The 60,948-nt window shown below is 42.6% G+C and overlaps 1 protein-coding gene and 1 long non-coding RNA gene across 3 annotated transcripts; one reads left to right on the top strand and one right to left on the bottom strand.

The window, feature by feature from the left end:
* Positions 1–341: 341 nt before the first annotated feature.
* ARPC1A (actin related protein 2/3 complex subunit 1A) lies at positions 342–27,690 on the bottom strand. The gene is made up of 10 exons (XM_045541346.1): positions 27,563–27,690; positions 22,875–22,967; positions 18,466–18,570; positions 12,392–12,614; positions 9,782–9,889; positions 7,483–7,695; positions 5,025–5,100; positions 4,615–4,808; positions 2,463–2,553; positions 342–722 (listed from the first exon to the last, which is right to left on the bottom strand). The coding sequence occupies exons 2-10, from the start codon at positions 22,936–22,938 to the stop codon at positions 684–686; spliced, it is 1,113 nt and encodes a 370-aa protein (XP_045397302.1). The 5' UTR covers positions 22,939–22,967; positions 27,563–27,690; the 3' UTR covers positions 342–683.
* Positions 27,691–28,946: 1,256 nt separating this feature from the next.
* Positions 28,947–41,334, top strand: LOC123631569. Of its 2 annotated transcripts, XR_006733191.1 has the most exons (5): positions 28,947–29,179; positions 32,531–32,592; positions 32,950–33,043; positions 39,286–39,491; positions 41,136–41,334. It is a non-coding gene; the product is annotated as an uncharacterized LOC123631569 (long non-coding RNA). The 2 variants fall into 2 exon arrangements; XR_006733190.1 differs by lacking the exon at positions 28,947–29,179 and having other exon boundaries at positions 32,387–32,592.
* The last annotated feature ends 19,614 nt before the right edge of the window (positions 41,335–60,948 follow it).

Genomic DNA, 60,948 nt, shown 5'->3' with positions numbered 1-60,948 from the left:
CATGTCTGCAGTGGGCTGCCCTGCTGTGGGCACTGGGCACAGAGGGTCTCCCAGAGCAGCCTCCCATTTGGCCTGGCTGCTTAGTGGAGCTAGGTTTCTCTGTTGCTTGGATGCAAAATGGGGACAGAATATAATAGTTTGCAGAAGTATTATAATGTTGAGATAATATTTAATGGTTCCCCCCCCCATAAATGGTTCTTTTTGGTTAAAGGTTGAATAGGATGGTGCAATTTAAGAAACTAAGAATATAAAATTTTACCTAAAAATGAACTAATCTAATGAAGAATTTACCCATATTTTTCTACTAAAAATGGAAATAGTATAAGGAAACAAATCCAAAACCACATTCAGTATTTTAATTTAATTTTCTAGTGGACAATTTACATATCTCCCTCACCCTTTCCTTTAAGTTAGTGTGACAATTTTCCATAATAAACTACTTAAAGAGAAGCTTTGGTCAAGAATGGAATGAAATAGCCAAAAAAAAAAAAAAAAAAAAAAAAAATCACTGCTGCTTTTAAAAAACCAACACTTTCACCAATTTTATACTCAAACAAAACCACACACTATTTGCACGATATGTGTTTTCAGTGTTTCCTTGGGGCTGGCTTTCCTCACCATCCAATGGCAGAGCTGTGGTCAGCCACCGTTTGTCCTGCTGGATGGCAGAGGCTCACTCAGCTTCACATTATCCGGAGGCCCTGGATAGAAGACTCTAAGGTCTTGAAAAAGGTGGGAAGAAGACAGATCACTACTGAGGACTGTCCATCCTGGAGCTTTCCCCATGGTACACTACTCCCCCTTCCTCCTTGGCTGAGGTGCAGGACCTCGTCCTCCCAGATTTGGCCCCACCCCGACTCTCCCAGCACTCACCCTGCAGAGACTCTCCAGGACTGGGCTGTCCTCCAGGCCATGTACTCATTGTCCCCATCATCCTAACCCACAGGCTCTGGGCACAGCCCTCACTCCTCCGTACTCTTAAGGCACGTACTTCCTCCCTGTGTCACCAGCCCATGTACCTTGCCTCCTCACTACACTCTACATGCCCCAGTGGCAGGCTCTCCTATGCTCCAGCCGGCCTGGTACAGGGACCCAAGGATAAAGGGTTGAGCTGCAGCTGCCCAGGTGGTGATCATTACATAGGAATGGAGATGTCCAGGACATAAAGACGGGAAGGTGAAAGGAGAGGGGAGACTTTAGAGGAAGACTATTTTTCCAAAAAGTATGTTGGAGGATTTTCTATACTAAGTATTTGACCCAAGGCAAGGGGAATCAAACATCATGGAAATGCACAGGTAGTGGCAAACCTGTGTAAATGTTGGCCTATTTTGGAGGTTAACAAATAGTGAAGTTAAACTCAGAGCCACAGACAGGGGCCATTTTTCTCTCACCCGTACTCCTCTTCCTCCCTGGTTCCTGTCTCACCCACCATCTGCCAATGCCCAGCTAGAGAGGGTGGAGTCCTCCTGGATTTGTCCCTCATTGTCAAGAGCCTTCCATTTAGCCTCCACAATCTCTCTCCAGTCCAGAACCTCTTGGCCTCATCTCCTGCCACTGCAGGGGTTCACATCCTCATCACTTGCTCATTGCACTCAGGAGCTCTGCCCAGATCCCACAGTGGCCCCGTGCAGACCATCCACCTACAGCCCGGTGCCTTTCTACTTAAGTTCTGAAACAGCTCCAGCTGTCTGCAGACAATGCCCAGGGTCTTCTCCGTGGCCTTGCCATGGCTCTTTTTTCAAGTTACACCTTGTGCTTCTGTTGGAGTCCCCAGTGCTGGGGACGCAGCACGCGCTCCCTGAACCCCAGGCTGCTCTGTCTGTGCTGCCCTTGCAGCCTGGATGCGCACCTCTGCTTCCTCAGCTCATAGTTCCCCCTCCCCCTCCCCAACCCCACTGAAGCTGGAGATACAGCTCAGATACAACCTCTTCCCTGCAGTGGTGCAGCCCATGTACCCGCCGCATCCCTCTGGATGAAAACAGAGGCACTGCCTTCTATTCTGGAGCCCCGTCTAACACCCCTCACACAGCATCAGGGCCTACCTCTCTCTTCTACCAGACAAGCCCCTCAGGGTCTCCTTCATCTTGATATCCTCAGTACCCAGCACCCTGCCTGGCACCCGGGAGACACTTAGTGAACATTTACCAAATTGATTACAGTAAATCATAACAATATATCTATATAGTTAAACCTAGGCTGGTGTCCAACACAGGGCCTGCTTCAAAAACAGCACTCAGTTTTTCCTCAATGAATAAATGGACACCTAGAAGTATGTATTCCATCTCATTGAGAATGCGTGGTTCCCTTCTGCTGAGGACTTACAGGTTTTAAAGAGAACTACAGTCTAATGTTCTACATTTCTGATGTATACTGGATTTGACACTTTTCTTCAAGAAATGAGAGACATTCTTCTCACAAGAGTTTTAACACAAACAAGATTTGTTCTGAAAGGTAGAAAATACCTTGAAATCCCAAATTGTCATGGCTCCATCGATGCCAGTAGTGCAAAATTTGCGACAATCTTGCTTGTCCACCTCATAAATAGACACTTGACTGAAAAAAGAAAAACAAAAGAGATTATAAGGTATATAGCAGAAGTGAGCCCAACCTTCCTGACTAATAGTGTAAGGGCAGCTTAAGGAAATGAATTATCTTTCAACTCCTGAATATTAACTTGTCCATCACCATTAGGCTACAGCATCTGGCTCAGAAAATATCCAAAAGCATTTTATTACTAGATGTCCAGAAAAGACAAGACTGAAAGGGGGAAATGGTAAGAACCTGCATTAATCAGAGTGTTTTAGGGAAGCAGGGATGACCCAGCCCACATGGCATGCAGATGCTTGGGAGCAGGTTGTAGGCAGGACAGCAGCAATGATGGAAACAATCTGTATTTTTTTAAAAAAACTAGAGGCATGATAAAGCCTGACTTAAATCCAACTGGCTCCAAACAAAATCCCCCAAATCACCCTCCAAGATAGCCAGTGCATATAAGTTGAAAGCCCTTCTTGCATTTAAAATTAATCATTATAAATGTTTGCAGTGGACATACCACCAGATTCCAACCAAGCCAAGCAGAGGAACAGAGAAATGAAACAACTTGTCTTAGCCTAATTATCTAGAAAGTTTTCAAGACAATCAGTTCCAAAGCTCAGACAATATTTTTCTTTCTCCTATAAATGTCTAGAATTTATCCTGTTGGAGAATGGCAAACCATGGCACACACTGCCTATTTTCACACAGCCTATGACCTAAGAATGGCCTTTACATTTTTAAATGGTTGGAAAAAAATTAAAAGAAGACTATAATCTCATGGTGTCAAAATGATGTGAAATCCAGATTTCAGTGTCCATAAAGTTTTACTGGAACATAGCCAAGTTGTTCATTTGCATATTGTCTATTTGTTGTTTCTGTGACAGACAGTAGAGTTGAGTAGTTATGACAGAAACTCTACGGCCCCTCAGAGCCTAAAAGACTTACTATCTTGTCCCTTACAGAAAAAGTTAGCTGATACAGCTCTATGGCAAAGAGGACCTAACTTCTGCAAATGAAAGTAGACTATCCAATTGGCAAGGATTTGTCTTTATTTTTCACCTAAAAGTCTCAGAGAGGTGATGAGAACTGTTTCCTTCCTGACACATAGTCTGCATGGAAGCTTGGACAGAAAAACCTGAAAGGTGTAGAGAAACAGTAAATTTTGCTATACCTTCAAGTTCTTATTTTTCTTTTTTTGCAACAACCTATTCCAAGTGAAAGGTTTTTGTTTTTCAATAGAGCACAGACATTTTCAACCTATTTTACGTCTAACTGCCCCTTCCGCTAAACATAGAGAAAAGCACAACCTGCATTTCATAATTCTCTCAAAGAGAAAGTCTAGAGGTTTCCATTATTCCTCTTGCCATCGACATCGCAATAAAAGTCTTCCAACACAAAAGGTCTAGTCAAAGAGAAAATCCTATGGTACTCAACTCAGAACACAATAATTTATAATATCAAGAATATGTTACTTTCTTATTGATATTAAAAAAATATTACACTATTCCTCTAGGTTTAAAAAATAAATCAAGCTTTCTGGACAAAATGTAATTCTATTGTCTTATATAATCACACATACCTGGTAAACAACCAATCAAGAGACTCCTCAGCTTTGTCGTAATGATAAGAAATTGTTTCTCTAATTAAATCATCTTCCTGCTTGTATACATTACTTGAAATGATAGCTAGAGTTACCTTTTCAAACAGGATATATCTGTCCTTCGCTAGTGGAGGAACACGGCACTCAGGAAGGCCGCCCTTGGTTCTCAACCGAGCTGTTGAGAAGGTGAGCTCTGGGAAGAGGCCGCCCCCACAGGCCCCCACCTCAGTCTGCAACAGGATCCACGCCCCTCCCACTGGATGCCCAATACATCTGCACCGTGAAGGACAGAGTGACTCTATCATGAGCTGAAAATAAGAGCCCGCAGTCGGGAAGATGCAGACTTCTCTCTGTGCTCGTTCCTAAGGGGATACCTGGGCCTGCAGTGCTTAGAACTTTTGTAGGTACCCAGTTAGGAAACAGTGAGGGGAAGGAGGGCATCTTGGTCACCTAACCACTTCTCCACAGATGGCACCTACGTGATGCTATTCTGGTGCAGCGTCTCCAAGGCTGTATTGCGGTCCTCGGTCGTGGCCCTCTTGTCCATGTTGCGGAAACGTTCCATGGCAGACATGTTGCGCTGGATGCTCTGTTTTGGAATGTCTAACTTGGAGACAAAGGTCAAGCAGCCGCGGTCATCATAGTTAAAGAGCATTGGGCAGCAGTCATGGCCCTGAAACAAGATATCAGTCAGCCCCTGGAGGGTACGCTGCCCACCTACCACCTCTTCAGCAGAATATTCACCATTACAGGCACCTCTTACTCTTAAAAGCTCTGTTTCTTCTAAAAGGCTGTTCTACTTTGTGGCAGTGTAACAGAGCATGCATTGTTCCTGGTCTGGAGAATCACATACAGTGCCCCACAATGAAGAATGAAGAGAAATACTTACAGCAGCCACAACGCTATTCTCAGACACAAACGATACACTCAGGAGTGGCAGGAACTCTGTTTTCAGAGTTGAGACCCTAAACACAAGAACGTTTGTTACCCCAAGATTAAACAGACCATGTAGCTTCTTTATAGACACAGAAGACCACAAAGGACCCATTCTCACAGGGCTTCTTCAGTATCAACGAACACTTATGTTTAAAAGGAGCCCCATGACCTCAACTTGTAGGAATCTCAAGCATGAGGCGACCCTGAAGTGACCTTCAGAAACTGAGGCCTTCAGCTCTCCCTGGCCTGTTCTCCGCCCTCCTCTGAGGTCCCTCCCAATTACTGGTCCCCAGGAAGCCTTCGCTCTTCCATCTCTGCTCTTGCCCCTGCACCCTTCTGCTCCAAGCGCAGGATCTGCTCCTCTTGCTTATCCAAAGTCACTCCAGGCTTTGGAAGCTCGTGATGGGATCACTTCCATGAAGCTTTCCTGGATCACTCAGCCTAAAGGGGCTTCTCCTTTCTCTCACTTCTTCAAGTTCTGCTCTTACTGTCACTATCACTCATTGAGTGAATGCCCTAGACTGTAATCCTTTCCTCACCTGTGCTCACCAGGGCTCCTAGAGGGCTGTGACCACACAGGTATTTACTGGCAGCCAGGCACTATGCAAGGGCCTAGAGCTACCAAGACGAACAAAACCCAGTCTTGGTCAGCCAGGAGTTCATACTTGAATGGGCTGTGTCTGTGTGAGCAGGCGTAGGCGCGCGTGCGTGTGTGTGTGTGTGCGTGTGTGTGTGTGTGTGTGTGTGTGTAGTAGTTATTTACTCCTGCACCTGGCAAAGAGGTTCCACAGGTATGGCTGGGTCAAACCCATTGGTTGATAAATTAGGAGTGCCTAACTTCATGCAAAAGGTGCCACATTTTAAAAGCTAACTATATATGTCTCAGAAGACCCCTTAATAAAGTTGGTACTGGATTAAAGAACACATCATCTTAAGCCCTTACGGTGGTATACCTGACTTTTACTACCTGAAATATTTATGTTGCAGAAGGGGAAGGGTGAAGGATATAATCTAACTTGCAGGGCTAGAAAATGCAAATCAGAAGTCAGTAAGAGGGTAGACAGGGACTTGTAATAAGCACGTGCTAAAAACTTACTTTGTGTTACAACAAATCATATAAAAATCAAATAACACTAGCATTAAAATATTATTGAATGTCAAAAAGCAAATCATCGTTCAAAGTGTATAACATGGCCGGTGTGGTGGCTCACGCCTGTAATCCTAGCACTCTGGAAGGCTGAGGCAGAGGGACTGCTTGAGGCCAGGAGTTCGAGATCAGCCTGAGCAAAAGCAAGACTCCGTCTCTAGCAAAAATAGAAAAAATTAGCCAGGCATGATGGTGCACGCCTGTAGTCCCACCTACTTGGGAGGCTGAGGCAGGAGTATTGCTTGAGCCCAGAATTTGAGGTTGCATTGAGCTATGATGATGCCACCACACTCTAGGCTGGGCAACAAAGAAAGACTCTGTCTCAAAAAAAAAAGTATAACATAATCCAATTTATGTTTAAAATGAAAAGATATTTAAGTGCCTATATATGTACAGAAATCTTCTGAAAGACTACATTTATAATGGAGGGAGGACTTTTTAAAAAAATAAAATTAACCAAAAAAACCCCACATATAATCCAATTAGAAAAAAAATCGTCTCTGAAATGTCACATTGTTCACATTCACTGACCCTTACTCCCTCTGGGGCACCTGACTCCCTGACTTGACAGGCAGTGTCACCCAATGTGAGTTTAACGATCAGTTACCTTTAGCTGCCAATGGAAAAAGATTCACCAGGAAAGAACAAAGATTTATAAGAGGAAAAGGATTCTAATCTTCTCTTTTCCTCCAAAATATAATGAGCAGAATGAATTCTGACATCGGACAGGGTGCTTTAAGGTTGAGCAGGCGCCCCACTCGCAAAGGAGTCACCGCAATTTGAGTTCTTCCAGCACACAACAGATGTCGCATCAAGGGTTTCTGTGTATTACTAAATGGAAGTCCCAAATTAATGGAGTCATTGTTCATTGACTATCCAGACTAAGAACGTCTCTCCTATTTAATTTAAGGCCAGTGGATGACATTTATATGTTGTAAGGAATTCAGAGTTAACAGACCAAATTGGCCATTTTGAAGGGACCCTTATCAGCAGGAAACCAGGACAGTTCTTCAAAGGAATCACTATCAGTACTTCCACTATCAATACTTCCTAGAAGTATTTCCAGAAGTAAGACCAAACTCTTTAAAATTTCCCAAACAGACCATTTAAATCTGTCTGTAACTGTAAGGGCTGCCTTGCAGTTCCGGTTGGGGTTTCTATGCTCGTGTCCTGTACTTATACCCTGGGAAGGGCAGCCTTACTCCAGCTGGTGGGAGATCCTACCCCCTGCTCCCTACCTTTCAAACAAAAGGCAAATACTCACTGCACACTTTTCGAGGCATCAGCAACAGATACAGTGCTGTCGTGACTGACCCAGGCCAGGCGGCTCCCACTGGCAGAGAAGCTGACCCCATGGACCCAGCCGCCTGTGCCACTGCCCCCAAACTCTGACATCAGCTGACCAAAAGGCATCTTGCTGCCCCAGGGCGTACTGGCTGGCTTTTCATCCACTTCTTTAATATAGGCAGAAAACACTCTGCAGTATAAAGGGCAAGGAAAGAAGGAAAAAGCCAATGAAAATATATGTATGTAGAAATAGGCCACAGGCAGCTATCATAAGGTATCCTAGAATGCAAAGAGGTTGACTTGTAAAAACAAAACAAAACAAAACATAATGGACAAGTTCAGCTACACAAACCTCTCAAGTCACACAATGGTTCTAAGGGCTGCTTATTGGTGAGTGCAAGTTTGGCAAATCCATACTCAATCAACAGATAGTCACAGAGCACCTCCTATGTGTCAGGCTCTAGGTAATGAACACAAAAGCACCACTTGCCCATGGACTGCACATTCTGGGGAGACCTTGCTGTCCTACTGCTCCCCCCCTTGCCCAATCTGACCTTGCTAAATTACCACAGCATTCTTTCCTGTCTACTTCACTGTCATTCTCAGCACAGTACTCCAGGAAGCCCACACAGTCAACAGTAGGAGAGAGGAGACTATTTGCCACCCCACAACACACCAATAATATTAACTTATTTAAAGGCAGAGGGACCCAAAGAGAAAGCCAAGCGTGAGAAAGAGTGGGCAGGCTCCCTAGTGCTGCCAGGTGACAGATTGGGATCGCCTCACCCTCAGGCCCATTGGCCAGTCTTTGTGGCAATTAAGTCTGAGATGAAGGTGGGTCCTTTACAGCTGGTGTCATCAGTTTTTTTCTAACTCTCTTTATCTAACTCCATGCAGCTGTGTGTGAGGATGTGTCGGCCCAGAGTAAGGGAGGGGACGGGACAAATGAGAACAGCTGAAGATATATCCTTTTAGTCCCTTTTTGCCCTCCAATGCTATTTCTACTTTGTACATCTTCTCTTTATTATTATTTTTATTTATTTATTTATTAAAAATGTTAAGAGTATTACGGGGTATCTCTTCTCTTTAGACAACTTCTGAACCTAAAGGGTCCCTAAAAGAACCGGGGTATTCCCTTCCCCCTCCACCTGAAATGACAATGGCAGCAGCAGCTCTAGAAGAGATAGCACGCAGGACAGTGAGTTATCTGCAAGTTAGAAGATGTGATGTTAAAGTCATTGTGCTTTAAATCAGAGGCTGCTTTGGGTGGTTCTCAGCTGCCAGCTTGAGAATGCAGATGGAACAGATCCATTCCCACAGGACTGCAAGCCAAAGAAAAGTTTATTTGTGGAAATTAATATGAACAAAAGAATTGCAACCTATTTTCACAATCAGATTTTCGGACATACCACAAGAATCCACCTAGTTTAGTGCCAGCTAGTTCCATTTTTCAAGGGAGCTAGAATGACTCTGGTTAACAGATCACAAACAGAACTCCAGAATATAAAGTGCCTTGACGTATATGAAGTACCATAACTCCCATCTCTGCAGCCCAACTCACACACACAATTTTCAAACCTTAGGTATACCTGAATATAAATCACCATCCAGGTTTTCTGGAAACTGTCCACATAGTTACTGAAGAAAAGTGCATTCCATTTCTCAACCCACCATATAGTCAACATGAAGCAACATTATTTGCTGTTCTTTCAGCTAAGGGGGAAAAAAGCCTTCATGATAAAGAACAATTTTAAAAAGCAATTATACAGTATGATCCTTAAAGCTCTTAGCAAAGTGGCCGCGTTTCTTCTAGCCTCATGCTAATGACAAATAAAAAGCTTTAACTGAAAAGAACAGCACAATAATAGCTCAGCAGTGCACTGTTTAGCTATGTTTTGTTAATCTTCATTTCACTCTGGAATCTGCAGAGTCCGCAGCCTAGAATATGAAATGAGAAATAATACTGTAGCCGACTAAGGGAGAGAGAGAAAGAGACGAAAAAGACAGAGTGCACATGCTAATCCTCCACTTTAAACCACGGATATTCTGCCTGAAGAAAACTTTCCTGACCCTGTCCTTGCCTCTCCCTCCTACCCCACTTCCAAGTCCATTTCTTTCTACCTCAGTGACTTAGGCATGAGCTCCTCTTGTAGATCACAAGATGCTTTCAACTTGGAGTCCCTCACAGTGCCTAGCAAGTAAGGAACCCTATACATACATTTGTTGAAGGATGAACAACGAGCAGCTCAAGTCTATCAACTCTCATTTGTTCCCACCTGCATTTGAAGTCACATGATCCTGCTGCCAGCAAAACATTGTTGGGATGCCAATCCAAGCTGAGGACTGTGGAGCGAATCGGCTTTTTAATGTGCTTGCTTACCCACCTACGAGAGGAGAAAAACTATTTTAGTTTAGCCACACATCCAGTGAATCCCCAAATGACCTACAAATGTGTCAGGTGAAAATACCTAAGCATGGTTCTTCCGTTGGCCACCAGGCCTCCCGACAGACAGAAGGTGCATCTCTAAAGGACAGAGAGGAGAAGAGCCATCAACGGTCCCTTCTGTTTTCCTGTCTTTTAGGCTTTGCCATTCTCATCAAAGCAGCAGGTTTCCAGAGGTCCTCATTAGTTAAGTATTGATTAGCTTGGTTACTGTCCTATGAGATTTCAGACTACATGTGACATTAATCTTTGAGATAAAATTTGAAGTTTGAAATTACTTAAATTTTTATTGTAAGTATTCACTGATTTGCTATTCCATTTTCGGTTAATTTTGAGTTGTAAGCATCTCCTTTACAAGTTTCCATGAAGCTGCAAATTCTTTTTATTCTTTTTCACAGAGAAATCACAACCAAGAAATTAGAAGAACCTCTTGTTGGGGATTAGCCTCTAACTAATTCTCTAGCATCATTCAAAAAAGCTATTTATTTATGTCTAAGACCAGTCATTATTTTGGCTTAACTAATTCAATTTGTGCTCCGAAACTGTTGTTTAAAAACCAATCATTTCCAGTTGTTCAAGAGTTGAGAGACTTAATTTTGAGCCAAGTGCCTTTCGTTGAATGCTAAATTACTTTTCTACAGAATATTTTTCATACAAACCTATCTGAAAAAGTTCATTCTGAAAAAGACAATATTCAGAATTGTTTTATATTGTAATTCTTTTTTTATTTTTTTTCATTTTTTTTTTTTTTTTTGCGGGTTGCGGAAGGGGATGGGGAGTCTATAATTCTTTTTAAATTAAGGAAAAGAGTGGCAAACAAAATAAGCAGTTCGTATGATTGAATTATAGGCTTCTGAGAGATTGTTTTAAAGTACTCACGTGAAATATGAAATATTATCTATAGCTGAGAAACCACCCTGAACATATAACTTATTCAAAAACAACACCTTTGACCATAGTTAAGTCCAATTTACCTATATTTGAGAATAATTTTCAGTGCATAAAAAGGTAAACAATACTGAGGTTGAAGCTTAACTAGGAAGAAAAGTTTCTTACACAATTTAATAAGACTTCAAGGACTACTAGCTGACATAAAGTTTAGCCATGTAGGAATATTAATGAAATTTGTTTCCTTTCCTTTCCTTTTTTATTTTTTGTAGAGACAGGGTTTCATTATGTTGCCCAGGCTGGTCTCAAACTCATGGCCTCAAGTGATCCTCCAGCCTCGGCCTCCTGGAGTGCTGGGATTACAGGCATGAGCCACTATGCCCAGCTGAGTTTTTTGTGTTTTTGTGGGTTTTTTGTTTGTTTGTTTGTTTTTATTTATGAGACAGGTATCATTCTGGATACTAGGCTGGAGTGCACTGGTACAATCAAAGCTCACAATGATCCCAAACTCCTGGGCTCAAGCAATCCTCCCGCCTAAATTCGATTCTTATCTCCTCATTACAACAAACCTTCCCAATGACTTTTAGCAGGCAACACTTTGTTAGCCTTATTTTTCACACATGCTTGAAAGAAAAATTCAACTTTTAAATTCATAATTCATCATATTACAAATTCATAGACTCTCTTTCCAAAGAATAAAAATTCCTGAGGTTTTACTGAATTACAAAGGTAACATAATAATCCCTTCCTTTCACTGTTTCAGCAGAATACAAAAAGTAAAACTACTACAGAGAGTAATGTGTACTCTGCTATTTTTAGCAGAATCACAAACACTGCCAGTTTTGTACTAAATGACAATTCCATGGTGAAGGATATTTACCATCATTCTGAATGCATGCCAGGTAGAATAGAGTTGTTTTCTTATCAAAATAAGCAGGAAGGAGTAGCTCAAATCAGTTACTTAGCCATAAAATAAACTTCTGTATTTTGACTGGCTCAGTTACAAGTGATTTATAAAAAAAAAAAGTACAACATCCTGATTATACTTCTTAGATTCTGGTGAATTTTCACTTCAATCGTTTAAACAAGTAAAATGTTCTACCAAGACACAGATTTGATTAGCAAATAAACCTTAAAGAAAGGAGAACATTGTCTTCTGTAAGAATCCCAGATATAGTGAGAAAAAAATTATTCCTCAGGACACTGAGACTCTTTCAAGTTTATGATTCATTTATCAGAGTAAGAAAATAGCAATTTGTGCAGTACAGAGTGAGAACAGTAGTAGCATCTTGCAGAACAAACAAGTTAGGAGATCAGAGCATGAAAACAATAGGTGTACATTAATATCAGAAGTGAGATTTAATTCAATGTGCACATGAGAAGGAAAAATGCTCAGAGAGAATGAAGAATTTCAAAGGAAAAAAAAAACCTCTAGATGAGGAAAAACTGGAGTTATACTTAAGCCTTCACATGTGCTTCAAGAAATCACCAAGAACAGAGCAGTTTAAACATAAATTTTATACAATAAAATAAAAAATGTTCTGATGTTACTCACCAGTCATTTTCAGACTCGAAGTAACAAACAGAAATGAGTCGTGCTCCACTTCCCACAGCAAATTTGTTCTCTAGGGGGGACCACTTCACAAAAGTGGCTGCACGATTAATTCTCAGGATCACCAGGGTTGGCTTCCAGACACCATCTTTCTGACTCCAGACATAGGCATTGCGGTCTGCCCCACAAGTGACGATGCGGTCGCTCTTGGGAGCCCAGTCAATACCTGCAAATGAGATGTGGGTCACCTGCTTTGTCCAGTCAATGACAACAGACTGTGGCACAGGCAAGTGGACACTGGTATGGTGGACCAGATGTGGGCTTGGTACTTTCCTTCCCAGCCCCATCCTTCCCCCATCTACAGTGCTGATCACCACCTCACACAAAGGCAAGGATGTTTCTCTGCAAAGTACGGGGACTCAGGATCCCCCATGAGGCCAGGCAGAAAGAACAGAGCTGTTTTATAATGCAGTTTTATAACTTCAGAGTTTATAAAACTAAGCAGGGGCATTCTTTCCATTCATTCATAGGTTCTAAAGATCCTAAATGTCTGAAGATCCATTACCTTTTTCTTTTCTCTTTACTAGATTTTTTTGGTCTGAAAGTAACTTTATTCATTCATTAACAGACCTCATTCCACGATATTAACTGACAGTCTGCAACATGGCATTCAACTAAAACAGCACACAGGGTAAATAAAAATAATCTTTAAAGAGAGAAAAATATAAATTGTGATTCATTACATATTCTTCTGAAGATCAGTGTCAGTTAAACCATACAAAATACCTTTTCTACATGATGTACATTCTGTGAAAGAGTCCCTGAGTATCTCTGCATCTAAACTAGGAAATATCTAAATATGTTTCTAAATGTAAGGTTTATTTTACTTGTTTGACCAGACTTTTACTTATCTGGTACTTCTGTGAAGGATCCCAAAATCAAGGTCGTTTGTTATACACCAAAAGCAAAATTTACTATGACTCAATCATTTTATATTTGTTGATGAGGTATTTTCTATAAATATAATTTCACATTAAAAAGTACAGAAATATTACTAATAAATTTTTATTATAGGTAGCACTCCAAAAATTAAAATTAACACTATTAACATTTATATGGAAAAAGAATATAAATCAAAGTCTCAATTTGTCATAAATCAGAGTGACATCAGTAGTATGAAAAGTTTATTCACTCATTCACCTACATCAATAGTAAGCTCAATTTTCTGTACCACTGAAGGAAAAAAACATGGCACACTGTATTCTAAGTGATGTATATTTTGATTTTAAATTTATTCGAGGTAAATAAAATCTTTATTAGATTTTAGATTTTATTTTTCACTACAAAAGCAATACCCATGCGTTTTTAAAAGACAAACATCACAAAGGGACATGCAGAAAGTCAAAGCCCTGTCTCCATTCTTTATGTCCCTACACAATCCTTCCCCCAAATGGTGTGAATATCATAGCAAACATTTTCTCCTGATTTTTATAAATTAGTATACATTATTTCAGAACACTGATTTTACAATTCCCTAAATCATCCCTCCATTGGTGACCATTTTGTTGGTTTCCAATCACTTGTCAGAATAGATAAAATTGGATTTTTTTTTTTTTTTTTTTTTGCTTGACCTTTACTGCTTAAAAAATTGAAATTTTTAAACATTCAGGGCACATACTTTTTGCTCTGGTTAAAATGATTTCACTATGATAAATTCCCCTAAGTGGGAGGCAAAATGTTATTTCTATGAATGGCTTGTTTTCCTAACTTAATTACAAGCCTTCTTACAGAAGGAAGCAAGTCTTTGAAAATATTTGTGGTAAGCAGAACCTAGGATGGCCCCATGATCCAGCCTGCTGGTGATCAAGCCTTTATATGATCCTCTCCCCTTGAGTGTGGGCAGGACCTGTGATTTGCTTCTAACCAAAGGAATGCTGGAAAGGTGATGGGTGATGGGATGTACGTGATTACATGTGCAAGATGACACAAGAGTGTAGCACCAGTCTTGCTAGAGACTCCCATGCTCTCTCCACTGTTGGCTTTGAAGCAAACCGCCATGAATCTTACAGCCACAGGACGTGAATTCTACCAACAACCTGAGGGAGCTTGGAAGTGGATCCCTGGTGCAGCTGCTGATTTCTAATCACCCATCCTGGCTGACAGCTTGATCGTAGCTTCTGAGACCCTATGCAGAGGTCCTGGATATGCTAGGCGCAGACTCTTGACCCACAGAAACTGAAATAATAAACATGTTTCGGTTTAACCTGCTAAGTTTATAGTATTTGTTACACAGCAATAGAAAGCTAATACATCCTCTAATATCCAGAACATTGCCTCATAAAATGAAAGAGCTCAGAGATTTTGGAATGATTTTGACAATCTCAAATTGCACCCCATATCCCATATGACCACCAATCTAATTAAACACACATGTCTTTTATAAGAATTCATGAGGTGCTGGAGCATAAGATGATTTTTTAAAAAAATCAATAGGTCCTTACTCTATACAAAAATTATGAGAAACTGCTATCTGCTTGATCTTATAGTTCTACATCAACTTCTGTAGCCACAGCTTTCATTTGAAAATGAAAGGTGTATAACTATAGTTATAGCCTCAGCTACTTTAGATGACATTAGCTTTTTAAACATTCATTTGTTAAAGAGAGATGGGAAGAGCAAATATTCAGTGAAAGGCAAATTCTCATCTCTTACTAATTTATTTAGCTTTTTATCTTTTCCCCTGTATTCCCACTATCAAATGCCTTTAGAGAGAGAGAGGAATCAAGCGTTCATCCTCCTTCCTAACTGTATCTCAAGGTAACCAAAGAGCAGATGAAGGCAAACTTCTCTTTTATAAAGTATTCCTGCTAATAGAGAAGCAATGATAGATTTAGAATATCACCATCGCAGCCACTACTATAAACTAACAGATATGGGCACTCATTGATAGTTGCTAACATCACAGAAAGAGAGACAAATAGACATTATGTGCCTCCTTGATGAGGCACCTACTACCACCTAACTTCAACTGCCGCTTATAGGAAATACAGAGGACAGATGAATACGTAAAACACCATGGGCCTACAATCAGTGAAATCCAGGCTCTGGGAAACACTACAAGACAATCCAATTTTTTTATTTTCTTAACAAGTAAATTGCAAAAGAAAGAGAGAAGGGAACCTATAAACAAAACAAAAAGATTTAAGAGACATATCAATTCATCACAACCATGTGCATACTTTATTTGGATCCCAATTAAAAGTTACTGGTTATGGGGAAAGGGGGGGGCTAAAAAAAAGTTACTGGTTATTATTAAACAAGATTGGTTATTTTTAAAAAGAAGAATCCTTATCTTTTAGAGATATAAACTGAAATATGAAACAATAAAATGTCTGGGATGTGCTTCAAAATAGTACAGGAAGGGAGTAAGTGAGTTGAGAAGAACAAGATTGGCTGTGGGTTGATAACTGTTGAATTTGGGTGATGGCTATAAGGGGCTCATTATACTATTATGTTTTTTTAATCTGTTTAAAATTTTCCACAGTAAAATGCTTTTTAAAAAGGGGAAGTGATCAAATGTTTAACACAAAAGAATAAACTCAAAGAAAAAAACCCAGAACTCTGATATCCCTGATGTTTGCCATACTCCTTTTCTCTAGAGCACTGACTAGTCTTTTCTTCTAGAATACTTCAGAAGATCTTTTTTTCTTCTGCAGTTACTATGTTTCTGAGAAAATATGTCTGATCTTTGATCTCCTGCCACAGAGTTGTATTTAGATTTTCCCAGCAACAGTTTTTTCAGAGCTAAAAAATGCTATGTGAGTATTTAGACAAAAAACAGGCCCAAGTTCAAAGGACCCCAAAAGAGAAGTAGAGGAGAAAAAGGACATGACTAAATATTTCACATTTTTGGCTATTTCTTTGTCCTTTCATCTTAGCCTTTTCTCATTTAAAAGTATTTCCTAATTCTAAGAGTTCAATTTAAAATATGAGTACTCTTATTCTTAGGCCACGAGGCTACTGGGAAAGGGACTTCAAGCAAATAGGCCAAACTTAATAGAAATAAGGTTGTGGGAAAGCAATAGCAACAAAAATAGAAATGATGTGTTTGGTGCTGGTTTGGTAATACGCTCAGCTCACAGTGTTCACGAGCATCGTAAACAAACCACTGGTAAAAGCAAGAAGGGTGGTCTTGAGTTTTTGCTGAAGAATGCACAATGTCAAAACATGCTAAGTTTTTCTCTGATTTGGGTAAGGATATCTTTAAGCTAATCAGCATTTCAGGTGATTAGGGGCAAAATTCCAGGGTCTGACTAAAAGGAAAAAAAATCATTATAAGTTCTGTTGCTGCCCACTTAAATGGAGAAGGGGAAACAAGACGGCAGTGAGAAATTTGAACTTCAAAAATTATGGAGGATAAGTTTTGATCTACTTGGCCAAATTGTTCAAAGCAATGGGCTCAGTGAATTCTGCCAGAAAATCGGATAAAAAAGAAACCATGATATAAAGATCAAAGAACAAAAGTACTTTCTGAAGAGATCAATAAATGAATATGTTTTTTTATTTTTTTTAAATAGCCAGACATGACTTAATAAAGCAATAAATTCTCTTGAAATTTGGTATCTAAATTTGCTTTACAAAATTCTGAAAACCATTGTAAAAAGTTCTTCAATTCTTTTCCCCACATTTCCCACTTCACGGAATCCATTTTTACCTTTGACAAGTGCTAATCTGCTAGCCACCTCTATCCATCTACTCATTGAATAGTTTTTGTCAAAGACAATAGTTAGTATACTCAGGAACCTGCCCAGAGCAACATACTTCAAGATCCAGTCTTCCATAAGTCAACAAGACAAAAACTCAATGGAAAATGGTCAGGAGTTGTGAATAGGAACATCACAAAAAAAAGAAAACTCAGATCGCTAATACACATCAAAAGTATGTTCAACTTTTCTATTTATCAGGAAAATACAACTTATAGAAACAACTTTCATTCATCCGTCTGACCATATCAAGTACGTGGGGAAATGTGGGTAAATGGGCATTCTCACACAGGGCTGGTGGGAATGAAGGCAATATGATGATGCCTACCAAACTGAGGATGTGCATACTCCTGTGGTGTAACAAGTCTGCCATTTACAAATATTCACAGATATGTACAAAGAGATTGAGGGATGCTCGATTCAGTACTTTAATGTAATATGGAAAAATTGGAAACGTCCTGAATGTCCTTCAGTGGAAGAAAGAGTAAATAAATGAGGCATGAAATGTCAAACAGCCATTAAAAGGAATAAACTTGATCTAGATACACCAACACAGATAAATCTGAGAAACAATGTTGAATGCAAAAGCAAGCTGCAGGAGATAAATGATAAGATACCATTTATGAAACTTTAAAAAATACTAGCCAATATTACTAAAGATTGTTTGCAAATATATGTACATGTATGTTAAGTATTAAAAATGGACTGGGATGACATAGCAAATTACAGACTGCATTCTAGGGGAAAGGAATAAGACTGTTGGTGAGAGGGGACATTACAATTATTTGGAATACTAGTCCTTATTTTTATATCCTTTTTTCTTAAGTTTCCTGACATAAGAAAAGAGATTATTTCCTGGTACAGGGAAAAAAGCTGTTAATTCTGGTGGCAGATAATCTGATATGGGTGTTTGCTACATTATTTTGCTCTTTTCAATATTTTGGGAAGTCTTCCTTGCCCCAAAAATACCACGAAGGAAACTTTTGGAAGATACTTGGGAATACAGTTTGGTCATATTTTCATGTTGTCTAGTTTTCACTTTCATGTCTCATCTCCTAATCTAAGCTCTTTAGACCTCAGGGTAGATTTAGTGCTTTCCATAACACTAGTAGAATGCTGTGTAACCAGCTAGCCTACAAGTGCTTAGCAATTGAGATCATTATTGTGATATTTTCTCAAAATTTTTAAGAAAACTCAGTAAATGCTGTACAACTTTAAATATTATGGCCAACTTAGTTTACTGGGCTCTTTATTTAAACAAAAGAGTACTTAATTTGGAAATATCATACTTAGCTCACGGCTATCATCTTTTACCTGTGATGTGTCCGTTGTGCTCCTTGAGTTCATGAGCTTTCACCCACTGGCTCCCGTTTTTCTTATAGATGTGCACTTCATGATTATTGGGGCTAAGGGCAATTTCTGGAGAAAGAATATAATAGTTAACACCTGAAGTTGAAATTGTCACCAAAAAAAGGGATATGTTACAGCTGGCGTTTTAAAAACAGACTGAAGTAAGGAATAGGAAAGCCATTTTGAAAAAGTCGTTTCCAAATTCACCCCTGAAGAATTCCTTTTAATTTCTGTTAGCTTTTCTGAAACACTAAAAATAGCTTATGGACTCCCAGTACTATCATAGACTCAGAATGGAACCACTAGTTTATCAAAAAACTTGATTCTGCTGATAAACTATACCAAAGTTCTCCTTTACAATAAAGCCAATATAAATAACAAAACAAAATTCTGTTTTAAAGAGAAATCTCCTGGACCAATCAAACATATTATATGAGAAATGGATTTGTTTAAACTCATACAAGTTGAGCATCCCTAATCCGAAAATCTGAAATGCTCCAAAATCCAAAACTTTTTTAGTGTCAACATGAAGCTCAAAGGTCATGCTCAAAGGAAATATTCTTTGGAGTATTTCATATTTCATATTTTTGAATTAGAATGTTCAACCAATATGTATTATGCAAATATTCCAAAATCCCAAAAAGTCCAAAATCCAAAACAATTCTGGTCGCAAGCATTTTGGATAAGGGAAACTCAACTTGTATTGGTGTTATCTTTTTTTTTCCTCCCCTTTCTAGTTCATTCATTCTTTTTCTTTTTATAATTTTCATTTTTTTTAAAGAACCCAACTACTCAATATAGTAAAATTCTTTTTGTTTTTAAACACTGATTTCTTACAATTAAAATTAGGATCTATGATCCAAACTTTCATTGGATTGATTCAAAGTCAATCATTTAAATTTCCCCATCTATATATTCACTTTTCCTTCCCTACTTAGGAAAGGTACATTTGTTTCACAAATGAAACTGTGGAACTAGATAAATATCTAGCTCCCAAATCCTAAGACTTTAAGTGCTTTCTGGAAACCAGTTAATATATTTTTCAAGTTTCTAAGATGCATACAGAGATTTCAAAAGCCAAATCCAAATTTAAACCTGGGAAATGTTATAAATTTCAAATCATAATGTCATAACAAAAATGGTGAGTTATGCTAAATTTATCAAGTAGTTTAAATGAGGACAATGATAACTTGCACCTGTATTAAAAATAACTGGAAATACTCCAAAAACCCATTTTTAGATCGGAAAGTAGAAATAGAAGATATAGGAAACTCAGCCATGAAGCTCTGTGAGCTGATCACAAAACAGAAGCTCTAGATTCACTATTCTGCCATGTTTTATATATTCTGAACTGCCCGATATAGAGGATCTCATCTCTCTTCACTTTACCCAACCATAACCTATAGTGCACTTGGTTCATGTATCAAGATTTATTTAAAAATAAATGTGAACCGTGTCTGAAATGCTTTCAAAACACAGGGAATCTACAGATTCAGAGCAATCCCTATCAAAAGCTCAGCCAGCTTCTTAGTAAAAATTAACAAGTTCATCCTAAAATTCATGTGGAAATGCAAGGGACACAATAACCAAAACAATCTTGAAAAAGAACAAAGTTGGAACTTACACTTTTTGATTTCAAAACTTACTACAAAACTACAGTAAACAAGATAGTGCAGTCCTGGAATTAGGATAAATATACAGAACAATGGAATAGAACTGACAGTCCAGAAATAAACTCTCGTATTTACACTCAGTTGATTTTCAACAAGAGTGCCAAGACAATTCAATTGGAAGAGAAAAGGCTTCACAAAATGGTGCTGGGACAATTGGATATCTGCATGCAAAAGCATAAAGTTGGACCCCCTTCTCACAGCATATATAAAAAGTAACTCAAAATGGATCAAAGACCTAAATAAAATAGCTAAAACTATAAGACTCTTAGAAGGAAACATAGGCATAGGCACACATTTTTGTGACCCTGGATTAGGCAACGGTTTCCTAAGAAACAACAGCAAAAGTACAACCAATAAAAGAAAAAAATAAATACATTGGACATTTTCAAAATTGAAAACTTTTGTGCTTCAAAGAACACCTTTAAGAAAGGGAAAAGACAACCCACAGAATGGGAGAAAATATCTGTGAATCATATATCTGATAAGAGACTTGTATCCAGAATATATAAAGAACTCTCATGACTCAATAATAAAAAGACAACTCAATTTAAAAATGGGCAAAGGGGCCAGGCGTGGTGGCTCACGCCTGTACTCCCAACACTTCGGGAGGCCAAGGTGGGAGGATCCCTTGAGGCCAGGAGTTCAAGACCAGTCCAGGTAACACATCGAGACCGGGTCTCTACTAAAAAAAAAAAAAAAGAAAAAAGAAAAAAACCTGCCAAGGATCTGAATAGACATTCATTTCTCCAAAGAAGATATATGGACAGCCAATAAGCATGTGAAAAGATGTTCAACATCATTAGTCATGAGGAAAATGCAAAGCAAAACCACAATGAGATGCTACTTTATACCTATTGGGAGGGCCATAATAAAAAAGACTGACAATAACAAGTATTGGTGAGGATGTGGAGAAACTGGAACCTTCATACACTGGCAGTAAGAATGTACAACAGTGTGGACATTTTGGAAAACAGTCTGGTAGTTCCTCAAAATATTCAACACAGTTACCATATAGCCCAGTAATTAAAGTCCTACGTGCTTAAGAGAACCGAAAACATATGTCCACATAAAAATTTATATATGAATGTTCACAGCAGCATCATTCACAATAGCCAATATGTGGAAAGAACCCAGAGTTCACCAACTGATGAAAAGATAAACAAAATGTGCCATATCCATACAAAGGAATATTATTCAGCCATAAAAAGGAATAAAGGGGTGGCTCATGCCTGTAATCCTAGCACTCTGGGAGGACGAGGTGGGCGGATTGTTTGAGCTCAGGAGTTCGAGACCAGCCTGGGCAAGAGCGAGACCCCGTCTCTACTAAAAACAGAAAGAAATTATATGGACAACTAAAAATATATATAGAAAAAATTAGCCGGGCATGGTGGCACATGCCTGTAGTCCCAGCTACTCGGGAGGCTGAGGCAGGAGGATTGCTTGAGCCCAGGAGTTTGAGGTTGCTCTGAGGTTGCTGTGAGCTAGGCTGATGCCACGGCACTCTCGTCCAGGCAACAAAGTGAGACTCTGTCTCAAAAAAAAAAAAAAAAAGGAATAAAGTACTTATATATTCTATAACATGGATGACCCTTGAAAACATGCCCAGTGAAAGAAGCTAGATACAAAAAGCCACCTACTGTATGATCCCATTTATTCAAAATGTCCAGAATAGGCAAATCCATATAGACAAAAAGTAAATTAATGGCTGCCTAGGACTGAGGGATTTTGGGGAAAACTGAGTGACTGCTAGTGGGTATAGAGTTTCTTTCTGAGGTGATGAAAATATTCTGAAATTAGTGGTGATTGTTGTGTAACTGTGAATAAATTTAAAACCACTGAATTGTATACTTTAAAAGGGTGAATTTTATGTCATGTGAAGTATATCTTAATAAATATGTTATTTAAAAAAAGACTGTAAATATAATTTTACCCCCCATTTTTTGAGATAGGAGTCCTGCTGTGTTGCCCAGGCTGAACTCAAACTACTGGGCTCAACCAATCCTCCCACCTCAGCCTGCAGAGTAGTTGGGACTACATGTACACACCACCATGCCCAACTAATTTACCTTTTTAAATAACTAATGGGCATACTACGACATATTTGTCTCTGTAGGCATTTTTATTTTTTGTTTTCTACTTCCTTGTTGTAATTTCTGTCACTGTGCTTACTTCTAAAGAGACTTCTCCATCCTTTTATAGTTTGCTGAAGCTAGAAAACTAGAAACTCAAGCTAATTATGAAAAATACAGTAAATGCAAGTTAATAATGTTCTGAATACCTCAGGCATAAACCGTATGTCTCCATAACAGCTTACTTCTAGGTCCTGGTATTCTGATTAAATAATGGATGAGTACTGGTTACTGCACAACCATGTAAGACAATGGGTTCTTAGGGTAATGAAAGATATTTCTGATATAAACTGTCCTCTAAGAGGTACTGTAGAAAAAGAAGTGGACAAGGAACTAGAAGGCTTGGGTGCTAGCAATGCCTCTGACATCAATTTGGTACGTAATTACTGGAAAGAACTTCTATCACCCTGGGCCTTAGTTTCTCTATCTGTAAACCAAAGGACTGATACAGTGCCTTTCTGAATCTATGTCAGTAAATTTATGTTCTTTTCACAAATCACACTGAAATATGTAAACCTTAAATGTGCCAAAGGTACCAAAATAAAAAAAACAAAGTTAACAGAATACTTACGAGTACGATCCCTGTTCCAGGCATGACAGGTGATTGGCTCTAGTAAAAACTGATGCAGGGACATTATTCTTAGTGTTTTCAAAGAATAGAAAGCTGCAATGAGCAACAGAAAAAAGCATTTAAAATGGCAGGCAACCAATATTTAAGTTGTCTGTGGATCTTGAAATGTTTGAGAACAAATAAAACATTGTTCTCCCATTAAAAAAGAATGAATATCAATGTCAAAACTTAATCATTTATTGTACTTTTATGTCAAAACTTAATGATTTATTGTACTTTTATATTATGGCTTCTTAAAAAAAAACAACTTAATCATTTAAATAGAACTAGCATTATAACTCCCAATGTAGAATTTATTCTGTCAAGGGTCATCAATGGACTTTCAAACCGTGGATACAGGATATTCACAGTCTCAAATTATCATCCCACAGATTACTTACTAACTACAAAGGGAAAAACATGGCTTTACAACAAAGAAATCTGGCAGTCACCAAGTGATCAAATTTAGTATCATAAATAGTAGACCAATCTAACCTGATGGGCCTCCTGATGGGAGGCCACACGAAGTGCACATAATTATTTACAGATAGTGACTTAATCTATTATCCAGACAAGAAGACTTCTGAGAGAAAAAGGGGGTACTAATAATAATTATGCTATCACAACAGGTCATAGGACTATCCTGGAGAAACATGGGAAAATGGTCAATCTACCTATGAAGTATTTACACCAAACCTGTTTACTCTAAATCCATCAAGATCCAGACCTAATTTTCAGTTTACAGGAAATAAAGGGGAGAGGAATTACTTAAGCAACACAAGGAAGAAATAAACAAAGCCAGGAAGTGTTCCATTCTACAGAACTGGCCTGGACTATTCAAAAAAGGCAATATGGAAGGAGGGGGATAACTTCTAGATTAAGAGAGCTGTGGAAACCAAATCCAATGAGTGAAAGGTAATTGTAATCTGTATTTTTTAAAATAGCCATAAAGTATATATTTTGTATAATGGGGAAAATTCGAATTTGAACTACATACTACATAAGAATACAGAATTAGTTTCATTTTCTTAGCTATGATAGTGGTCTTACCACCAGGTAGGAGAGTGCCCTAGCTCTTAAGAGATAAAGATGATGAAGTGTTTAGGATGAAGTATGATGTCTTCTGTAACTTATTTTCATTTCACTCAGGACAGAAAAAATATGTAGAGTAAAAATGTGGCAAAATGCTAACAACTGGTAAATCTAGGCAAAGAGTATGTAGGTGTTTACAATGTTACTCTTTAAACTTTTTATTGTAGATAAATGAAAAAGAAGAATTGTAAAATATCATTAAATTAAAAATCAAATAAAATTATCTATTCTATAGGTACCCCCAAATCTAGATCCACTGAACAGGTGAAAATTTTTCAACAAGCAGCCAGCCTTCCTCACCCCCAACTTTATCATTTCTAAGAGGCACTCTCACTATAAACTAGAGTTTCAATATGCTTAAGTATATATAAGTCATGCTAACCTAGGGTGGAGACTGAAATGTGAGATAGGAATTCAAGCAGGAAATGAATGGAAGGGCCACCAGAAGGCTGGGAAGTGAACAATGGAAGTTTAGCTGGCAAAGCAAAAATCAATCTCAACGGAAAGCAGAAGAAACACCTCTGCTATAATAATTGTTGTAAAGGAATCTAAAGATTAAAATAAAAAGTGTACTCTTAAATAACAAACATCTGATATCTTGAACTGGCAGGGAAATGTCAGTGTTTCACATTCTATTCTAAGAGTAAATATATTTAACTCATTACTTTTTTCTTTTATATGTCCTAGGCAGCAAATTGCAACTCACAAATTTTAAAAAGCTTAGTAACTAGAAATTAAAAAAATTTAAATGAACTCAAATGAGACTGTTTAATTTGTTTATTAAAGAAAATAAACTTCCAGATGCTCATTGCATGCTTCTCTGTCTGATACCAGATGCTTACCCTAAATTGTTCCCTCACAACAAGTTTTACTCATAGCTACTCAAAATAATATGTTGTGTCACAAATATCTCCTTAATTAAAAATAACTTAGTTCAAAGCCACATTTGATAAGCTCATTTGTTAATTCAAACAAAATTGGTCTGCAAATTAATAATTTAATGTGAATATCTATGCGTAATAAAAGCACATATCTCACATACAGTTAAAAAAGTGCAGCTGTGGACAAAGTCTTTCTCATTCTTCAATTCAGTTTTATAAGCAATGCAGCAAGGCCTTCATAAGAGGTAAACATTTACACAGTGGCATAATTCTAAAATTGCATTTCTAATTTCACTATATCATTTAAGTTGCATATTTGGATATACACTCAGACCTGTACCCCTTTTATAATCACGTGGTTATTTTAAGTCTGTAGGCCAAGACAACACTCATGTTTGTCAAATTTATAATGCACCTAGTAAACACAGCTTATATTTATAAAAATCAGTGAATGCAGAAGAAATTCATAATGGCCTAAATTTTGTACCAAGAAAGATACCTTCCGTCATAGGGCAATAAATACAATTTCTAAACTATGGTTAGTATTTAAGTGAAATCTGAAAATCTTTTTCTCATAGGGCTAGAGAAGAGAAATAAGGACAAACAAAAAGGTGACATTAAATTTAACAAGTTTCTACTGATGACCTTTCATTGTCTAGCATTAAGAGAAAGAAAAATGATTTATGGCATAGTATGATTCCAGGGACTCCTTACACCTTTTCTTTACCTATTACTTTAAGTACAGAGTCTTTCTGATGCATAGTTAGCCATGGGCTACGCAGCCAAGGTTGGAATCTTGACTTTGACACATACTAGCTATAAGACCCTGGGCAAGTTACTCAATATTTCTAAATCCCATTTTTTAATTCTGTGAAGTGGATATACCACTGACATCAATCACAAGGCTGTGTGGAGGAGGATTAAGTGAGATAACATGTGAAAGCAAGTAGTACAGAGCCTAGCCCAAAATAGATCTCAGTAAGTTAGTTCCTTTTTTTCCTTAGACCCAAGGCTTTTGAACCAATCCCAGAAGTATTTGCCAGTTAGTGTCCTCTGAACTTGAAAACGTTGACATATGCTGTAAATTCTTGGCCCTACTCCTCTGGAGCTTGAAAGTATTCTTACAAGTGGGAATTTCTGCTCCCTGTTTAGGGTCAGTTTTCAAAACTGTGATTCACCTAGTTTCTAATTACTCTCATTACCCAACCCAGTAACATCAGGTACTCCAACAAGGTCACCACACCCTCCTCAGTGTTCAGACAGGCTCCAATTCCAGGCACCAGTCTCACCAGCAGACCATTTTAAACTTCTTTATGCAGAATTTGTTTCAGCACAGGATCAGAAAACTTGATCAAAATACCGCCATTCTCCCTCCAAAGCAGGAGTTTTAATCTTCCAAAATGATCCCTTCCTTTAATTGCGATTAGTAGGCGAAGCCTAGAAGGTCTCAGAATACTTTGAGGTAGGAAGCAGCCAAACAGTTACCCCACTCCCTAACAGGGCAAAAACACTCTCTGGACTGATATCCTCCCCTTTGTTTTTAGATACCTGAAAACCCAGAACGTACATGAAACCAAAAGATTAGATAAAATTGAGAAGAGGGCAGAACTAAGATAATTTCGGTAATTGAAGGAATAACTTGAAGAAGACAGAAGGTTCCAAAACTGAAGTATGAGAACAGATGGCTTCATAATCAAAGACTCTAAGCTACAATTTATTAAGTGCCTACCATGTTCCCAGCAGCGTTGTAAATACCGGGTTGGAGCCAGAAACATAAATCTGACACCATTCTGGTCCTCAAGTCTGGTGGGGTGGGGGGGGGGAGGAGGGACGGGAGAAAGGAAAGACAGCTATGCATAGAATGCCCAGAAGCAGCAATAATAGCTAATATTTATTGAAAAACTACTTTGGGTCAGGAACTATTCCAAGCAATTTATGCAAATAAGTTCACTTGAGCCTCAGGAACCCCCTAAGAATCTTCTTATTGCAGATGAGGAAATACAGGCACAGAGCAGCAGTCTTGCCAGGGTCACCCAACAAAGCGGTGGTGCCAGGATTGGCACTTTGGTAGTCCTACATAAAAGGTTCCACGAAGCGAACAGGAGCGCAGAGAAGGGTGCAGTTGTGACTTGGGGGCAGGCGGCAGTCTTGCGGGGAAATCTTGAAGAACCCGGGGGAAGGTTTTTCTCATTCGCGAAGGTCCCTCAATAAATGAAGGATTGAGGGTTGCCCTAGAGACAAACATTCCATGGGCGCCTACTGTGTGCAGGGACCTATTCTAAAAGCTAAAGAAAGAGATGAATGATCCCTCGGGACGCTCGATTAGGGGGAGATCATTCTGCTTAACACAATTTTACCGACTATGATAAATGCCCACAGAAGAAGTGCAAACAGGGTTATGGGGGCGCAGAAGCAGCCGTTAATTCTGGCATCGGAGGCGGCTTGGAGCTCGAAAATCTAGAGAAAAGCCATCTTTCCGTGGGAACCCGAGGCGCTCACAGAGAACGCGGACCCCCCGCCCCTCTGGAGGCCCGCGCAGGGAGACCGGCCGGCCCCTCCGCCTCGCGGCCCCGCGGCCTAAGCCCCCGCCTCACCGCCCCCGCAGGTCCAAGTCCGGAGTCAGGCCGGGACAGTGGAGGCCAACAGGGCGAGACGCTCGCTCCTGCTGCCCCTTACCTGGGGTGGGGACAGTCCGGACGGGATCGGAGCGGAGAATTCGCGGACTCTGGTCAGTCGACGCGAACGGGCTCCGCGGGCGCGGGCGGAGGACCGAGGCCCAGAGGGAGCGGCTGACAGATCCCGGAAATGGCCACGGCGCCTGCGCAAGCGCGGTCGCGCGGGTGGTCTGCGCATGCGCACGCCTCGGGCGCGCGGCCGGGGGCTGGGCTGGCCGTGGTGGGGGAGGGTCGGCGTCTCAGTGGCCGTGGTGGCCGCTTGGAGGCGGCGCCCCAAAACGCTAGAAGGTGTTGGGGCTGAGCCGTGGACGTCTTACTCCTTTCCTCTGAAAACTTCCTCAGAATTGCCAGCCGAGGTTTGGAGCTTTGGCGGTTTCACAGGTGCTTTTGTCAGGAGATGGGTGAACTGAGGATTGGGGTCTTTGGGGGCTCGTGGACCTGAAGAACTGCTAAGTTTTTCTTCCTTCAGAGAGCCCGGGCCGGAGCCAGTCCACCTTAGCGCGCCTCCAGGCTCCCTCTCTGGAAAGCCTCTCAAGCCCCCCAGGAAACTTCTGGATCCTTCCTTGGTCAGAATTGTACCCTGTTCCCAAGACGGCACCACAGGAAAGAAGAGTTGGGGGAAATTATAAATTACCCCCGTACATGTGAAGATAGTGTCTTGCTGTGAAGATGCATCTTTTTAAGAAATGCCCTGAACCCCACTTCCAACTAGGCTGCTACCCTGGAACCGGCAGAAATCCTGTGGCAGCATCCCCTGTCCCCCCCTTAACAGGTGGCTAACCAAGGACGTGTTTCTTTCCCTTTCGTGGTTTACATGTTTGATCCCCACGCTTGGTTGTAAGGTGATGTTTACGAAAGTGAACTTATCAAACTCCCAATTTCAGACCCACAGTATGTTCTTTGGGGTTAGTGAGTCTCGCTGTTCATTGGAGCATTGATGCACCAGAAGTCTTTGGTTTTAACTTCCCCATAGTGACAAAGTCTTTGGTCATAGGAGTAACAAAGAGAAAGCAAAAAGATCATTGTAAATTAATTACTCCTCGGAGACACAATTTGGCAACGGAAGGACAGCATGCACAGAAAGCAAGGATTCCTCATGTGTCTGCAAGTTACAGGAATCAGTCCCCAAGTATATGAAGTTGGTACCCAGAGCGAAAGTACCAACAGTATCGTATTTGGATCCCACCTCTTTACAAAGTACACTTTCTTCTTTGAAGGGGCTTATAATCTGGGTAGATGAGAATAACACATACAAATTAATACCAGACTCTTTATGATAAATGACAAGAAATGTTAGCCCTGGAAAAATAATGGACATTTACTATTAATCTTTGGTTCTATCTTTTGAATCAGTATTTTTCAATTTAGCCTAACCAAAGCTTACCATTTGATGTATTTCATTTCATATTTTATGAGTCATTCCAGACGGTAGAATCTTAGCTCCAAAAAGGGGATCTTTAAATTAATCTGCCTTATTCTGTAACTGAGAAAACAAGACCACAGTATGTTGAGACTTGAAGATTTTGATACAAGGAAGGGTCAGGACTTTCCTCCTGCTCTGGCCTTTCCTATTATACCATCATACCCTGGTATAAGAGTGATTGGTGTTCCAAGGAAGGTGAGTTACTCTTAGTGCTTGTTTTTACACATGTATAATGATACTGATGTAGTATCCAAAATAAGGACTCTGCCTTTTAAAAAATTAGTACCAGGGAAGGTGATACTTAGAAGTGGGAAATGGGAGGAAGAGAGGGGGGCATTGGACACTGCCATGGGATAGCTTTGTGTGCTTTACTGATTAGATTTGAATTGGAATTTGGTCAAAATTCAAGTCATCAGATATTTAATAAGTACTCACCAATTGCCAGGTATTGTGTTAAGCATTTTGTGCAGTGTGCAGAAGGGTAGAGTAAGATCTCTCTGTCCTCAAGGAACTTTGAAACTTGGGTAAGACCAGTCCATAAATTATTTTATTTTAATTGCTGTGTAGAGATGGGGTCCTGCTGTGTTGCCCAGGCTTGAGTGCAATGGTTATTCACAAGTGCAGTCATTATGCACTACAGCCTCAAATTCCTGGGTGCAAATGATCCCACCTCAGCTTCCTGAGTAGCTGGGACTACAGTTGCCTGCCACCACACTTGGCCCACAAATAATTTTATTTATTTATTTATTTATTTATTTTTGAGACAGAGTCTCACTCAGTTGCCCGGACTAGAGTGCCGTGGCGTCAGCCTGGCTCACAGCAACCTCAAACTCCTGGGCTCAAGCGATCCTCCTGCCTCAGCCTCCCAAGTAGCTGGGACTACAGGCATGTGCCACCATGCCCGGCTAACTTTTTCTATATATTTTTAGTTGTCCAGTTAATTTCTTTCTATTTTTTAGTAGAGACAGGGTCTTGCTCTTGCTCAGGCTGGTCTTCAACTCCTGACCTCGAGCAATCCTCCCACCTTGGCCTCCCAGAGTGCTAGGATTACAGGCATGAGCCACCGCAACCGGCTGACAAATAATTTTAAATACAAAGAAATGCACAATGCCTTGAACATGGAAAGTCCTGCTCAATGTTTGTTGAATGAAAGTGTGAATGAATGAAAGAAACAGTCTGGGATGTCAAAGGAAAACAGAGGTTACCTCTAGTTGATAAAGGGAGATGGGGCTTGTATAGATACATTAGGAACATAGTCATAGTTTAGAAAGATTACATGTTTGCAAAGGCCTAAGGATTACCTTCTGCTCAGGAAAGCTTTGATTTAATAACTAGAATGTGGATTTGGAGAGTAAGAAGATTGGTTCTTGTTTGTGCCACCAGCTGAATCAGTGAACACTAAGTGCTTGTCTGCTCATAATGCCTGCCACCTACTCACCACAAAGACTGTTGGAAATATTATTGAACCAATGCCTATAAAAGCTATAAGTAAGCAAAGAGACAAAAAGATAAATGCATATTCTGTGTTAATAATAATCCTTATGCTTTGATATTGTCCTTATTGCTGGGTATGGTCCCAGTGGGGAAAGCTTTTTATAGAAAGGACTTTGTACAGTTCAGTACAGATGAACTGAAAAATGCATGTGGATTTTTCCACTCTGGGCTGCTAATCCAGTTCATTTCCACAGGACAGGGATGGGACCAGTTTATGGGGTGTCTAGGGGCATAGGTAGTCAGGTGGTCTTTAAATAGTGGACTATCGCAAATAACATACTTACAAGACAAGCACACAAGCATACTTATGAATACTATGTACTGTTTATCTAATTTGATAAGTGAAATCTGTAGTCCACTAGCCTGTACATCTCCTGGAGCCCAGGGCCACTTCTTACACATTTTGTTTCTAGCACATTTTCTCATGTTGTTATGCAAGGTTAGATTAGTTTAATTAAAAGATAGTATGATGGAGTGGTTAAGAGAGTTAATTGACTATGGAACTAGATATAATGGGGTTTAAATCCTGGCTGTGCAGCTTACCAGCTATATCCACTGTCAAGTTGGTCAACTTCTCTAAATTTATCTGTAAAATGAAGATAATAGTTCCCACTTCCTAGAGTTCTAAGGATTAAAATAGACAATGTATTAAACAATAAATCAAAGTACTGTAAGAAAATAAAAAAATAAATAAAATAGACTATTTAAAGTGCTTCACAGTTCTTGACATGCTAAAAAAAGAACTTGATAAATTGTGGAAATTATTATTTGGAAATATTTTATCAAGTTGATTGTCATAATTTATCATATCCAAATTTTTTTTTTACCAATCTGTGGCTTCTCTTTTCGTTCACTCTCTTAATGTCTTTCAAAGAGCAGAAGTTCTTTTTATTTTTTAATTTTTTTTTTTTTTGAGGCAGTATCTTGCTCTGTTGTCCAGGCTAGAGTGCCATGGTGTCAGCCTAGCTCACAGCAACCTCAAACTCCTGGGCTCAAGCAATCCTCCTATCTCAGCATCCCAAGTAGCTGGGACTACAGGTGTGTACCACCATGGCTGGCTAATTTTTTTTTCTATTTTTAGTTGCCCAGCTAATTTTTTTCTGTTTTTAGTAGAGATGGGATCTCGCTATTGCTCAGGCTGGTCTCAAACTCCTGACCTCGAGTGATCCTCCTGCCTCAGCCTCCCAGAGTGCTAGGATTATAGGTGTGAGCCACTGCACCTGGCCCTGAGCAGAAGTTCTTAATTTTGAGGAAGTCCATTTATTAGGTGTCATATCTAAGAAATCTTTACATAACCCAATGTCACATAGATTTTCTCCTATTTTTTAGAAGTTTTATAGTTTTTATATTGATTTATTTTAGAGTATTTAACTAAACTTGCATTCCTGAGAAAAGTCCCACTTGGTGTATTATCCTTTTTATATATTATTGTATTCAATTTGCAAAATTTTGTTAAGAATTTTTGCATCTATGCTTATGAAGAATTGTTTTGTAGTTTACTTTTTTTGTAATCTCTAGTGTTAGTATCATGATAATTCTGACCTTTTAAAATGGGTTCAGAAGTATTCTTTGCTCTTGAATATTCTGGAAGAGTTTGTATAGAATTTGTATTTTTTAAATTTCCAAACATGGGAGTTTTAAGTTCTATTTTTGTTATTGATTTCTACCTTACTTGCATAATTTCCATCTTAATTATTGATGTGTTTTTGCTTGTTTATTCTTTCAGTTACTAAGAAACTTGTGTTAATATCTCCCATATGATTGTGGATTTGTCTATTTTTACTCTATTCTATCATTTTTTTCTTTACATATTTTGAGGCTATATTATAGGTGCCTCTGTGTAATGGAATTATGTCTTCTGATGAATTGAACATTTTATCATTATGAAATGTTCTTTAATAATAATACCTTACATCTTAACATTTACTTACTCTAATATTAGTACAGTTGACCTTGAACAACATGGGCTTGAATTGCATGAGTCCACTTATATGTGGATTTTCTCCTGCCTCTGAGACAGCAAGACCAACTCCTCTTCCTCCTCCTCCTCAGCCTACTCAGTGGGAAGACATTGAAAATGAAGACTTTGATGGTCCACTTCCACATGATGAATAGTAAATATATTTTCTCTTCCTTCTGATTTTCTTAATAACGTCTTTTCTCTAGCTTACTTTATTGTAAAAATACAATATCTAATACATATAACATCCAAAATATGGGTTAATCCATGTTATTGGTAAGGCTTCCAGTGAAGAGTTGGCTATAAGTAGTTAAGCTTTTGGGTAGTCAAAAGTTGTATGTGGATTTTGACTGTGCTTGGGAGTTGGTACCCCATCCCCCACATTGTTTGAGTCAATTGTATAGCCACATCAGCTTCCTTTTGGTTAGTATTTGCCTGGTGTATCTTTTCATCTCCTTTCAACTTTTCTGTGACCTTATGTTTTTAGATTGTTTCTTTTTTTTCTCCCAAGTTTCCCACATTTGAGGAAATCTCAGGGGTCAGCATATCTGGAATACCATGGATGAGTCTCGCTTCGATCATGATCATGGTATCTCCGCTGCCAGGTAAGTGTCAGATTGTTTCCCATAAAAACATATAGTTGCATTTTATTTTTATAGCATATTTGTCTTTTAACTGGAATATCTAGACCATTTACATTTAAAGTAATTAGTAATAGATTAGAGTTTAATTTAACCATTTTATTATATGCTTTCTTTTTGTCCTGCCTGTTCTGTTTCTTTTTCTCTCCTTTCTTGCCTTCTTTTGTTTGCTTTACTATATATGTTTGTTGCAGGTTAGAGGGAATATTTAATTCTCATTCAGTAGAGTGCATATCATTGTGTACTGCTTGCAAACATAATCACTATAGAGTTCATTTAGTGTTAAGTAATTAGGTGATTCATGTTTAAATGTTTATATTATGCTGCAGTGTTTGGAGGATTGTTTTATAGGTGTTTAAGAGGGTTTTAGTGATATTTAGAGAAATTGGTTAGAGTTTTTGGACAGGCTGGGAATACATTCTTATTTTCTCATTTAAAATAATATAATACAGGCTCATTTGATCTGAGAATTGTTTTCAGGAATGCATTAAGCTGAGTCATTAACGTGATGACTGTACTTCTAATTGTAGCATATAGGATACCTTTGTTTTGTGTGCTTATGTCAAAATGCATCTGTAGGCTTCTTACTATATCATGCTTCCAAATGAAGATGTTGGCAAAGTTTAATAATCCCACACCTAGAGAGAAGTTACCAAGAAGAGTGTCTCTAGGAACAAATTTAAAGTGGTAGAAAATTGCAAGTCTGATGATTATTTTCATAAGAACACTGAATGAAATAGCTTATTTGCTTATGAGCATAACGGTTCTTACTTGGTTCCTGCTTCTGGACCTGAACCTTAAATGCTGGTGAGCGTAAGATTCTGCCTCCCTCCACACATGTCCTCTAAGTGATTTCACAAGCTCTTGGCTTCAACCATAGGTTGCCAACCCTAAGATGTGTGTTTCGCTTCGTTCCTGACCCCTGATAATTCAGACTGCTACTGAGATCCTCCACCTGGCATCTCACTAGCTCTCACTGAATTCGATACGTATAAGACCTGTTATTTCCCCTCTCCTCCTCACCTCAGATTCAGATTCTACTTTCTTCTCTACCTCTCAGTTCAAGGTTTCAGCATCCACCACAGATTGATTACTGGCTCCCAGGAAGTTAGTTACCAAGTCACATCACATCTGCCTCCTACATATTTCTTTTTTTTTCCCATAAAAACTTTCAGACCTATAGAAAAGTTGCAAAAATATGTGAGAGTAATGAATATCAATAAACATTTTTACTTAGACTCACCAATTGTGTGAACAATTTGTCACATTTGCTTTATCTGTCTCATATATATTTATTTATATATGTCTGCATCATAGTAATAACAAAAGTTATTATTATTTGTTGAGTCATTTGTAAATCGCAAACATCATGGCTCTTTACTCCTCAGTACTTCAGTATATATCTCTGAAGAACAAGGAACTTCTCTTATGTAACCATAATACAGTGATTAAATTCAGGACATTTAACATTAATTCAATATTATTAAATATTTACTGTAAAATTAATATGTTAATTATAACACTTAATAATATAACAAATAATTATAAGGTAGTTATAATATGTTTATATTCAAATTTCACTTTTTCCAGTAATGACCTTTCTAGCAATTTTTTTTCCCCTCAATCTTGAAGCCAACCTGAGATCATTTGTTATATTTAATTGTTATGTTTCTTTAGTCTAATCTGGAATAGTTCCTCACCTCAGCCTTTTTTTTTGTTTTTTTTTTGTGGAGGGGATAGGGTTTCACTATGTTTCTGAGGCTGGAATGCAGTGGCTATTCACAGGTACAATCATAGCATACTACAGCCTTGAACTCCTGACCTCAAGCCACCTTCCCACCTCAGCCTTTTTTTTTTTCTGATTTTATGACATTGGCAGTTTTAAAGAGGCCACACTAATTATTTTATAGAATGTTCCTTAATTGAGATGGACACCTTAATCAAATGATCAAAGTTAACATCACAAAGCACAGATTGCCACCATATGTCTTTTGGTGTGATGCAGTGAGACACAACTGTGCTTATGCTATATTCCTGTCAAAAGTACAGGAATACTTGTACAATGAATCAGATCGTGAGGAAACCATCAGACAAATTTCGCTCACCCTCAGACTAAAGTCTACACTCCAAAAAGTCATCAAGGTCTCTCATGATCTGTCACTTTTATCTCTCAGCACATCCTCTGTGTGGCAGACACTCTGGCTATCCACACAACACCTTTCCCCCCATGGCTTCCTCACTTTTGTTCAGGTGGCTCTCAGGGAAGCTGGGCCCTCTCCTGGCGCGGGGAACAAACCATGATTGGTCCATGTCTAATGTGGCAACCCCATTCCCACTTACTGCTAATTAGTTTTGGGATGGGCATCTGACCCATTGCTGCCAATCAGCATTCAAGTGTTAGTCTCTTGGGGAGCTTCTGGAAGAAAAAAATATGGTCCTTGATGAAAAAGATGGTGAGGAGGCCTGTATCTTTTTAGCGTCTTGATCATGGTTGGGGAAGCTGTGATGCTTAATGCTATGGCAGCTGCCTTGACAGGCCTAAGGATGAAGCAGCATGTTATGGTGGAGACCTGGCTCTCTCACACTGCACTCGTTCTGAAACTGTCTGCTGTGTCAGGGCAGGGTGTGTGTGCAAGATCGTTAAATGCCTGTGCTGCTTATGCCACTGTTGGCTCTGTGCGCTGCTACCTGGAGCCAAGCATGCTCTTAGCTGATACGCCCTGCCTACCTCCTGCCACTTTCCATTCCCACATGCTCTCTGTCCCCTCGGTGCCTAACTCCTACTCATTCTTAGGCTATAGCAGAGACATGACTTCCTCCAGACACCTTCCTTTACCTTCCAAGGCTGGGCTGGGTGCCTCTCCTGAAGCATCCAGTATCTACTCCCACAGTAGCCTTTTTAATCACCAAATCTAGTTCTCATAATAGAGTTCTCCAGTATCTGTAGAGGAAAGTTTTGTGGAAATAAGTGCTGCAAAGCCCCGGAACACATTTTTTATTAGCCTAAGCCAGGGCTCAGGAAGAAGTGGAAAGAGTAGTCTCTTACAATAGCCAACAAATTCCCTTCCAGCCTTTGATTCAACCGTAACTCAAGGTTGGCCCTTTCACAACAAATCTCCAGCCAGAGGACAAGTGTTGGAAGTCCCGCAGATTGCTAGAAGAAACTTGGCAAGTGTCTAATTGCTGGGAAGGAGGAACCGTTATCGTCCCAACTTTAGAGTGTACAGATTAGACCTATGTAATTGAGGCTGGGCGCAGTGACTCACACCTGTAATCCTAGCACTCTGGGAGGCTGAGGTGGGAGGATTGCTTGAGGTCAGGAGTTCCAGACCAGCCTGAGCAAGAGCAAGACCCTGTCTGTACTAAAAATAGAAAAAATTAGTCAGTCATGATGGCACATATCTGTGGTCCCAGCAACACGGGAGGCTGAGGCAGGAGGATTGCATGAGCCCAGAAGTTTGAGGTTGCTGAGAGCTGGGCTAATGCCACGGCACTCTAGCCCAGGCAACAGAGCAGGACTATGTCTCAAAAAAAAAAAAAAAAAAAGAAAAACCCAAAAAACCTGTGTAATTGTAGAGGTAAATACTAGAGCAAAATAAGGGCAAAAAACACAGGGATATGTATTCTGGTTCAGTATTAAGTGGAACTTTTTGACCATGATCATCAGTCAAAACTTGGACGGGCTGCCTTTTTTTCACTGGCATGGTTCAAATAGAAGTTGGGTTACTGTTTTTTCAAGAATGTTATGGAGGGGACTCCCCAACTGGCTGAGAGTTGGACTAGATGTCCGTTAAGTGTCCCTTCCAGCCCTAAAATTGTAATATAATTCTAAGATTCTGTGATTTGGTGTCTCCCAAGAAATTCACACACACAGCAGTTAGAGACCCTGCCACCAGAGGGCGGTGTTACCACATTTGGTTCAGTTGCGTGGAAGGAACCAAAGCTCCCTCCAGAGAACACCAAGCTTAGAACCGTCACAAGGATGATGTGGCCCTGTGTGAAGATGGAGAGGGACCAACCAAAGAAATAGTATTCCTCCCTCCAACGCTCTTGAACAGTGATTTCTGCCTGCAGCTCTCCAGAGACTAGGAAAGTGAGGAAGGGAAACAGGGTTGAGGAGTATCAGAAGGCCACAGCGGAAATTGTGTCACACAAGGGAAGGTTGAAGGACCCAAGAATATTCAACCTAGAGAAGAGAAAACTTGGACAGACCATGAGAACTGTCTTCTATTAAGGTGGTTCTTCAGGGCCCTGGGTATCAAACCAGGATCAGCATGTGGACACTACCATGAGCAGGTCTCAGCTTGATTCAAGGAAGAACTTTCTGGCAATGTCTGGGAAGGACTACCTTGGGAAGCAGTTCGTTGGCTTTGTCATTCACTCACTCTATATGTATTTACCATGTGCAACCAGGCCTGGCACTCTGGTTGCTGAGGATACAGCAGTGTACAAAACACACAAAACTGCCTGCCCTCACAGAGTTGACCCCCCTATATGTGAACATTCTGGGAGATGCTGAGGCAAAACATGCAGGGGTCACGTGGGACCTTGGCCTGGATGGATCTTAACATCCCTTCAGGGGGTTCCATATCTTTCATCTGCTTTAGAAAACCTAGTTTGTCTTCATTTCATGACTATACCCTTTTAAAATTTGGAAAGAACCTTATCAACACTGTATAGTTTTCATGGTTTCCAATAGAAACAAGCCTGCGCCTGTGAGTTAGGATATAGGGATACGACATAACTTTTTTATATGGCAATTGTAAAAATTGTCTTTAGATTGGGAAGTCTTAGACAAATAAAATTTCATCATTTAAAAACAAGCTGCAGGCCAGTGCAGTGGCTCATGCCTGTAATCCTAGAACTCTGGGAGGCCGAGGTGGGAGAATTGCTTGAGCCCAGGAGTTTGAGGTTGCTGTGAGCTATGATGATACCACTGCACTCTACCTGGGATGACAGAGCGAGACCCTGTCTCTGTCAATCAATCAACTAATCAATAAAGCTCCAGTTGATTATATTTTATGTTTCTTTTATTTAAACTGTATTAGGACAAGGCATTGAAATTATCAATGTGAGGAATTCTTTCTAGAGAACAGCCAGGTCACAGACAATACATATTCTGTCCTTGACGTGAACATATAGGAACTCAACTAAAACAGATCGATTGTTACTGTCATCCAAATGCTTGGCACAGCCTCAGAGAAGCCACACTAATTTTAATTCCTCTAATGGCTGGGATTTACATCCCCAAACCCATTTTCCACCATAGCTCTCTTATTCTTCAGCACTGGTCTCTTTCTGGCTTATACTTTTTTATGCATAATACACATTCTCAGGATAGACCCAGTTTTCCATTTTCATATTTTCTTCCTCAATGGACTGCTGTTGAGATCTGTATCACCCTGGAAGACAGTGAGAGAGAAAGGGTGGAGGAATTCCATGTGGGTCAGGCCAGGGAGTTCTGACATCTTTGCTCCCTTCTTGCTAGAAAGATGGCTCTCCAAGATGCTGGGGATACCTCTACATAGGCTCCCTTCTAAGTAATGGGTACCATTAGGTCATACCTAGCATGTTCTGCATGAGGTTGGGAGGGTTTAGAGACCCCTTCTTTGGGCCTGGCATGCCCATTAGGACTGAATTCTGCCAGGCTGTTGAGAGCGCGAGGGTGCAATCCCGAGACCCAATGCTTCCCAGAAGCCTGCCCGTGGCATCTCTTGAGGGGCCAAGAGGCTTGCATTGCTATTGTGATGTGAGCATCCTCCCAAGAAAGAAAAGGTGCTGCTCATCACATCCACAAGTGGATTTTAAATATTAGTAAGATTTCCTTCTGGAGTTTATGAAATATTGTACCCAACAGGGCCTTTCACAGCCTCACCCCTGCCTACCCTGCCAGCTTCGTCTCCCACCTCTCTGCAACTCTCTTGCCTCATGCTGAGCCCCTGGGCAAGTCCCACCTCTGTACTTTTGCATGTGTTGGGCCTTCTGTCTGAAATTTCCTTCTCTTCTTCTCTGCCTGGCGAAGCATCAGATTTATTTATTCTTTTAAATTTTTGTTAAAATATTTTTTTATTTTAATTTTAATAAATATCAAGACCAATAACTTCTGTAAAAGACACCAATTATGCACTTGGATGTCATAGTGTCAATTGCTATAAAAATTTCTAAAAACTTCCTCTCAGATTCTGCACTTCTGCTGTCGTGGGCAGGTAACAAACAGGACCACCCATCGCATGGTGCTGCTCTAGACTCTTGTACAGGTCACGTCCTCCTTGGAAGTGCTCCATCCAGCCACCTTGGGATGATCCACTTGCTCCTCCTATGTGCTCCCCTCCCATGAAATGCAACCGGCATGTAGCAGAACATCGGCCCATAGCCTTGAAGTGATTGTTGTGTGCATCTACCTCTCCACCAGGTACTGAGCTCCTTGAGGAGGACCTTCTTTCTCATTTACCTCTGTATCCCAGAGAACAGGCCTAGAGCCCATATTCAGAGCTTGGTCAATACGTGTGGGAATGGATATAATGCCACTTTAGAGAACTAAATTCTGTGGCTCATGAACATGAAGGCAGGGTCTAGGCTTAGTGCTGATCCATGCACCAGTTTGCTTAAGACAGCCAGTGGCCACTAGTGGTATATCCAGCCCTGTGACCAACAAGGGGACATGGATAAAAGAGTGAGGATAGATCAAGACATGGAGAGCAGACCCTGGAGGCACGGCCTCATCACTTCTTCTTGCCAGAGGCCAGACTGCAGCCAGGAACATGGAAGTAGATCCTTGCTGTGATAGAGCAGCCAGACCAGGGCCAACCAAAGCAGGGTGGGGGATCTGCTTTAGAAGGTATCTAATCCTGGAGACCAAGACTTAGCAGGTGTAAGGAGCTGAACCGCCTCCTGAGACAGGGTGTGCAGGAAGCCTCCCGAGTAACCCCTGCCTAGGAAAGAGCTCAGGAGGAGGGATCGCTTTCAGGTTTCTGCCTTGAAAGGAGATGGTTACACATTAATCATAGAACTCATCTAGAGTCAAGCCTCTGGTTTCCTTTTTTTCTTTCTTTCTTTATTTTTTTCAGCAGAGGATTGAGTTCAAGGGCCTCTGATTTTCTTACCTTCCCAAGCTTACCACTTACCATTATTTTCGGGTTAGCGAATTAAAAAAAAGATTCTGTGTCCTCTTTTTTTGTTTGTTTCCTCCCTAAGCAAATAGTAAGATAAGGCTCAGCTTGAATCCAAAGGTCAATGGATTATCACTTTTGGCTCTAACTCAAACTAACCACCATTCCTGAGACAGAGAGTTGTAAATGAACAGGGGGGAACCTTACCCTCACCAGTAGCTGATTCATCCAGATATTTGAACACAAGGCCAGAAATCATTTCTGGAATCCATGGAGGTTGGTGCTTAGGCTTCACCCTCACCCCCATGCCCCAACCTGAGCCAAGTCCTGGATTTTTAGCTGTCCTGGTTAATCCCACACAGAGGACAACCAAATCAATTTTCCATGGTAATTCAAATAAAAGACAACTTGCCTTTCCTTAGCACAGGGTTTGTATGACCACGGACAAGTCACTGAACTTCTCTCAGCTCATTTTCCTCACCTGACAAATGGGGATATTTATACCTACCTCATAGGATAATAAAATAGTGAGAAGCATCTGTCATCTGCCAGGCTCTTGTAAAAAAAAAAAGTAAGTGAAACCTCCATCCCCAGGTCTGTATTTCTGTAAGGGCAGACTTCTGCTACAGCAGTGGCTCTCGAACTCGATCACACATCTGAGTTTCCTGGAGGGCTCATTAAACCACAGATGCTGGACCTACCCCCAGAGCTGCTGACTCAGTAGGTCTGGAGCCAGGCCTAAGAATAGGCATTTCTAGCAACTCTCCAGGTGACACTGATGTTGCTGGTCCAGGGGACCAGGTTTTGGGAACCACTGCTCTAGAATAATGTTCTTTGTCTCTCTCCTCACCTTTCCCTTGCTTCTCTCCATGGGAGGAGGAGTGATTTATCTTGTATTTGGAATAAGGAACCAGGAAGGCTGAACCCTATCTTGTCTCTCCTTTTAGATCTACTTGCAGGGATGATGAGTTCTGGTTGTTCCTCTGCTCGAGGCAGTGGCTGCTCCGCAAGGAGCTGGCTGTGATTGCTCAGTGCTGCAGGCATCTTTAATCCTGAGGCAAAGACGAGGATGCCCATGGTGGACATACGCTAGAGCCACATCCTCAATCTAGAGTTACAGCATAATAAAACTGGTATTTTGACTTATATGTTTGTCCCCAATGTTTTTTTCCTTGATTGGTTCTGAAGTAAAAGGAGTAAGAAAGGACTATTTTAAGTTGCCCCCCTAAAATCCCACCTGCACTCAGTGCTCAAGAAATGGTAGCTGTGATGATGATTATTAATTATTTCCTCAGTAGTAGAAACCTAAATTCAACCAGTGTTGATGAAATCCCCAGTGAAGAATGATATTGTGGGGGATGTGAAAGGTGAACACACATTGCCATGAGCTTGCGATGTCTCCACGCATCTCCAGTGAAAATGCATGTGTACTAAGCACCCATGTTCCAGGTCTAGCATCAAGTGGCATCACACAGGAAACTGCCTTCCACCCAGATGGGGGACATCAGGACTACCTGCACCTGTCTGCAGGTGGACAGCACCCTGCCTGAGGGCTGCGAGAATCCAGAGAGGAGATCTGCAGCTGAAGAGGTGAGGGGAGCACTACCACTGCTAGGAGTAAAGCAGGTGCAGGGAAGGTGAGCTTCCTGCAGTCCATGCCTACCTGCTGTGGCCCAGGGCAGGGAGGGCTTCATTCCTCAGAGAGGGTTTTGGAGGAGCCTATCTTGGACACCTGGATGATCTCCAAGGAGGTGATGCCCTTGCCGGCCACACGGTGTCTGGTGCGCAGCTTGTTCAGGGCAGTTTCCACCATGCCTGCCCACTCCTCAGTGTCATCCAGCTCGTGCACCGTCTTCCTGTACCGAGCCAAGGTCTGGTTGGCCTGCTCCTCCTGTGACAAAGGCACAGCGGAAAACAGGGCATGAGCCTGGCTGGTTCTGGTTAAGTGTGCAGTTTTATCAGTTATACTGGGACCTCTAAGAGTCCAGTTGTTCTTCTTACAAAACAGGTGTCTTAGGTGGGGAAGGACATGCTACAGCTCGCCAGGGGCGACCACCTTCAACACTCTTAGCTGACTGTTTTTGGCCTTGACATCAATATTTGTAAGTAAAAATGTGCTTCTGTTGCTGCTTTTGTAATATGCGGTTTTTGGCATTATCTATTGGTGCTCCACTATAGAAAAGATGAGAATGTAGCAATTTCCCAGCTCCTGCCATACATTTCCCATCCCCTGGTCTTCCAGTAGTGTTGTAGTCATTTTGGTTAGAACAGTATTTTTTTGGTTAGAACCATATCTGCTGTCAGCTGGCCTTTATGGAGACTTTGGGAAAAGCATTGGGTACATGGGTGGCTGATGGATTCAATGTGGCGGCCACAGAACCAGCAGCAAATGACAGCAGAGTCACTATCTATGTCCCTGAAGGGGGAGTGTGTAGGACATGTGGTGTAGGGTTGATACTTGAAACTGCTGTTTGCTGACCATTTGACTTTGGCTCTGACTTTCGCTAACATAACATAGATATTCCACTCTGGGTCTGTTTCCACGCCTGTGAAATTGACTAAGAATATCAGCCTTCCTATCTCAGCAGCAGGAGGATCAAATAAGGGAGGGAGAGGTGGTTCTTGCCAGAGGCCACAAGGGCCAACAGAAGCAGGACAGAGAGAGCAGGACCCTCCTAGGTTGAGGTCACTGTTGCAGTGGTTACATTAGTTAACCCAGTAGTCATGGGAAATATTTTTAGTTTTTACATGTTCTTATCTCTAGTATGTATTGTCTGGTCCCTCCTCACACAATACTGAGGACATGGTGCGATGGACATGAGCTTCACAGAGTCATCTTGGAGCCAATACTTGTTTCTTTCCCCGTGGGTAATTCTAATCAAGGCTGGCAGCCTCGGCTGGGAACCATGCATTAGGGAGTGAGAAGTGGGGAAGCGTGTTGAGCACGCACTGCCTCTTCGATCTGACGCTTATAGACCTTCGGCTTGTTCTGCAAGTTCTCCACCAGCTCCTGCATGCGCTGGTTGGTCTTGTGGTCCTCCTCCGTCTGGAAGACCAGCTCTTTGAGGTGGTGCTCATTTTTGCACAGCGTTTTAACCGTCTCCATGTGCTGTTTCTGCTCCCCATCCAGCTCTGTCTCTAGTTCCTTGCTCTGAGGGAGGAAGAGAGGAATGCAGCTGAGGGGATGCTTGTTTTTGAACTTCAGAGCTCAGTGGCCTTGGATGTGGCTGTCACATCTGCAGTATCCACTTCCTGCCCAGAGGTGATGGGGCGAGCCCTTGGTGGGAAAGCCAGGTTATGCCTTTTATGGGCCAAGCTGTGGTCATCACATGGTCACCTTCCCCTGAGCCTCAGGTTCCCTCCTCTGGGAAATGGGGGAGTCAGAGGTTGGACAAGGTGACTGAACCTTCTGGGCTCTTCCAAACTGACGTTTCATGGGGCAAAGACTAAGGCTGGTTTTAAGTGAGTAATAAGAGGAAGGAAAATATTGGGAACTGCTCTGTTTGGAGGCTAGGGACATCCTGGGGAGGAAGGTGACAGGGAAAGAGGAAGAGGAGAGGAGAACTTTTGATAAATAAACTAGACCTGTTGTCTCAATTTCCTTTTCTTTCATAGCACTTGTACCACCCAGTTACTCATCAAATGCAGGGCATGATTTTGGCTCCCCTCTCCTGGCTGGCTTGGCACTGCCCTCACCCTGGCTTCCAGCTTCATGATCATGCGCTTCCCTCCTTTTAGGGCCAGCTGCTCAGCCTCCTCCATCTTGGCTTGCAGGTCTTTGATGGTGACCTCACAGTTCTTCTTGGTTTTCTCCAGGTGCATGCAGTGGTCCTGCTCTTGCCGGAGCTGTTCCGCCATGCAGGCAGGGAGGAGTGGGAGTTGGAGCTGGGTGCTACCCAAGTTTGTAGCAACTTTGAGAGATGAGGGACCTTATCTTCCAGTCTCTGGGAAATCAAGTGGTTGATGAGAGGATCCTCGCTGACAAGCTGCTAGGGTTTGGTGGAGGGGGTGCCCTTGTTCCCATGTGCCCCAAATGGGGAGGAGGAGGCTCATGCACCCCCAACCAAGCCTCCTAACCCCACAGACTCCCACCAGCTAGGGGCACTCAAGCCAAACCCTTTGCTGCCACCTCCATGAGGGGCACAGCATGGAGGGTGGGAAAAGCACAGCATCTGGAGTTGGAAGACTTAGGACTGCATCCAGCCCTGAGTGACCTTCAGCAAGTTGCCTATCCCTCTTTAGCCCCCTTGTTCTTGCATTTGTTCCACAAATATTCATGGAGGGTCTACTGTGTACCAGGCATGGGTCTATGCTCTTGGGAGGTAGCACCACGTAAGACCAACAACGTTCTTGAACTCCTGGAATTTCAATCAAGTGGGAAAAGCCCAGCAATAAATCTGTATTCCCTCATCTTCAAAGTGGGGATAAACGGAACCTACCACTCAAGGTTGGTGTGAGCACCCAAAGGGACGCTGGGGTGAAAACATGTGGTGACACATTTGGTGACATCTGAACCCCTGGGCATGTGTCCATCTTCCTTTTCCTAGCTCTTCCCTCAAGGCTGTTTTAATGCTGTCCATTGCCAAAAATGCTGCCCAGGTGAGTCCTTTTGATCTGAGTCCCCTGGCCTCATGCTCTAATCCTTCACATGATCATATGTAGCTTGTAATTCTTCCCTACTTCATATGTTTGGCTTTTTAGAAAAGACTCGGGCTCCTCCATGACAGGGCCACATCCCTGCTTGGCAGGGGACCACAAGTGAGTCCGCAGTGACCCGTGAGAGGAGAGGATCCAGGCTTTCCCGTCCAGGCCCCGCCCAGGTACCGCCCACCAGCAGCTGGAGGCACACACACACACTTAAATCTGTCATGGCCTTCTTGGCCCTCTCATCAGCTGAGCGGAACTCACTGATGAGTTCTTTGTGCTCGTTGGAGATGCACTGGACATCCGACTCCAACTTGCACTTGACCACGAGGAGGCTTTGGTTCTGAAGGAGGAATGAAGACACTGCCAGGAGTCTGCATGGCCCTGCCCATGTCCAGGAAAGAAAACCACCCTCTCCCAGACATGCTTGCCAGACCCTCCAACAGGAAATGGCCCTGGGCCTTCTGTGTGGGTTGAGGGTCTCTCCCCTGCACTCCTCTCTGGGTTTTAGAGCAGAACTCGAGTCATGAGTAGCCCAGGAATAACGTGTCTGAGTGTGAGTCCAAGTGGCACTGATCCAGGAGCCACTGTCCTACCTGGATGTTGACCTCGTTGTGCCTCTCAGCGATCTCCACCACCTCCTGTTCCAGCAGCTTGCGGGAGCGCTTGCTGCCCTCCAGGGGTAAGCCCACCTCTTCCAGCTCCGTCTGCACCAGGCTCAGGCGCCGCTCCTGCAGGTTGTACTGCTCCCGCAGCTCCTCCTGCTGCTGGTCATCCTCATCCATCTGGACCTGCAGGTCCTGGAGGGCAGAAGGACGTGGCCTGAGCCCATTGGCTGGGCTCTGGTACGACCTGGGCTGGCCAGGCCTGAGGGTGCCCTTACCATTATGGACGGAGCTCAGCGAGAAGCTGGGGCAGGGGTTGGAGGCCACGGAGAAAGAGAGTGAGGCACAGATCTGCCCTAGGGGAGTTCATGGTGTGGTCGAGTCCCAGCTAGGCCAGGACCCAGGACTTGTCTAACAGGAGATCAGGCCTTTCCTGATGGCAGAGTGCCCAGCAAGTCCTTCTCAGGGAGGCCTTCCCTGATGACCTTTGACAATTATGCTCTCACTGGCTAATCCCTGGCTTCCTTCCTCTGCCCCCTTGTCTGTAGCACTTATCATTTTTAATACTACAGTTTAATTTATTTGTTGGTTACTGTCTACCTGCAGGGGTGTTTCTATCTTGTCCACTCTTGTATCCCTAGCACCTAAAACAGTGCCTGGGTAGGGCAGGTCCCCAATGAACAAGTATTGAATGCATGAATGCTACTATGATGTATGCTTTAAAGACCAGCCTGATGATGGAGGGTGATAAAGGGGACTTGTGTTTATTTTTTGAGGCCCGTAGTGAGTATATGAGTTTATTTTCATTTTTCTATATCTGAAATAGTTTATAATAAGTCAAAAAATGATTTTAAAAATTAAGGCAGGCCCAACCTCATGTTTCCCTCCTTTCTTCCCTCTTTCCAGTTGTCCCAGACATGGACTTTGGTAGTTGGGGCCTCCTGTTTATACAGCCCCCAACTCTCCTGCTCCCTAGACTGCCAGCCACCCTGCATTCTCACTCTGCTGCCTTTATCCTTGCTGAAGACATGCACAAAGTTTGTTCCCTGTAAGCCTTCAGGCTCGACTGATGATAGCTTGCTTTATGATTAGTTTCTCCTCTTCCCAGATCACTACCTTGATTTGCTGTTGCAGCCTGTTCAGTGTCTTCACAAGTTCGCTGTTGTTCTTGTTGGCATGGTCCTGCTGGATGTCCATCTCATTCAGGTCCGTCTCCATCTTCTTCAGGAGCCGTAGCGCCTCTGCCCGGCCCTTGGCCTCTGCCTCCAGGCTGGCCTGCAAGGACTTGATTGCACGCTGGTGGTTCTTCCTTTAAGTCCAAACAGAGAAGAGCTTGGTATACTGGACCTGCTGTTCAATCTGTGCCAAACCTCCCTAGATAAGAGGTCTCTCAGTATCAGTGGAGCAGATATAGCCACCATGTTGTGAAATTAAACAAACCCTTAAAGCACTAAGTGGGGGAGTCTCATGCTTTGGGGAAAGAAAAGGAAGGTCATATTTACTGAACATTTACCATGTGTCTTATGTGATTCAATTCATTTAACATGAAGATCAGCTCAGAGATGCTGAAAAACATGCCAAAGGCCACCCCTTTGGCCTATAGTAGAGTCATAATTCAAATCCAGATGCTAAAGTCACAGGTTTTTGCATTATAGATTGTGAGTTTTGGCCATACAAGTCAGGTTTATATCTCTCTTCAAAACAACAGTCATTAATTGGTTACATTTAGTATATAATAATTATATTATAATCAACACAATAAATATTTCCATAAAACCCTCATATAAACTGTACTAATCTTTTATAGGAGAAGACCAAGGAGGTAATTGAGGTGTCCAATAAACATTTGTTGAATTGAGGCAAATAAATGGTTGGCATGTAAAGACCCTGTCACCTGCCTTTTCAGAAATCCCCACCCCCATCCCATGTTCACCTTAGCTCCACCCTCAATGCCCACCACATGCAGGCACATTGCTGGATTTGCAGCACCTTGAACTGGTTCAATTCCTAGATATGGGAGAGGGTATTATAACATTCCCAAAAGGGAATAAAGTAGTGATTCACTTTAACTTAAAAAATAAATATAAGCAGAAACTATAAAACATTGTTGAAAAAAATTAAAGATGATTTAAATAAATGGAAATACATACATGTTCATGGATCAGAAGACTTACTATTGTTAAGGTGGCAATAATCCCCAAATTGATCTACAGATTCAACATGATCTCTATCAAAATTTCAGCTGATTCTTTACAGAAATTCACAGACTGATGCCAAACTTTAAATGGAAATGGAAGGGACCCAGAATGACAAAGACAAACTTGAAAAAGAACAAAGTTGTAGGACTCACACTTTCCAATTTCAAAGCTTCTTACAAAGATACAGTAATCAAGACAGTATGGTCCTGGTATAAAGATAGAAATATACATCAATGGAATAGAATCAAGAATCCAGAAACAAACTCTCACAATTATGATGAATTTATTTTCAATAAGGGTACCAAGACCATTCAATGGAGACGAAAGTCTTTTCAAAAAATAGTGCTGGGACAACTGGATATCCACATACAAAAGAATAAAGTTGGACCCTTACCTCACACCATATACAAAAATTAATTCAAAATGGATCAAAGACCTAAATGTAAGAGCTAGAATGATAAAACTATTAGAAGGAAATATAGGCATAAATATTTGTGACTGGAATAGGCAATGGATCTTTAGATGTGACCCAAAGCACAAATGACTAAAGAAAAAATAAATTATACTTTTTCAAAATGAAAAACTTTTATGCTTCAAAGGAGACCTTTAAGAAAGTGAAAAGGCAACCCATAAAATGGAAGAAAATATTTGCAAATCATATATGATGAAGGTCTAATTTCCAGAGTATATAAAGAACTCTTACAAGTCAACTATAAAAAAAAACCTAATTTTTTTAAATGGACAAAGAATAGACATTTCTCCAAAAAAGATATACAAATGGCCAGTAAGCACATAAACGATGCTCAGCATCATTAGCCATCATGGCTAAAATACTATATGCTAGTAAACCAGTGCCACATTAGTGTAAGGCACTATCATTATTTCTATTTAATAGATGAGGAAACTGAGGTTCAGAGAGGTTCATGTTACTTGCCCAAGGTCACATGACTAGTAGGTGGCAGAGACCTAGGTTTCTGGCTCTACACCATCATGCTGGCTAAAAGTCAGCCTCCCATTCCATCAGCTCCATACCTTGTAGCTTCAAATTCTTCTTCTTTCTTGTGGATTCTCTGGTCAATGTCAGCTTTGACCTGAGCCAGTTGCAACTGAATTCGGATCACCTTGCTCTCTTCAACCTACCAGGAATATAAACATCAGTCTTTCTGGCCAAGAAGGTATGCAGTCTCTAGCCAAGGGTCCAGGCCCCAGTGACAGCCACATGGTTACCTCTAGGGAAGACTCAGCTTCTTCCAGGACCACCTGGAGTTCTTCCTTCTCAATCTCCAATTTTTTCTTCAACTTCTGCAGCTCATGCACAGTCCGTCCTTCTTCTCTGAGCTGATCAATGAGATCCTTGATCTCCTCTGAGATAGGAATATGCGTGTTAATAAGGCATATGAGGACACCAGCATTCCAGTATCATGGCATGTGCCTCAGTCATTCCTCCATTGAGGTAAGAAGCAGGCACACCTAGTCTCATTGGATAAAAAGGAAAGCAATTTACTCCTCACTGTAGACTCATGGAATATCAGGGCTTGGACATTGGAAACTATTGGATTCAAGCTCCTCTGTTCCAGGTGGCTTTTGGAAGGGTTTGGAGTACATCATCTAGGTCTCAGTTGTTGCTGTCCACTTGTGCTGGCATTACTGACATACCCATGGCTCACATAGCCCCCATCATTTGTACCTGGATATGGTGGCTGTTTCTGGAACATTCTCTAGTGCACCACTCTGGGACCACAAGGAACACTATGATGCTACCTCATACTCTCTCAGCCCAAGCAGGCTTTTCAGCCATTCTTCTTCAGCTCCCAGCAAGCTGGGGCTACTTCACAAGGTTTGCTCCCACCTGGGCTTTACCTGCCAGGTGAGGTATATATTCCTTTGCTCTTAATCCTCAGGGTACCTGGGAGTTTTCTTATCTGTAGTGGGAGCTGGGGAGCCCAGGCACATTGGCAGGGACCTTCACCAGTGCCTTATCATTGCCCTCTCCTGTTTTCCCTCCTCTCCGAGTCCTGGCAACCTTTATTTGGTTCAGATGTTTCTCCCTAATTTTTAACTCATGTATTTATTTGCTTTATGCTCAGTTCCTTCACTTTTGAAATTAAGAAAGTGGAGCCCTTACACTTCAAATGCTTGGTTCTCAAGATTGTCTCCTCTAAGCAGACAACTCTGCTGGGAGGGACTCACAGGACCTGGGGCAGCTTTGGGGGACATCGGACCGTCTGCCTCTACCCCTGTTGTAGTGACCCCACGTCAGCCCTGGAACACAGACACAAGCCTAGGGAGGCAGCAGGGTGGGGCAACCCAGAATTGACTGAGAAAACCCTGCCTCACATGAGATTTCATTTCTGCTGCTCAGCAGAATGGAGACCCAAAAACAGTTCTTTAAAACAAAAAAAATGGCCGGACGCAGTGGCTCACGCCTATAATCCTGGCACTCTGGGAGGCCGAGGTGGGTGGATTGTTTGAGCTCAGGAGTTCGAGACCAGCCTGAGCAAGAGTGAGACCCTGTCTCTACTAAAAATAGAAAGAAATTGTCTGGAAAGTTAAAAATATATATAGAAAAAATTAGCCGGGCATGGTGGCACATGCCTGTGGTCCCAGTTATGTGGGAGGCTGAGGCAGGAGGATTGCTTGAACCCAGGAGTTTGAGGTTGCTGTGAGCTAGGCTGACGCCATGGCACTCTAACCCGGGCAACAGAGTGAGACTCTGTCTCAAAATAAATAAATTAATTAAATTTAAAAAGGGACATCTTTTGCACAACTATTTGTGATTAGAAATGTGTGTCTACTACAGAAATAAATAAAGCAAATAAACCTATGTATGGCAAAACTATCTTCAACAGATAGCCAACATTTTTTAAGCAATATCCAACAGAAGGAAATTCCATCCTGAGAGTCCTATATTTAAGAAATACACAGATGATGCCTGACTTATGGTAGTTCAACTTAGGATTTTTGACTTTACAATGGTACGAAAGCCATGCACATTTAGTAGAAACTGTACTTCAGGTATCTATGCAACCATTCTATTTTTCACTCTCAGTATAGTATTCAATAAATTACATGAGATTTTAAATACTCTCTCATAAAATAGGCTTTGCATTAGATGATTTTGCCCAACTGTAAGCTAGTGTAAGTGTTCTGAGCATGTTTAAGGTAGGCTTGGCTAAGCTATGGTGTTTCTTGGGTTAGGTGTATTAAATGCATTTTTGACTTATGATATTTTCAACTTAACATGGGTTTATCGGGATGTAACCTCATCGTAAGTCTAGGAGCATCTTGTATATGTATATTATTTACATATGCTATATGTAAGGGCTCAGTACATAAAATCTATTGAGCTCTTATTTGTGCCAGCTGCTTTACTGAGTGAAGACATCACACATTTTATCTTATTTTGTCATCATGACAACCTCACAAGGAAGGTAGAATAATTTCCTCATTTTACAGATGAGGAAACTGAGGCACAGAAGGCCTAAGTAACTCACCTAAAGTTACATTGCTGAGCGCCCAAGTGCTTCTGGAAAGTGCTGGCTAGCCAGTCAAAAATTATTGAGCACTTACTGTGTGCCAGGTGCTCAGGAGGCTTGGGGCTCTGGCTGTATCCCCATCCCCGAAGGCCCACCCCACCTGCCTGCCTTCACACTCACCCTGCAGGGTCTTGTTCTCCTTCTTTACTGACTCAAGGTGCTCCAGGCATTCCTCGTAGGGGGTCTTGATCTTGAAGCTCTCTGTCATGTACATGCGGCACTCCTGTGAGCTGTCCACTTCCACCTGCAGCTCCTCACACTCCTGCTGCCACTCGGCCAGCATCTTGTTAAAGAGCCGCTGCTTCTTGTCCAGAGCGTCGGCTGCAGCATTGGCCTGGAGCAAGGTGGAAGTGGTCTCTGGGGGTCTGACTTCCCTGACCCTTTCCCGTCCTTCCTTCCCCCACCAAGCTCCCTTCCCTCCCTTTCCCCAGTAACTCTCATGACCACAGACTCTTTGGGAATCAGAATATAATTCAACACTTACGGCATAAGCACAGAACAGAGTCTGCGAAGAGCTGTATTCCAGTTCCCGAACTTCTAGTGATGTGTGCTGTGTGACCCCAGGCACTCCTCAATTTCCCAAGCTAGAATTTTCTCAAGTGTAAAATGAGGAGTTTGGGCCACAGAAGCCTTCCCAGATTTATGAAATCTGACCTAACTCCCTATAATGTATTTCTCTGACATAGTCATATATGTGGCACATCATTGCCCAACTCAAAACTGATTATTCTTAGACTTTATTTTTCCAAAGACCTTTTATCTTTCTCCTAACTCGCCAGCAACTGTGTACTTGTTGAGCTATATTAGATTTTGTAAAGTTTTGCTTAATTTCTTAATATGAGGAAGCAAAACCTTTTTGGGTTTCAGGACTTTTTTCCTGAAGCCCCTCACATAGATGTGACCTCCTGCCTATGTGGCCCCCTGATGCAGTCACATTCTCGGATTCTGCTGCTTGTGGCCCCTCACAGCTGGCATGAATCATGGTCCTATCTAGAACAAGACCAGGGAGGTGCATGCCAGGGGAAATCCTATTTAATTCACCTAGGGACTGACAAACCAGTTTGAAGCAGGGATGCAAACAGGAATATTTAGCTATGTCCCCCATGTGTGGGACATAGTTTATGTAAGAGAGGGGAGAACAGGGAAGACGTGTTATATAACTTCCTGGGAGCAAATTTTACCTGTCTCATGGGCCTATTTAAATAGTGGCTTGTTGAGTGTTAAGATCTCAGAAGAGTTTACAAACCCATGCTCAAGCAGGAGCCTGTGTCCAGTGAGCTCCTGCAGACAAGCCCTGTGCTCCACCCTCTTGGGCCAGCAGTTTCTTCCTGATAACCCCAGATGTGTGGCATTCTGGTCCCAGCTCTGCTGTGGGCTCTCTGCCCCGGTAAATAGGCAACTTTTGAGCATTTGACCCTCTGACCTTCTCCAAGTCAATGGTGAGGTCCTCGACTTCTGCCTCGAGTCTCTGTTTATTTTTCTCAAGGGAGGCAGCCCGGGCCTGGGCGGCTTCAGCTGCCTCTTCTGCTTCCTGCAGCCTGGTGGCCAGCTTCCTCCTGCAGATGAGGGCCAGAGGGGCCGTGAAAGAGATGTAGGAGCCTCCACACTGCCCCCTCGGAGGGTGGGGAGCGTGGCACTAAGCTCTGGTGTCAACATTGGGAAAGACGTAGAATGTTTACGGGAGAGCCACCTAAACATCTGTTCATGCATCTATTCATTCAACAAATACTATTTCTACTCTGTGCCAAGTATCGTTCCAGGTGTTAGCAATACAGCAGTGAATAAAACAGACTAAGACCTCTGTGCTAGTGAAACGTTTGTTCTGGAGCGGGGGTGGGGGTGGGCAGACTGTATGTACATATAGAACCTCATAAGCGCTGCAGGGGAAAAAAGCAGGGAAGAGGATGGGCAGTGCAGGTGGGAAAGGCTGACTGCAGTGTCACATGATGGCTCAGGGGGGCTCTCTGAGGAGGGGACACAGGAGCAAAGCCCTGAGGGAGGGCGGGGTGGGCTCCCTGTGGGTGTCAGGAAGAGGGTTCCAGGCAGAGAGGTTAGGGATTGAGATTTAGGTTTAGCCTGGGAGTAGGTGCCTTGGGGTATGACCAGGCAGCTCCCAGCAGCCTCAATAGAAAAGGGCTGGAGGGCAGGAGGTGGAAGTTACAGGAAGGCAGATTTAAGCTGAGTGTAAGAAAGAGCTTTAGGTGAAAGCGTTGCATCAGCTGGAGGTCACTATGCCTTACTATTGTATCACCAGAAATTCTGGTAAATAAAAGGGACCAGTGAGCAGGCTGGGGTCCCTTCCCCTGCCTGGCCCAGGGTGGCTCAACCACAGAGCTTCCCTGGGTGCAAGCAGGGTGTCAGTTTCTGCAGTTTTTGAATGAGAAAGAAAGCTCAAAGGACGAGGACGTTTGTTGCAGAGCCGGTGAGCTGGTGCAGTGGAGACCTTTGCCAGCCTCTCCCTGGGCCCACTGAAGGGGAACCTACATTTCAGCAAGGCTTGCCGATGCCTCTTGAGCACATCAAGAGTCAGAGAAGTCCTTCCTAGAACTGGAGCCTGGCTCCCTGCAGGCTACCTGAGTGTAGGTAGACAGTCCCTGAAGGCGGAACTCTGAGGTTGGTGATATGTGCAAAAAATATTCTGCTCAGGGCCCAGAGTGGGCTTCTTTGTCCAGAAACCTAGTCCTCCTCTTAAAGAAGCCCATGAACTTCCTTCTTCTGGGCTTGGTCCTGGCCTTAGCAGTGCTCACCCGCCCAGCCCACCCAGCACAAGGGTGACACTCACTTGGTCTCCTCCAGCTCCTCGGTCCTCTGGATGGCATCAATCTCATACTTGGTCCTCCAGCTGGTCACTTCAGTGTTGAGCCTGGACACAAGGCGCTGCAGCTCCGACTTGCCCCCCTGCTCCTCCTCCAGCTGCTCCTTCAGCAGGTCCAGGTCGTGCTGGGTGTTGGCAAGGCTCACCACAGCTGTGCTGCGGGACTGTGGGGACCAGCCAGTCAGCGGCCCTGGGGACTTTCTACAGCCCTGGGGTTATCACTTAGATATGCATAACATTGGTGCAACAGTGACAGCAGGTAATGGAGGGAAAAGACACATGATTCTACAATCCAAACCATCAGGGTTTCATTTTCCTTATTTTCACCCTATTATTGTCCACAAGGATATGGGATTTCATCTAGTCGTACACATCATGTACTACAGTTTTGTAGTTAACATTTTTACTTGCTATTGTATCACCTGTTTTTCATGTTCCTTCTACATCTCCATAACCTATAACCTTTAAGGAGGCAGCTCTGTCACCACCAACCCCACCCCAAACCAACCTTCGACTCTTCATCCAGCTGCCTCTTGTAATCATCCACTTGCGATGTCAGAGATGTCTTTATCCATAGGATTTGATTGAGCTGACTCTGGGATTCTTCATGTTCCCGGATCAGTTCACTATTTTCAGCTGGGTGAGAGGGATGGAAGAAATATTGGATGAGGAACCGGTTCCCCAGCCAGGTCCTAAGTCTCCCAGGGTGTTGCTTCTAAAGTACCAAATAAATATGGCAGCCTGGCCAACTGAGCAGGAACAGGAAGTGCAGGGAACAACCATGCCAGCCACCTAAAGTAAGTGAGCCCAGGAGAAAAGCAAGTGCCCAGGGGTTGCCAACATCTAGGTGACTTGCATGGATGTAGGGGCCTCAGATAACAAAGCCCCCAGCTCCCACCTGTCAGGAGATACAGAAAAGCAATTTGGAGAAAACAGTGGAGCAGAGAGTGTTTGCAGTATAAAATGTATTTGTCACCATCCCAGAACCTACAGTCCTGTCATTTGTGGAATGACTGCGAGAGCCCAGCAATGTCCACGAGCCAAAGAGAAAGAGCAAGGGTTTCTGGTTCTACTCTTTAAGTCCCTTCATCTCCCTCAGCTTCACTGTTCTTATCCATCAAATTGGGATCTTGATTTTTAATAAGTATTCAGAATGTGAGAAACAAGGCCAAAGGATCCCTACAAGTTCTCTCGATGTCACACTGAAGCACTATCTACCGGGCCCACCCACGGAGTATTTAGTTCTCTAAGGGAATGTGCCTCTGTTTGACTTACTGTTTACCCCTGATTAGAGCCCAGCCTCTGCAAAGTTAGATGTTAACTTGTATAATGATAGGTTACTGATTATTTTTGTCATAGAGATGCCAAAGATTTCTTCTGCTAGGGGGGAAAACTAAACTAAACCCAGAGGTTACAGTATTATTGTGTGTGTGGACATTAACCAGTATTGCATCTAACTTAGTCAAGTTATTTTAGCATTTATTTCCCAGCTGACTGTGTAAATCTCTGCCTCTCCAATGCTCTTTGAGAGAGCTTTACCATTTTTCTGGTTCTCTTATTAATGAGTTAAATAAATCCTTGAAGCATGTTCACTTATATTAGTATGTGGGTCATGTTTGAAAATGTTTGAAAATTGGATTTTGTCAGCATCAGTGTTCCTCCTGCTGATCTGACAGGGCAGCTGAGAGAACTTTTACAAAAATGCCTTGAATATGGCTCACGCCTATAATCCTAGCACTCTGAGAGGCCGAGGCAGGAGTATTGCTTGAGCTCAGGAGTTCGAGACCAGCCTGAGCAAGAGCAAGACCCTGTCTCTACTAAAAATAGAAAAAAATGGCCGGGCGCGGTGGCTCACGCCTGTAATCCTAGCTCTGGGAGGCCGAGGCGGGTGGATTGCTCGAGGTCAGGAGTTCGAGACCAGCCTGAGCAAGAGTGAGACCCCGTCTCTACTAAAAATAGAAAGAAATTATCTGGCCAACTAAAAATATATATACAAAAAAAAAATTAGCCGGGCATGGTGGCTCATGCCTGTAGTCCCAGCTACTCGGGAGGCTGAGGCAGTAGGATCGCTTAAGCCCAGGAGTCTGAGGTTGCTGTGAGCCAGGCTGATGCCACGGCACTCACTCTAGCCCGGGCAACAGAGCGAGACTCTGTGTCAAAAAAAAAAAAATAAATAAATAAAATAAAATAAAAATAGAAAAAAATCAGCTGGGCATGGTGGCATCTGTAGTCCCAGCTACTTGGGAGGCTGAGCCAGGAGGATCACTTGAGTTCAGGACTTTGAGGCTGCAGTGAGCTATGATGTCTCCACTGCACTCTAGCTGGGTGACAGAGTGAGACTGTCTCAAAAAAACCCAAAACAACAACAACAAAAACACATGTGAATAGTGTTCTCTGTTTTACATCATAAAGACATTACTTGGAATACTAGGCAGGTGGAATAAAATCTCCTTCTCTCATCGCAAGGGCATTGGATGGGAATTTTCCAAGGCCAAGAATGCGCTGGGGAGAGGACCCAGGTGTGTTTCTTCTCACTTCCTTCAGGATCCCCTTTCCTTTCCATGCACCATTCCTTGGGAAGCTGCAGAGAGGGAGCTTCCCTTGGAGGCAGGTCCTAATGGCATTGATTTCTGCTTGGTTTCTCTCCAGCTCTGCCACCTTGGCGTTGGCTTCTGTCAAGCTGTCTTCCAGCTTTCTGATGTGGGCCTCTGCGTTCAGCTGCTCAGGAAGAATGAACCCAGTGGGGAAGGGCACAGGGTTGGACAGGCCAGGCCCTCCTTGCTTCCCCCTGGAATTTTGCCTTCTCTCATGTCTGTTCCTCTTGTGGACCTCCCAGGATACCTGCCTAATCCTTCTAGAATGTTCCTCTCTTGGAAATCCCAAACAGCTCACCATTTTCTATCAGTATAAACCCAGAGCCTTTGGGTGGGCACACAGCCCCTCACTCTGGCTAATCCCACTTTCACAGCCCCTCCAGACTCCTGCAGACCACACCCAATAAGAAAATGCAGTGAGCTGATTTAAGGAAAAATACTGGCATTAGTGCAGGGGTCTGTAGATAAAACAGGAACTATGAAGATGTCTTGTGAGTATCTGAAGTTTGGGGACTGTGAATAGTTGCTGGCTCACCTTTGATTCCCCCCTTCCCTAGTGTCACAAGGGTCTCTTCACCAGGTAGGTGCTCAATGAATGCATGTCGAATGGCTTACCAGCTTACTTCATTTTCTTTCTTGTCATGGATCACTTTTTCTTTGAATTGTGGCATGATATGCATTTATCTTATTTCTCCTACTGGTTGCTAACTCCATGAGGACATAGTTATACTAATGAAATGAAAATTGTAACAGCACATTTATTGAGCATTTGTTATGTGCCAGGGCCTATTGCAGCCCTCACAATAGCGCTCTGAGGTGGGGATTATTACTACCATCCCTGAGTAACAGATGTGAAGACCGAAGCACGGTGAGGTTATACAGTGGGGCCTCCCTGTGGCTATGGGAGGGGCTTCCTTCACCTTGGACTTCTGTATCATCTCCATGCTGGCGTTGAGGTCGTCGATCTCGGCCTTCATCACCTGCTTGTCCTTCTCCAGCTTGGACTTGATCCTCTGCAGGCTCTCCACGTGCTCCGTCAGCTCGGCCATGGAGTCCGTGTGCTTCTTGTGCAGTGTGGAGGCTGTCGCCTCGCTCCGCAGGGCTGCCTCCTCCAGCTCATGCTGCAACTTCAGCAGCTCGGCCTCCCACTTGTGGTTCTGCTCAATCTGGGGTAGGGGAGCAGCAGGGCTCAGCAGAATGGAGTGGACACTGCCCACTTGCTCACTGGTCCCCTGGTATTCCTGCCCCTCACTAGAAGTTCTGACTGAAATGTTAATTCTCAGCCTTCAGACACATTGTCCATAGGATGTGTTTAGGTAGTGTTGTGTGTTGAATCATGCCTCCTAAAAAGATGTATTCAAATCCTAACCCCAGGCACTTGTGCGTATGACTTTATCTGGAAATAGGGTCTTTGTAGATGTAATTAGTTAAGATGTCATACTCGATTAGGGTGGACACTAATCCAATGACAGATGTCCTTTTAAGAAGAAGGAAATTTGAGCCCAGAGAGATACCCAGGGAGAAGGCCCTGCAACGATAGAGGCAGAGATTAAAATGATTTGTCCAGCCGAGAAACAGCAAGGTTTGCTGGCAGCTGCCAAGAGTTGGGAGAGGAGCTTGGAACAGACTATCCCTCAGAGATCCAGAAGGAACAACCCTGCCCACACCCTGATTTCGGACTGCTGCCCTCCAAACTGTGAGAGAATACAGTTCTGTTGTTTTAAGCAACCCAGTTTGTGATAATTTGTTACAGCACCCCTGGGAGACCAACACAGATAGCAACTCTTGCCTTGTGTATATCTCTCCTTCACTTGTATTGACTTCTAGATCCTCTCTCCTCCAAGTGCAGACCATGGGCTGGGGGCACCAGCATCACCTGGGAGCTCATCAGACATGCAGAGTCCACACCCAGACCTCTTGAACTAGAATCTGCATTTTAATGATATCCCCACAACCCACGTGGCCCAGAACCAGTGTTCCAGCCACTTGTAGGTGCTGGCCCTTCCCTGCTTGCCTCCCCAACTATCCATTCTCCACCCAAGTCCCTCTATAACTCCAGTTCCCACCGGGCAGCCCCTCCTCCCTGGCTCTGGCTCTCACAGCCCCATAACCCTGCATCTTCTTGTCCCTTTGGTCCAGGGGCAGTAATGCCCCCCTGGTGCCAGTCTCTGGTGCCCTTCTGTTCTCTTAACCCTCCCTACACTGCTAGCAGTAGTCCCTTCGTTAATGCCTCATTATTCAAACCACTGGAATGATTTTGTTTCCTGCCAGGACCCTGACCACAGCCAGGTACCAGCTTCAGTTCTGGGGATGCACCTCTGGTGAGAGGACAGTGGCCAGGAAGGTGAGGAAGTGGACGTAGAGTCCAGGCAGCAACAGGTAAAGGAAGCCCAGCCATCCAGCAATGGGGAAACACCCATCCTGCCTTGTGCTGTGCCTGAGGGTCTGCACTGCAGGAGAGCTGACTACATGCAATTAGGAGAAGGTCGTGTGGTTTCTGCTGGTCCCCAGGACACCATCATGTGAATCAAAGAAGCTGAAGCCCTACAACCAGGAGGTGAGGCTCTAACTCCAGCCCCGCTTCACCTCTCAGTGGGGTGCACTTGGGGTGTGGGGCAGTGGGGTTACCCCACTGTATTAACGTATTAACTCTGTCTTTATTTCTGTATTCTGATGCTTTGACATCTGGGGTCTTGCTGACCTTGGAGGGACTGCCCTCCTACCCCCTGCCACACCAGAGATAGCCAATTCCTAGAGATAGCAAACAGCTCACCCTGGAGTGTGCTATTCAAATCCAAACCCACCAGTCTAGAGTCCACAGGGCAACCAGCTCCTCTATGGGGCTCTTACATTCATTTGTGGTCACGATACACCGGCCCTTATTACTCCAGGGCCAGCTACCAGGCAACCGGGGACAGCCCCTGTGCACCAGAGCCCACTGGGATTACCCAAACTGTCCAGTCCTAAGCCAGTTTCCCCTGCCTTGCCTGTGCCTTGCCATAGAAACCACAGGAAAGGCCCTTGCCCACATTTCCCCTTCTCACGCCCACACCCCTTTCCTGGCCAAGCCCAGTGCCCTATGGGAAATACTGATCCTTTCCTCTTAGAACTGTTGGAGTAACAAACTATCTTTTCAAAGGCAGGTGTCTCCTGATCTGTCAGCCTTACTACACTTCACATTTTCTATTAATATACTGTATTTAAATACCTGCCTTCTGCATCCAGTCTGTCTCCTGCTTCCATGAACAAGGGTGAGCTATGAAGCCCCAGCAGAAAGTGAACTGAACAGCCCCTCCCACACCTACTCTTTATTATTAGTTGGTTTCTCCTTAAGTTAGTCTCAGGAACTCAGCAAGAACTAACTGGTCTTTATCCCACTGCTCGCAGTGCAGCATTTTTTCTCCCCGCAGGCAGGGCTGGGGGTTCCTGGGCCCCTGGGATGGGTACCTGAGCAGATGTGGTTCCACCAGCTTCCTCCCACCTGTCGCTGAGGTCTTCGAGGTCCCGGGACAAGTCACTGCGTTGTTTCTCACTTGGGGTTAGGTTTAATGACACTGATGGAAGCCAGCCAGGGCTCGTTTTTCTCTAGTAAAGAGTGCAGTGACCACGTCTGAGAAGCTGGGGCCTGCACTTGGGGAGTCTTATGCCCTGCCTGCCATCCACAGGCTCAGTGAAGGACACTGTATGTCCTCCCCACACTGGGTGGGTGTCAGTCCCCACCTAACTCTGCTGTCCAATTTGGCTAAATCTGGAGGTTAGGCACATTATGATGTGTCTCCCACCAGCTTTCTGGCTTCACTACCCTGCAGGAGCCCCACCCTCAAGCCCCGCTCCATGCTTTGCTCTTCCTAACACATGCTTTCTACTTTTACACCTTTGTCCCTGTGAAGGTAGGTGCCATTATGTTCCCTTTGCCTAGAAATTCCTCCCTGCATCAACCTGTTGAATTCAATCTTTGAGGTCAAGTGTTTCCTTCTCCACCTGCCCCAGGCAGACCAGCCTCTTCTCCTCTGGACTCACCCACCTGTGGTATCCTTGCCTTGCACATCCTCTTGCATATGGGTGTGTAACACGGTGCCTGGCACACACTGGGTGCTCAAGAATGACTAGACTTTTTGATTGGACACCTGTCCTCTCTGTTGATTTTCTGAGTGGGAGTTTCTACTGATGGTGGGATGTATGGCTGTCATTAGGTCCTTTGACTCAAGAAGTGGTAAAAGTATTTTGCTTACCTTGGCTCTCATTGCCCTCTCAGCTTCCAGTTCTTCTTCCAGCTCTTCAATTCGGGCCTAGAGGACACACAGGAGACAGATAAGGGAGATTCATCTCTCCCAAGAAAAGTTACAAAGTCACCCACTTGGCCTTTTA

Source organism: Lemur catta, chromosome 2 (assembly GCF_020740605.2).
Source record: "Lemur catta isolate mLemCat1 chromosome 2, mLemCat1.pri, whole genome shotgun sequence".
NCBI classification, from domain to species: Eukaryota; Metazoa; Chordata; class Mammalia; order Primates; family Lemuridae; genus Lemur; species Lemur catta.
Note: the sequence above shows the minus strand (reverse complement) of the source record. Positions and strands in the feature narration are given on the sequence as shown.

Bases quoted from the DNA above. Each gene is read 5' to 3' on its own strand.
- ARPC1A (XM_045541346.1), bottom strand. From the start codon at position 22,938: ATGTCCCTGCATCAGTTTTTACTAGAGCCAATCACCTGTCATGCCTGG. The intron at 7,696-9,781 runs GTGGGAACAAAT...TTTATACTGCAG, and splicing joins TCATGTGACTTCAAATGCAG to AGTGTTTTCTGCCTATATTA. The intron at 2,554-4,614 runs GTAGGTGCCATC...TTCTTTTTTCAG, and splicing joins CTGCACCAGAATAGCATCAC to TCAAGTGTCTATTTATGAGG.